Here is a 55,258-nt window from a genome sequence, read left to right as displayed (position 1 = left end):
ATAATTGGCTTTCTAATGGCCACATAGAAACCAGTGATCAGTTCGATGAAGCTCAAGAATTAACTGGAGTCTGTTCCTTGAACCCTGGACTCAGAACTCTATAGTAAATAGAGATAAATATAGGTGGCCAGATGGGTGATGCCAACTGTGAGGAGCAGTAGAACAGACAGTTATAGAAACAAGAGAGCTGCCCCCACCAGTCCCTGCTTAGAACAGGGGCAAGTAACTAGTGGTACTAGTAGTGCTCCAGAGAAGTCCCTGAAATTAAGAGAGAGAGGACATCAATGCTCACTTCCATCATCACCACTTTTCTCTCTCATTTTCTTCTTTCTTTCTCTCTTTTACTTTTTCTTCACACCTGCTTCTGAAGGGAGGGAGGAGGCATTTACCTTGCAAACATCCTGGAGCAGATAAGGAAACTAAAAGGAAAGAGTCAGTATTTGACTTAGAGAGGATTCTGACCTGACCTTTTCCCCCAGTCTCACCACCCTGAAGAGGCCCCAGGATCATTGTTCATGGCAATGGGGGTCTCCCCAAAGGGCGACATACCTGATTCTTAGAGGCAGTGGTGGTGGTGATAACCAGTGATGGGGAAAAGAACGGAAGAGCTACTTGACTTGAAACATTCACAAGACTGATCAGTCAGTCAGCAAGCATTGATTATTTATTATGTCAGATTCGGGATACAAAGAAAAGCTAAAACAACCCCTGCCCTCAAAATGCTCACATTCTAATGCAGGTGATGACATGTAAGTGACAAAATACACAGAAAGTAGATGGACAGTAATCTCAGAATGTAGTTACTACCAGCTTAGGGGACTGGGATCCTATTCCGGCTGATCCCCAATAAGTTTAAGGTAGACTCCATCTGAGTCAGGGGCCCTGGATAAAGAAAATAAGGAGAAGCAGGTATTTGGAGGCCAGGAATAAAAATAGCCTAGGAGTTACCTATTGGTTCTGAGTTATCATAGATCCTTAAGATTCTGGAAATATGAGGTACATTGCAATGGCCTTCATGACTTTGGTTTCTAGTTCATGGGTCTGGGCCAGAGATCTCAAACCAAGAGATCTTGAAACTTGGTAGATTTCTGAGCTGGTTGCTAGTGGCTTCTCTCCCTCCTGGGAATTCTTTCAAACTTCAAAAAAGGGGAGAAAGAAGCAGCAACTGCTTTGGGAGATGGCTGGATGAGGCTTTGAAATCATTTAGTAGAATCTGATTTCCCAACTAGGGATGGGCCTTGACAGATGGGAGCTAGACAGGGATAAGGAGGCAAAATGTGGTCACAATTGGCAGCTGAAGCCAGGGGCAGAAGTGACAAATGGAAGAAGCTCCATGTTTCAGTCAAACCAGGGCAACAGAGGCCAAGGGTCATGTTGTACATACAAAATAAGGCAATAGAAAAGAGGTGAAAGAATATAGAGGTCATCTAATTTCAACCCTTCCAACCTGTGATGACATTGAGAAGTAGAAGTGGGGAAGTCACTGAGTACACATCCTGCAGACACCACAGCACCACCATCTTAGATACTTCAATAGCCTCTCTCTCTCTCTCTCTTTCTTCCCCATTCCTACCTCTCTATTACTGCTGCACACTTTAGACTTCTAGGCCTTTCTATCCACCTGAAGCAGGACTTGCTTTTATATATTGTCTCTCCCAATTAGAATGAGAGCTCCTGATAATGGCGACTGTCTAGTTTTTTCTTTCTTCTTCTCTCTGTCTTTTTAAGTAAGTTTTTATTGGCCCTTTTTTATAAGATTGCTATGAGTTCCCCTAGTATCCCTTGCTTGTCCTCTCCTAGCATCATACCATATAACAAAGATAATTTTTTCTTTTTCCTAGGCAATGGGGTTAAGTGACTTGCCCAGGGTCACACAGCTAGTAAGTGTCGAGTGTTTGTTGAACTCAGGTCCTCCTGACTCCCGAACTGGTGCTCTATCCACTGTGCCACCTAGCTGCCCCAAAGAATATTTTTAAAGTCAAAAAAAGGAAGAAAAAGAAGAGAACAAAATCTGATCAATACATTGGGAAAAGTCTGGAAAATATGTGCAGACCTTCCAACTCTGCAAAGGGTTGGGGTTGGGGGGTGAGTATCATCCCATATCTCATTGGTTTACCTATTCTTTTTTTTAATAACTTTCCAACATTCACTTTAGTTTGTGTGTAGTTGTTATTTCCATTTCCTTTGCTGTAATCATGTCTAGCTTTTTTTCCTATTTCTACCCCCAGCTCTTGGAACATAGGAGATGCATAATAAATGCTTTTTCATTCATTAATTAGTTCAATCATTCATTCACAGACAGGAACAAGGCTGATGATATCATGAAGAGTAAAAGTTGGCCACTGTTGTAAATGCCAGAGCAGACACTTGAGTGTGGATCTCAGGGTTCCATTAAAATTAACAAAGAATTATTAGTTGCCTATTGTGCAAGGCAAGGTGCTAAGCTGTAGGAATACAAACATAGAGAGAAAAAATTGTCCCTGTCCTCAAGGAGCTTGGTTCTACTAGAGGATGCTACAGGAAAACAGAGAAGTTAATTCAAGATAAATTGAAGAGAGAGTGCTAACAATTGTGGAGATGAAGAAAGGCTTCCTATAGGAGGCAGTTGTCAAAAGAGTTAATTGTGTAATACTGCATCTAGACATCCTTTGTAGGGAAAAGCCCTTCAGAAGCTTAGATCTGCCTGGCATTTCTGCCCTACTAAGCATCAACCTAAATCCCTAAAAGTCCTTCACTCTACACTCTACTCACATTATCATGAAATTATCTTGAGACTAGAGATTGTTGCATTCTTTATATTTGTATACTCAGAGCATTCAAATTTGTGTCCTGGCTCATAGTAGGCACTTAATAAATGTTGATTGATGGATGAGTGAAATGAAAAGACTCTCTCCAAACAAAAAAATTGGGAACTCCAAATCTAAGGATACCCAGAGTCACTTGGCATCAGGGAACCTTGGAAATTGCAGGTGTGGGAAAAGGAAGTATTGGGACTCTGGGTGCTCTGGGCCTAATGTGATTTCCCTGGGCAGTACCAAAGGGAATGGCCATAGCCACTGATTCAGCAAGCACCAAAACTGTTCATTCCCTACCATCTGCCAGGGCATTGTACTAGGTACTGGGAATACAAAGACAAAAACCAAAATGGTTCCTGCCCTCAAGGAATTTATACTGGAAGAGCTCCTCCCAGAACCTCCACTTAAGGAGTGCACCCAGGCATTGGCCTCTCTTCCTTTCTATCAGGATGCCCTTGTCATGCCCAGGCACAGGGTTCTTCCTCTCTTTCCCCACATTCTTTTCAGCTTCCTTTTATATGTTTCTTTCCCCATTAGAATGTAAGCTTCTTGAGGGCAGGGCTGCCTTTTTTTTTTTTGCTTGTATTTGTATTCTCAGGACTTACCATGGTGCTTGGCACATGCTAAGTACTTAAAAAATGCTTGTTGACTGACTATATTTGATGGGGGAGGATGGATGATTTATATACAGATAAGGAAATACGAAATATATGAGAAGTAAATATAATGTTATCTCCAGGGGGAAATGGAAAGGCACTAGCAACTGGGGAATCAAGAGAGGAATCTTTGAGAAAGTGGTCTTTAGGAAATGTTGGGAGTGTATCCCATTGCATGGTCATTGCACTTACCAACTTTTGCTAAGAAGGATATTTCTTGGGGCTGGAGTAATTTTAGGTATCAATAGGAGCCCTTGGTTTTCCAGATGGAAAGAACCTCCAAAGGTCATTGGGCCCATTGACCTGTCTCCATGACAGGGCAGATCCTGTAGCACTATTTCTAAGACAGGGACCCTGGCACAGGTCATCAACAATACTTGCAAACTCTCTCCTCTCACTTTCTGAGCTCCCCAGCCCCTGAAGCTCTTCCCATCAGATCTAGTTGCCTTGACAGATGTGTGCAAGTGCCCAAGCCAAAGTATAACTAGGAATTTCTCTGTCTCCATGTCTTTAGTGAAAGTCATAGTTGCAAGTGATGTAGCCCAGATGCCTCATTTGGCAAAGTCTTGAGGCCTAGGGAGGTAATGTTTATGATTTCCTTTTCCCCTCATTTGTTTCTGGTCTCTAGCTTTATAGAACCAAACCAGAGGGACATGATGCCTTCTCACTGAAGCATTTTTTTCTCCTTTCTTTGTAACTTCAGTAAGCTTAGCACAGTGTCTGGCACATAGTAGGTGTCAATAAATGCCAGTTGACTTACTGAAAGGCCAATAACTCATGTCTGTGCTTCTAGAGTTCCTAGTTTTGTCCTGTGGTCTTTAAAGTCACAATAAATCCTTTACCAACCAGATGGAGAAAGTCTAAGAAAGGCCATGCCTTTGGTAAGAATAGACTGGTGAGGAGGCATAATGCACGCAGGGTTTTTTAAAGACAGTGTAGGTGGTTGTCCATATAGTGAGATTGGAAGGGTACCACGAGGCCATGTCTGACCCAATATGTCCTCCTGTTGTAGTCATATGAGCTAGCCTGAAATCTTGATTGCTAAAGTACCCACCTATCTCCTGCAGGCCTTTCCATTCCCACTGTCCCCACTGGAGTTGAGACCTCATCACCTCTTCCTTAGAGTACTGTAATAATCCTTTAATTGGTCTCTATGTCTCCAGTCTCCCTTTTTCCATCTGTCTTTCACACTGCTGCCAGAGTAATCTTATTTATGCACAGATCTGATCATAGCACTCTTCTGCTCAAAACTCTTCATTGGCTCCAAATAAAATCCAAACTGCTTAGTCCAGCATTTAAATACCACCTATGATCTGACACCAATCTACCTCTTCAGCTTCATCTATGGGGGCACACCAAAGGAGAAGGAGTAGCCCTACTTTCTCTTACTTTTCAGTTATGCCAAAGGGTAGACCCAGAGGGCAATTCCCCAAGAGCTAGGGAGAGCAGACCCAGTGAGGAGCTTATCTCCCCTTTTCACACCCTTCACCAGGTCCCAGCTGCCCTGGGAGGGGGCCCTTCTTCTCATGCAATGACTTTGGCCCCTTGAGTTGGCCTCTTGCATGTGACTGCTTTCCTGCCACAATGGTCTGTAACTTCAGTCAACAGCCAAAGTAGCTTCAGAAGTTTCCATTTTACTTTGAGCTAATGACACAAGATGGAACACACAGATAAGATTCAGAGGAGATGGAGGGGAGCCACGTGGAAGCCCATTACCTCACCATGCACACCACTGAACTTCACCCGAAGGAGGTGGGTGGGGGCAGGAGGCGGGCCAGCATGACTCCCTACAAAAGTCAGTCAAGAGCCCAGTTGGGCCAGGACCTTGAAGTGACAACCCAGCATTAAAATGGACAAACTGCTGATACTCACTGGTGAGTTCATATTTGGTGAATGGGCCAGTGCCTCCAAGGATAGCTACTCTTTCTCCTTCCCTGGAAACTGCCTTCTCAAAATTTTTTTTCCCATCTATCCATCCATCTATCCATTCACCCATCCATCAATCTCCCAAGTTGTCACTACCATTGCCTGGCACTTCCTTGCCTATGGTTCATGTATTTTGGCTCCTTGGGAAAGGAAAATCTTGGAGTTGGCACATTCTGAGGGCAGTGTTGTTTTCATTCTGGATTCCTTGAAGAGCAAGGCTTGGTACTAGGTACCCAAAAAATACTTGTTGATGGATCTATTGATTGACTGAATCAATTAATGATTGATGGGAACAATGTAGTCCCACTGGTTGATGAAACTAAGATAGTCTACTAAATCGAACAAATAGTAGAATAAAATGGAGGTATATTTTCATCTGTGAAGTTCTCCCTACACGGGTGAAAGAGGGATAAGCAGAGCTAAAAGGGAAGCATCCAGAGTACTTAACTTAGTACTTGGAAGAGACCCACTTGGGACCTTAGAAGAAGAGAACTCATGAAGATTTAGTTGCTGAACCCAAAGGAGCAGACTCTGTGGATTAGGTTTGGGAACAGGAGTAGAAAGTGAAAGGAAAGGGGGAAGGGGAAAAATCATTGACAGATCAAGAAGTAGAAATTGCTGATTGCTGAGAAAGGCAAGGTACTAAGACCTCAGAGATGCAGGAATGGAGCTAGCAGAGAAGACTGGAGAAGAGAGGATTTAGTGAGAAGATATGATCAGAGTGTTAACTTTCCAAAGGGTTACCCCCTGGGAAAGGGATTAGACTTGTGTTCTTTAGCCTCAGAAGGCAGAGTAGATTTAGGCTTTAAGCAAAGAAATTGTTTTTAACAATTAGAACTATCCCAAAATGGAATATGGGCTATCTCAGGAGATAGGGGGTTTCCTGTCATTGGAGGTCAGTCATTCAGTTGACAAGCATTTATTAAGCTCTTACTATGATCAAGGCACTGAGCCAAGTTCTGGAGATATAAAGAAAGGCAAAAACATGACCACTTGTCATGAATATTGTAAAATCATAGGATGCTTGTTCAGGTGAGGGCAGGACTAGAGGGTCATTAAGGTCTCAGTCCTGCCCTCTTCCCTAAGGAAGAAAGATTCCTAATTGTTTCAGAGAACTGCAGATTTGATCATTGGGCTTACTTTCTATTCACATTGCATCTTTCTTCTCCAAGGAGATTAGACCAGACACCCAGTGGCAGTGGCGACCAATAGAGCAGGTAGTGAGGCCCCTGCTCCTCTTTGCCCTCTTCTCTTTACTGCTCATTTGGATTTTAGGGTTACTGTCTTCAAGCCAGGAAATGGGTATGCCCAGCATCCTCTGATGAGATTCTCTTTTCTTCTTCAGGTCTGGCCCTCCTGCTGCAATTGTAGCTGGGTAAGTGTGTTTGCTCCCAGGCTGGAAGGTGGAAGAATCTGGGAAGGGAGGCAATCAGCTCATGTTATTCCCCTTATCCCTCTTCTGCACCTCCAGCCTCAGCTCTCACCATTGTCTGTTACTTCACCAACTGGAGTCAGTACTGCCCCGGGATTGCCCGCTACATGCCTGAGAATGTAGACCCCTGCCTTTGCACCCACATCATTTATGCCTTTGCCGGCATGACCAACAACCAGATTAAGACCATCGAGTGGGATGATGAGGCCCTGTATGCTGGCATCAATGGTCTCAAGACCTAGTAAGTTCTAGGCTGGGTTCTCTGCTCATGGCAAAAGGGGTCCCAGAGAGAGCTGGAGTGTAGATTCTATCTGCAGTCATACATCTCACATTGGCTGTTAAATGGCACCGTGAGCAGTGTGCTAGGCTTGGAGTCAAGAAGACCTGAATTCTAATCCTACCTTGACACTTACTAGATAGGCAAACCAGGGCAAATTGCTTAACCTTTCTGCCTGCCTCAGTTTCCTCATCTGTAAAATGAGCTGGAGAAGGAAATGGCAAACTACTCGAGTATCTTTGCCAAGAAAACCCCAAATGGGGTCATGAAGAGTTGGACACAACTGAAACAAAATCTTATATTTAACTACTTTGTATTTATTCCCTTCACATTTAATCTTCATATACTTCTACATGCACTTCTGGTCTTCCTTGTCAGGATATAAGCTCCTTCACAGGGATTGTTTTCTTTTTCATATTAGTATCCCCAGCACCTAGCACAGTGCCTGGTAAATAGCTTAATAAATGTTCATCAATTGGTTGACTGAATAGCCTTGAGAGGAAGATAGTGAAATAGTCTCAGAGAGGCTGGGCAGTTTTCTCAAGGTCACACAGGTAGGAAGTATCTGAGGTGGGATCCAAACCCAGCTCTTTTGACTCCTGGACCAGTGATCGTTCTACTCCACCAAGCTCCTAGATAGAAGAAAGGTTGGGGGCTTCCAATGGCCAGGGGGAAGGGGAGAATCTAGGATGCACCATGAGGTTGTTTGCCTGAACATATGGAGGGATCACTCCAATACAACATACTGTTTTACCCATGAGATGGTTGGTTTTCTTTGCCAGTGGCATTTCTATAAACTAGGTAACTTTCTACCAACAGTAACACCGAGCTGAAAACCCTGCTGTCTGTCGGAGGCTGGAATTTTGGGACTCAGGGGTAAAAGCATAAGAATTCTGGTACCAGTAGCTAAATCAGAACTATGTTCCCCCCCGCCCGCTCCAGTTTCTCACCCCTTCCCAAGCCAAACCCAGAGAAAATGTCCCAGAGTCTTTCCAGAGCAAGTGCCCTCATGGTGCTGCTGCCTGAAGCTGTTATGGGTCAAGTTGTTAGATATTTCCTCATCGGTATCTTTTCAGGGGTCTGGGGCAAGCCTGGACAATATCCTTAGAACAGATTGGACAAGTCCCCAGGATCTCTGACCACTAGGCCTAAGGGCTCTGGCCCTTTGAAAATAAATGAAGACTTGTTCACAAGGAAATGGGTTCCCTTTCAGTTCCAGGGAGAGCTTAAGTCTATCATTAGCTTTGTTTTGTTTTGTTTTGTTTTGTTTTTGCTGGTTCTAGATTCTCTGATATGGTTGCTACTGCTGCAAACCGCCAGACCTTTATCCAGTCAGCCATCCAATTTCTGAGAAAGTACAGCTTTGATGGGCTGGACATTGACTGGGAGTATCCTGGAAGCCCAGCAGACACAAAGCAGCTCTTTACTGTCTTGTTAAAGGTAAACTCTCTCCCTAGAGTCCAAGAGATAGGAAGACTCCAGCTCTCCTTTAAGGGGGTGTGGATTGATGCTTTTTCTGATCTAGCATAGAATTTTAAGGGAGAGGGAGAGAGACCAAAGGAGCCCAATGGGGGTTGGATATATGAAAGAATAATTTTTAGGGGTGACATTAGCACTGAATAGAAGCAACTGTATGAAGGGGTTGGTGGTGGTGGTAAACTAAAAAGGAGAAGGAAAGGGATGAAAGAGGAGGATAAATGAAAGATGGGTCATATAAGACCGCAAGACTGAGAGCTAGGAAATGTAGAAATCATTCAGTTCTACTCTCCTGATTTCACAGATGAGAAAATTAATGTCTAGAGAGATTACATGATTTCCCCAGGATCTCTCAGTTAGTAAGCAGCATAGCTGGGATGCAAATTTAAGTCCCCCAACTCCAGGACCAGAGGTCTTCCCACTGTCCCACACTAATAGAAACATTCCAAAGCCTTATCTATCACAAAGTTCCATTGACACATCCCGACACAGCCACAGGCATATATTTGCCTATCTACCCATGTACCCATCCATTCATAGTTCTTAGCTCCTTGCTACTAGGAGTTAGTGAGCACATTTCAGGCCCTGGCCCTGGGGCCATTAAAAAGATATGGAGCTGGTGGGCAGTGAGCAACAACTTCAGATGTCATTTCAATAATAGACTCCCAAAAGAACCCAAGTTAGTTATTTTACATAACATCCAAAGGAGGTCTTCACAAAGCCTTCATAAACCAAAACTCCTTCTGGGTTGTGTCAGGATATTTTCTTATCAGCTAGGTGTTCTCCTTTGCTTTGTAAAGTGGGGATCTTAATCCCTGAGGGGCTCTTCTGCCTTGGCCAGGCATTGCTCCTTGACCTATCAGCCCAGTATCCAAACGCATAGATAAAGATGGCCTTTATGCAATGTCCCCATGGGTTGAGCTCCCCAGCCACAGTTCTGCTTTCCGTTAGCCATTCACATGTCTCAGGAATTCTCCATATCTGCTTTCATGCTCTCCCAACCCTTCACCTACATGTATTCTGACTGTCCTTGACTGATCTGACAGCTTACAATCAGGTTTTAACTAAGTCAAGTTGTCAAAGACTATGCTGGTGGAGAGCAGACTCTGACAGATCCCACCGAGTCAGAGGGACTTTGGATACCCAGTCCTTGTCTTTGCAGAGCTTAAAATCACACAGAGAGGCAGAATATTAAAGCTTCAAATGATCTCAGAGATCATCTCGTGTACAGTGAGAAAACAGGTCCCGAAAGGTTGTAACTTGTCTAATGTCACATCGTTACAGAACTTGAACTCAGATCTTCTAACTCAAAATTCAGAGCTCCTTGTTCTACTCCAGGCTTCCTCTCTCTCCTCTCTTCCTCTCCCCATCCTCCAATCTCAGAACCATGATAACAATCAAATATTATAAGAGTGTGTGTAATCACGGGAAAAATGGAATGGCTCTGAGCTCTCTTTCTCTCTCTCTCTCTCTTTGTCTCTCCCTCCCTCCCTCTCTCTGTCTCTCCCTCTCTCTCAGTCTCTCAGTCTCTGTCTCTCTGTCTCTGTCTCTCTCTGTCTCTCTCTCTCTCTCTCACACACACACACAAACACACACACACACACACACACACACACACACACACACACACATACTTTACAACATGAGGCCTGTGTCCTCTGTATTCCAGGAAATGTATGAAGCTTTTGAGCAAGAGGCTGCTCAGAGCAATAAGGCCCGACTCCTGATTTCTGCTGCTGTGTCTGCTGGCAAAGGCACCATTGAGACAGCCTACCACATCCCCCAGATGTCCAAGTAAGTGTCTCCCAATCCTATGTGAGTGCTCATGTCAGGGTTCAACTGAGTCGAAGAAGGAGTGGAGCTGCTCACTTAGGCCCCACCAAGGGGAAAGCAAGCCAGAGCCTTGAGAGACTGCTAACCTGGAAAGGACTTCCTTCCAGCAAGCTAATCTGAGAATTAAGACTTTGATCTTATCTCTAGAGATATTTGCAAGATTATCTGGAACAAAACAGGCTGCCCCATGTCACTTACTATCCCAAATTCCTCTTATGTCCTGAGTATAGAAATTATTTACTTACTTTCCTGCTTAGAAAAGTAATCTGCAAAACTTCAAACCCTCTGTGGAATTATGGGAGACATCAAGCTCTGACTGCCTATAATCTTCAGAGTACTCTCTGGTGGCAGATGGATTCCATACAAAAGAAAAAAAAGACAAGTTCCTCCCCTTGAGGTCTTTATTTTAAATAAAATTTTATTGATCTCTTTTTTTTTTCTAACATCAGCAAATTTCCCCTATTATGTTTCCTCCTCCCCACTCCCAAGGAGCTATCTCATATGTGTTCAATTGTTATCAGTTGCCACTCTTTGTGACCCATTTGGAGTTTTCTTGACAAAGTTACTGGACTCGTTTGCCATTTCCTTCTTCAGCTGCTCTTACAGATTAGGAAACTGAGGCAAGCAATGTTAAGTGACTTGCCCAGGGTTGCTCAACTAGTAAGTACCTGTGGCTGAATTTTAACTCAGATCTTCTGAACTCTAGGTCTGGCACTCTCTCCACTGCACCACTTAGCAGCCCTATTTCATATAACAAGTACTATTTTTAAAGGGGAAAAAGAAAAAAACAAGAGAGAGAAATCAGCAAAACTGATCCATCTATTGAAAAAGTTTGAAAATACATGCAATGTACCATGCCTCTGGGCCCCCTCTGCAAAGAGGTGGAGTAGGAATAGTTTTTCCCAGCTCTTCTTCAGAGCTAAGCTCCAAAGCTCTTCACCATTTTGCAACATTCAGGTTCATGGGCTTCACTCCACTCTCTCTGTGGATTGTACTCCCCTCCCCTTAAAGTCTGTACTTCCTAGGCCTGATCTTGCTTGCTTCACTTCTCTCCTTTTTTCCTCCCCCTAAGGTACATGGATCTCATCAACGTGATGACCTGTGACCTGAGGGGCTCCTGGGAGGGCTTTACTGGAGAGGATAGTCCTCTGTTTGCTGGACCCAATGACCACGGTGACTACATCTACTTTAATGTGGTAAGGAAAGCTCCATCATGAAGGCTCAGACGTGAGAGCTGTGGTGAGCCTTTGGACAGGAGTGGTAGTGAAGAGAAGAGAATCGTTACTGGGGAACATAGCCAGGAGACCCAGCTTTCAGGAAGAAGGCGGTATGGTTGTAGGTCTCATCTCACAGAAACGGAACTGGGAGCAAACAGAGCTCATGTAGGTCTAAAGCCTTCATTTTAAAGAGGAGACTGAGGTCCAGGGGCTTGAAATGATTTGCTCAAAGTCTCACATGTAACAAGTAGCAAACTACCTTTCAATCTAGTGTCCTTGAATTACACCATCTCTCTTTTTTCCCCCATTTCCTATCTTCTTGCCCCTGCCTTCAAATTCAAGATTAACTGCACTCAATTCTCCACTCTTGGTGCTTCAAAAAGAAGAACAGTGGAGTGAATATCTATAATATAATAATAATAATAATGATATATAATAAAATTGTCATCATAATTACAGATAATCCAAAAATCTCTTCCATTTATTTCAGGACTCCAGGATGTGACTTCCTGTTCCCCTCACCACTATCCCCAATAAGGAAAACCTTTTAAACCTCTGTCTTAGGTCAGTCAGAAATGTGTTGACTACACATGGAAGCCAGTTTATAATTTTAAAACTATATAACAATTTGAAAGGGGATAACTTCTATACAGATAATGGAGAGTGATTCATCTAATCTATTAAATGCCAAAAGAGAAAAGAAATGGGTCCATTTTGGCCCTCAGTTGTACTTCAGTTTCTAACTTTAGAGGGAGAATAAGAAATTGAGAGCATTTGTTTCCCAAAGTCATTCTCCTAATAAGTATATCTGTTAAATACCTCATATATACCTGTTCTGTGTTAGGTGTTAGGAAGGATAGAGAGATAAAGAAGAAAGGGCCTCTTGCCCTCAGGAAGCTTCCAGTCTACATTGGGAGCTCCTCTCTTAGACTGTGAACTTCTCAAGGGCAGGGATTGTCTTTTGCCTTTCTTTGTATCCCTAGTGCTGGCACATAGTAGGCACTTTGTAAGTGCTTTTTGACTGACTGACTAGTATGAAATTGATGGCCAGTGAGGTGATCTTCTTTACTTAGGAAGCCTGTCCCCCTGTTCCAAAGGGGAGTTTCTGGCTTAGCTCTTTCCTTTTCTGCCAGGCTGTCTTGTGTCTGTGGGCTGACCAGAACCTGCACCCAGAGATAACAGTGTTGGTGTGGTGAAGTACAGACAGGACAGATTGCCCCACAAACTGCAGGGCACATTGCTATAGCTGTCCCAGCTTGGTGACTTTCTAACTGCTTCCCTTCCTTTGTCCCTGAGGACTATGCCATGAACTACTGGAAGAACAATGGAGCCCCTGCTGAGAAGCTGATGGTTGGGTTTGTGGCCTATGCCCAGACCTTCACCCTCACCAACCCCTCAGACCATGGCCTGGATGCTCCTACCTCTAGCCCTGGTACTGCTGGACCTTACACCCAGGAGGCTGGAAGCCTTGCCTACTTTGAGGTAACATTCACAGGGGGCTCAGTGGACCCATGGGGATCTCTACAACATCTACTCAACTGGGAAAACACAGTGTGAGAGGTTCTACTCTGTGTCCTAGAGTGCCAAGTTGCTGCTTTGGGTGGATGTGGGCACATGGGCACAGAGAGGGGTGGGGATGGGATTGTTCAGTTCAATTTAACAATTTTACAAAGTTCTAGATGTATTAGGTACCAAAAATGTGTGTACAAGACACTGATAAGTGCACAAAGACAAAAAGACTGAAAGAATCCCTACCCTCAAAGGGCTTACAGTCTCCTAAGAGATACAATAATCCCTGTATTGATAACAGTTCCTACCATTTTCACTTTCCCAAGCACTGTGATTACCTATGCTCCCATGTCAGGTCCTTACTATCCTTCCATGAACACAAGGCAAATTATATTATTTACATAAATAAACTGAGGTTAAGTTGTTTGCCAGCTGCGACTGAATTTAGCTCAGCTACTCTTTATTCCTACTGTCACTCTGGGAAGTTAGAGAGAAGTACATTCTTCCAGGAGAAGAAAATGGTAGCCATGTTTGATGGAAGAAATGGCCAGAGCAGAAGAATGTTCTGGAGTATAGAATGTGTTGGCCCAGAATGCTATAGCTGGGAGGGGACTAAGAGGTCTTCAGGTATAATCCTTTAATTTCACAGATAAGGAAACTGAGGCCTAGAGAGAAGTGGCTTGTTCAAGGTTACCCAGCTATAAAGCAGCAGAGTCAAAGCTAGAACCCAGTTCTCCTGACTCTCAGCTTTTATTATTTCCTGTTCTAGGTCTGTGGCTTCCTGAAAGGTGCCACTGAGGTGTGGAACGCCCCTCGAGAGGTTCCCTATGCCTACAAAGGAAACCAATGGATTGGCTATGACAATCCCAAGAGTTTCACTATCAAGGTGGGTTCTGCTTCTTTCCCTATACAGTTTGAGGTAGAGGCAGGGGGCCCACAAATCTAATGCTTACAGTAATCATTAGTGGCATTCTACCATTCCTCTATCTGTGCTACATTTTTTTATCCTTCTCTCAACTGTTTCAAGTCACTTTTTTTCCTTTTTCTCTTCTTTCCTTGGTCTTAATGATTTGCTGCTATTGGCTAGCCTTGTTGGCATACTTAGGACAAAGGAACTGAATTCTGAGTAGGCTGGGCTTGGTTCAGTGATTTATAGAGCGACTGGGTATCCCTTGCATCTTCTGTGGTCCCAAAGGCCCTCCCTGGCATGTAGTTCTAAATCAAGAGTTCTTAATCTTTTTGTGTCCTGGACTCCTTTGATTGGAGTTTGGTGAAGACTTTGAACTCTTTTGCAGAATCATGATTTTAAATGCAGAAAATTAAAAAAAAAATAGGATGACCAAAGAAGCCAATTCTATTAAAATAAGGATGTCATTTTTCCCATCCAAGTTTACACACGGACCTCCTGAAATCTATGCCCAGATGCCCTGTGTGTCCACCACTCCCAGGTTAAGAAGTCCTTCTCTAGAGTGAATCTTTCCCTCTTACACCCAGATAAAAATAAAGATGACAAATCTCTCTAGGGTCCCAAACCTAAGTGCCATCATTTTTATCCTCCCAGTTGAGCTGGAGATCAGCAGTGCCCACTAACCTTATTGTACATTTGCCAAGATCCCCAAGGAGGCAAGCTCAGTTCCATTTTCTAACTTTTGGGTTGCACACTTCTCACCTTCACCCTCTACTTTCACCCTATGGTGGATACCCTATCTCTCTCATAGCACAAACTCCCCAGGAATCCCAGGGCTTACAGGAGTCATTCAGAGACCATTCTTTGTTGGGACATCAGGCCAGAGTGAAGAGAGAAATTACTGCTTTGGATCCAGGACTATCTCCTTTCCCTCCTTGGCAAGACTTTCTTGTTTGGAAATCCCCATGAATCCATTTAAAGGTGGACACCTCCTCATAAATTCTTCTCCTCACTTGCACCATCTCCTTCCCTGTATTGAGCCTGAGGGAGGTATATTCTCTACCTCATAGGATCATAAATTTAGACCTGGAAGGTACCTTAGAGGCCATTGAGTCAAACCGCCTTGTTTTACAAACAGGAATACTGAAGCTGAAAGTGGCTATGTTACTTGCCTAGGATCACATAACCAGTAAGTGTTTGGGGCAGGATTTGAACTCAGGACTTCCTGACTCTAAATTCAATTCTCTATTGATTATGGCATCTCGCTGACTTAGACTCTGTCTTTATCTCTCAGCTCCACTCTCTTTTCTCGGCCCCAGTATATAGCTCTTAATATAGTAACCTTGAAGATTCCGGGGTTTTGGCTGTCTGGAAACCCCCACTGGCCATGCCCTCAACATGCCTTTGATTCCCCCAATAGGCAGACTGGTTGCTGAAGAACAATTTTGGAGGAGCCATGGTCTGGGCCATTGCCTTGGATGACTTCACTGGCACTTTCTGTGGACAAGGCAAATACCCACTCATGAATGCCATCAAATCTGCCTTGGGTGTCTCCACTCCCAATAAGTAGTGATCCCACCCCACCTCCACCATCCAGGGGGCCCCAAAGCAGAAAGGTTGCTGAGGAAGAGCATCAATCGGGAACTCTTCTTGTATTGTTTCTTTTTTTTAAGACTTTTAAACCTATTTTTCTACTTACCCTAGCATGTCCAAGTTGGAACTGGCAAGGGAAGACCAAAAAGGTCTTATAAGATCATAACTTGTTGTGTGAATGTCCCTTGTGAAAATGTTCTCCTCTGGCAGAGGGGTATAAATGGGTTGCAATAAAAATGGGCCAACCAGATATAGGATTTGAGGGGAGGGGAGAATTATTCCCCCTTACACTTTAATTCCTACAAACCCTGCCATTGGCCACTGGAATTAATGAGGAGACAAGAGAAGTCAGGGAGAGAAAAGCAGAGAGAGGATAAGAGTAGAACAAAGTAGAGAAGTTTGGGGTGGGATAGGGGAATAGGATTGGCCCTCTAGATCAATTTGCAGCCTGCTCAGGAAATAAGGGAACAGATTTAAGCTGGTTTGAATTGGTTTCCAGGCTAAGTAAGATGCCAGTAATAATTGCCAGAAAGCTTTGACAGAAAACTAGTTCTCAGAGGAAAGTATCTAGAATGCAGGGCATCACTTCTGTTGGACAGGTCCCTGAACGTAGGCTAAGCTACAAGGTGCTGCTAGCCTTTGGGAGGGTTTGCTGATCCTTGGTCAGGAGCCCATTGGTGAATTTAGGTGTATTGACTCCTTCACATGCTCTCCTTGGTACGCTAGGATGGACCTTAGTGCACAGAACACTGGTTCTGGAGTCAGGAAGACCTCAGTTCAAATCTAGTCTCAGACACTTACTAGCTGGGTGACCCTCAGCTGTAAAATGGGGATAATCCCAATACCTGTCCGGCAGCAGTGTGGTGAAGATTAAATGAAATCATGTTTGTAAAGTGCTTACTAAGCTCTTAATAGATGCTTGATGAATGTTTATTCCCTTAGGTTGCTGAGTACCAACCTCTACCCTAGGCACTAGTGTTGCCCCCATCATCACAGTGGCCCCTGGTGGTGGCAGTTCAAGTGGCAGCGGGTGCTGTGCGGACAAGTCCAATGGCCTCTACGCAAACCCCAAGAGCAAGAATACCTTCTACAACTGTGCGAATGGGGAGACCTACGAAGAGACTTGCCAGACTGGCCTTGTCTTTGATACCTGCTGCTTGTGTTGCAACTGGTCATGAGCTTTCATGAAGGAATGATCATTAAAGATACTCTTTGCAACTAAATCTCACTTTGTCTGTCTTGCTGAATTAGGTACCTGGGCATTAGTGATCTGCAATGCTCAGGTTATTGCAGTGGATACTGAGTGGATCACAGGGCTGTAACCAGCATGGACAAAATATGGCTCTGTCCTCAGACATTGACATTTGGAAGGGGAGCGGAGGGATGAACTTTCTAGGAGTGGGAGCCTTCCTTTCCAAGATAAACTCTTCCCCATTCCTCACCTTTCAGTCTTTCTGTCTGGGTTGCCACATCTTTCCTTCTAACCCTTACAGAGGTGAGGGTCAGATTTCCCTCTGCCTCAGCTCAAATACACCAGTGTCATCTTTGCAAAGTCCTTTGTGCAGCTGCCCCTCCACCTGGTGGCCCCAACCCTCATGACAAACTATTTTTGTCCTATGTGACAAAATTCTGAGCTATGCCTTGGGTGGGCTAAGACTTCTCCCCTTTCCCCCACCATGGAAATTTGTCACTTGTGAAGTACCTTTGCCAGAGGGGGTAGATGAGAACTTATCCTTTGCCCCTTTTCTAAGATGACTGCAATGGCCCAACACTCTGAAGGCTTTGCCCAGTGGCCTATGGATTTTCCTCACCTGGTTGAAGGAGATAGTCTCCTCTTCTTTCAGTTAAGTGATACATGGAATGGGAGAAGGAGGAATTGCATGTTCCACACCTATGAGTGGTCCCTCCCAAGCTGGTATGGTGGTTGGAGAAAGGAAAGAGACTGGAGTGTTGTGATGAAATATCTATTACCTTAGCACCCTTTATTAGGTGAATGTGGGGAGGAGAAGTATCAATACTTCTAACAGTGATGGTTATTGGGCCACAGAAGTGGGACTCAAGTTCAATTCTTTAATAGTATATTTAAAGGAATGAGGTGTGTGTGTGTATGTGTGTGTTTTAGCATTACAAGTACACCCGTGTTTTACACAAATAAAAATACCTGTGATGTACAAAAATGATCAGTGAGGGGGTGATTTTTCACTTTACCAAAGTTTTTATCGTGAGAGGTACTTTAACAGACACTCTTCTAGTGCTTTGAGAATGATTCAATTTTTTTAGAGTTGAATTCTAGGTCTGGTGCTTACCACCCTGCCTTTCTTAATCGTTTGCTATGCACCATACACTGAGACAAAAGCAAAAGTAATCCTTGCCCAGCAAGAGCTTATAGTCTACTGGAGGGGAAACAGTTTTGCAAAGAGAAGTGAATACAAAGCACATACAAAAGATAAACCTATGCCTCAAAGCCCTTCCCGGATTCTGGGTTCACATGGAATGGTTCTAATCCTGGAACTGATCCAGAAGGGTCATTTTCCCTTTGACCCATTATCTTGGAGCTTGGAATTTACTCTGGGAAAATATACAAACATATTTCATGTCTAAGTTTCCACAGATTTCGATTTAAAAATCCTCAGTTCTTATAGAAACATCCAAGAAAACAAATGCATATCAATAAAAGGCAGACTTTATTTCACCCTACAGAAAATATAGAAGGTGCACAGAATATGTAGGAGCCCATCATCTCATCATCATCAATCATCATCATCATCAATAGCAGAAGCAGCAGCAAAACATAAAGTACTCTCATTGGTTCCCCTAGGAAGGGAATGATTTTGGGTTGCCCCTAAGGGCACCATTCTGACCTATATAGTATCTCCCACACTTGTAGTGCCATCTATAATTTACAGTCTCCCCAGAATAGAGGCACATTTGGAGGCTATTGAATAGGTGATTGCTTTTCCATCAGAACTAAGGTGTCCAAATAAGTCGCTATAGTATGGGTGGTGGTGGTGGTGGTGGTGGTGGTGATCTCTTGCAGCCCCTTTCTCCCGTATTAGAGCTTTAATCTTTAAGCAATAAGAACCATATGAATATTCCTCCTTTCCTCCAATAAGTATATTGGAGAGGAAATTCCCTTCTCTCTTTGATAATAGCTAGCATTTATATAACACTTTAAGGTTTTCAAAACACTTTATAAATATTATCTTATTTTATCCTCACAGCAACCCTGGGAGGTAGGTGCTATCAATATCCTCACTTTACTGATGAAGAAACTGAGGCAGATAGAGATTAAATGATTTGCCCAGGTTCACACAGCTAGTAAGTATCAGACACTGGATGTGAATTCATATTTTCCTAACTCCAGGTCCAACTCTCTATCCACTGAGCCACCTCACTGCCTTTTTAGAGAGAATCTGATCCCTAGTTATGCCTCTGGTGGGCTAGGGCTTCTCCTCATAGCAATTAGCCACCCGTGCAGTGCTCTGGGCAATAGGGAGTAGATTGGAGCCTATGCTTTGCCCCTTTTCTGAAGTAATTGCAAGGGACTGAACCTCTGATGACTCTGTCTAGTGGTCTAATGATTTGTCCCACCTGGGTTCACATGGGTGACCACTTGGGTTGGTTACCCACAAGGCAACCTTCCAAGTATGACTTACACAAGAAGTCTCCTTGCTCCAGGCAGAATGCTAGATTCTAGATCGTGCTGCTCAAGAAATAAAAATCTTCCCTGTTCTATGGCTTCCATTTGAATTGTCTTAAGAAGATTCTGAAGATCACTGGCAAGACAAGATACTGGATACTGAGGTCCTTTCTCAAGTTGAACTGCCAAGCATTCAAACTTTACTGCAGACAGCGCAACTCCAATGGGCCAGCCACATTGTTTGAATGCCAAATGTATGCTTGTCTAAAAGACTATTTTATGGAGAACTCATACAAGACAGGTGTTCACCTGGTGATCAGAAGAAGCAATACAAAGATAATCTCAAGATCTCTCTGAAGAACTTTAATATTGATTGTGAGACATGGGAGACACTGGCACGAGATCATCCAGGATGGCATGCCCACATCAAAGAAGGTGCTGTGCTGAGTAAGTGAAGCAGAATTGTTAGATCTCAAGAGAAACATGATGTGTGCCAATTTAGAGACATCTCCCTCCCAAATGGTCATGTGAACTATTTGTGCCCAACCTATTGTAGAGCCTTCTGAGCACAAAGGACAAACAACACCCAAGAGGTGAGTGTTGAGGAATGTTCTCCACAAAGTCCTCTCTCATCTCTGCTTCCACCATGTGTTTCTGCAGAAATGCTATAATTTCCCTGGTTGCTGTTCTCTCATAGATTAGGAAAGTTCATTCTTAGGAACTCTCCCCTTATCTGAATTAACTGTAAGTGAGCCTTGATATGGACAATTCAAATAACAGGTTATGCAAAATAATTTTTATTGATTTTTTGAATGTATCATTAGACAGCATCTGTGTTGCAAAAGAAATCAGAATATCTGTGTTTAAGTCTCAGCAATACAATGTATGATCTTGGTTGAATTATTTAACCTCTGAGTTTTAATTTCTTCAACTGTAAGGTGAGAGGATTAGCTAGAAGAAATTATTAGAGTCCAGGAGAGAAATGAACAGTGGCCATGTGAGTACACAGAAGGGGACAGGTTCCAGAATGATTGGGGAGGTAGCCTTGACAAGACTTGGCAATTGATTAGATATTGGGAATGAGGAAAAGAAGAAAGTCAAGAGTGAGTCCTTGTTCACAAATATGAAAGAATGGTAGCACCCTCAACAGAAATAGGAAAGTCTGGAAGAAGGATGAGTTTTGGAGGAAAGATAATGAGTTCCATTTCGGACGTAGTGATTTTGAAATGCCAATGGACATCCAAGTGGAGCTTGTTGGTGATGTAGAAGAGGTCAGAAGAAAGATAAAAATTTTATGTAGAAATCTTGGAGTCATCTGCCTAGAGGCAACGTTTAACCTATAGGAAACTGATGAAATCATAGCAGAGAAAAAAGAGAAAAAAGAGAAAAGAAGAGGAGAAGAAAAAATAAAAAGAGAAAAAGGGCCCAGGACAGAGTCTTATTGCCCACGTGGCCCAGTACAAATGATGGAAGCAGATACCAGGGCATACTACTGAGAATTTCCCCAAATAGTGGTCTCAAGGAACTTTTCTACTCTTGTGGTCTTTATCACTATGATGCACCATACTTCTTTTGGCTCTTTTTATACCTCAAGCCACTATTCCACAATAGCTGTTTTAGCTGCTGTTTCTTTTCTGCCTATTTAGTCATCCCCTAATTTCTTTGAGAAAAGATTGCCTGGGAATCAGTCAGAATGAGACTGGGCACCATGTTGACCATAGAGACCTATATATGGGCACAGTCACTGGTTTGTGGTTGAGGGATTCCACAGTCAGCACTGTGGTTATCCTGTGGTTGGTGTAGTCCATTTCTCACCAAGATGACTGAGACCAGATAATCCCACAAGAGCAGAAATACCCTGGCAATTTAGCTCCTAAAAGCAATTCTTTCCAGATAATGTTGTGTCAAGACACATAATGCAGCCCCTTTTATTAATAATTACCCACCATCACCATTACTTTCTAGCTCTGTCATTTGATGGGTGTATACACACACACACACACACACACACACACACACACACATATCTTTTAAATCATGGCTCTTTTAGGATTCTAAAATGGAAAGTGAGGAGGAAGATGTACCCCATATCCTTATAGAGAGGCCCATTCCTTTCTGAAAGGTAGCATCAATAGTGGCAGAACATTAAACTTAAGAGTTAAGTGGCTGGAAATCAAATCAACTCTGCCTTTTTCTGGCTATGTGGCCTCAGACAAGTCATTAACTCTTTGAGTCTCAGTTTTTGCATATCCAAAATGTGGATAATGGTACCTGCCTTAATTGTAAAGATGTTAATATTTGCCTTACAACAACACTTATCTTACATTTCACATCATCACATGATGATCAAATGAGAAAATATTTGTGAAATCCCTCTATAAGCCATGAAGGACTACCAAAATGTCAGATTTAACTCAGTTCCACAAGCATTAAGTGGCTCAAATGTATGAGGAGCAATACTAGACATGGGATAAAAAATAAAAAAAATAAACAGTACCTGTCACATACACCACATACATAATATATATATATATAGTACATATAAATGTACATGCATGCATACACACCTGTATGCATATATGTTATGTATTGTATACCATACACACTTAAAGATTTACTGATATAGACACTATATACATGTATGTATATATATACATGTATATATACACACACATATACAAAGCCAACCTCAGACATTCACAAGCTAGGTAACCCTGGGCAAGTCATTTAATCCTGTTTGCTCATTTATAGTAGAGCCTGGCCTTTTGGTCACATAATATTAATTCATCTCTTTCTCCTTCCCATCTCATGATTCTTTATGATTGAGAGAAATTATTATTAATAATCAATGATTTAGGGAGGTCCAGAGCTGCCCCTTTTTCTATGGTCTTCATTTCAAAATTTAATCTCTTGAAGTACTTTAATGATAATGAGATTGTATTAACTCTCTTCAATCTTGGTCAAACCTTACCCAACCTTACAAAGAATTTAATTCCATTGCCCTGTACTTAGGTTTGGGTGGGGATAAATTCTTTGATTAGATTGCCCAAGTTCAGGGTGTGGGGTGTGGGTCTGGGTGTAGAGATAGTCTCTTTGTGGAAGAATGACATAATGTCACTTCCTTGGCCCCTTATTCGAGTGAGCCCATTTCTCATTGTAATATTCATTTTCTCATTAATTGTTAACCAATTAGAATTGATTGCCATCCTCAGGTACATCTATTCTTCCAAGGGCATATAAACTGTGAGCCCACCACATGAGGGGGTCTTTGGCAATCAAGAGTGCCACTGACCTCTTTTATTAAATTGCTAGCATTATTAATAAAATGATTACCCAGAAATCATGTCCCTCAAACTTTTTAAACATCACATGATCTTAAATCTTTAGTGCCTTAGATTATTTTTGTCCCTAAATGATACCCCCTTTGTTACTTCTCTTTTCCTTAAATCTAATTTCTCTTTAAAAAAAAAGTCTATAAACATGAGACAATTTATTTAATTGATTGACCTTTAATTGGTACATGTGGTTTTTTTTTTTATTTTCTTGTGTTTCTCTTGTTTGGAATGTTTGTAAGTAGTATTCTGCTTACCTGTGTGGGTTCTTCTCCAAGGAGTGCCTCAAATCTCTTTGATAGTTCTTCTATTTTTCATTGATGATTAGCCACAGTTTTTGAAGGCATTATTTGGGATGCAAATTCTTTGAGTTCCTTTGCTTTTTGGACTATCCTATTCCATTATTTTCTATGATTTCTCATGCCTGTGGAGTAATCCTGAGTCACTCAAATCAATGTTTCTTCAAAGCTGAAGGTCATTTTGATTGCTTGCAAAATCTGTTTGGTATTGACATTTTAAAATTCAACTGCTTCATGCCTTGGAAGTTTAAGAATGTGTTTTCTTCCTTTAATAGCAATGTGTGGATTTTATAAATTGATACTTATTTTTCTGTGTTTGAATGTTCTAAACTTTTTGGAAGTTACTTCCTAAAGTGTAGTATTCAGACTTTAAAATGTGTCATGTTCCTCTAGGATATCTAGGATCTAAAAGTATAATTGTAATTTAATGTGTCATACCATTAACATAAAATATAAATTGTATATTCTTTAATTTAATGTTATCTCCTTTAATTTTTATTCATTTCCCTTTTTGTCTTCATGAGTTTCTCTGTTAGTTTATCTGATTACACCCAACTCAGTCTTTCTCCCTTAGATTTAAGGCCCTTCACATTCTTCCACAAAGTTTAAATTGCTTACCCAAGGTCAGACAACTATTAAGTGCCTAAGGCAAGATTTTAATTCAGGTCTTCCTGACTCCAAACCCAACACGCCATCCACTGCATCACCTGGTTAAGTCATATGAGTTGTAATGGAAGGGGCAGGACATGGTCATGTGAGCTGAAAGTGACGAAAAGAAATGAGGAAACTTGGAAAGTCTCTAAATCCCTAATCAAGAGGCATAAAGAAAGCTAAGATAAAAACTGGTAGAGAGTAAGTGAGGCTTCATCAATGTTATTGACAATTCTTGCCCCAAATAAATGTCAACACTATGAGCCTTTAGCACTGAATGGAAGTGTCTTTATTTCTAGCTGCTCTGGCAGAGTTTAAGATTGTTTACACACAACTTGGATATGTGTACCAATCATGGAGTATGTGCTCACTGGAGGGAAAACTCTCATCTAGCTCAGCTTCTTACATAATGGCTCTCTAAGTCTATGAAGCGAAGTTCAAACTCATTGCTTTAGCATTTAAGCCCTCCACACTCAGGCACCACTCTACCTTCACAGCTTTGTCTCATACTCCTCTCCTCTATGTACTTTGTATTTTAACTGAACTGGACTACTGAATTCAATTTGACATATATTGATCGAGAGCCTACTATGCAGAAGGGAAGATGCTAGAGACATTTAACTGCCAGCTATCACAGCTTATCCTGCTTAATTGGCTTCTTCAGCAGCACTCAGACTTCTTTGGCATCTCCACCATGGCCCTAGTAAACTCATCATTGGGAAATCTCATCATCCTGCAAGATTCAATCAGCCCATTTACTCTCCCCTCATAAGTACCCTCTGCCCCTTCGATTATAGAGGGGATGGCTCTGTAAACTACCCCATTTTAAACAACATCTTCTCATTTCCCACCCAGCTACACTCATTTTGAATTTCTTTGACCTTTCCTCCATACCCTCCTTCCCCTTCTCCCACACCTTCCCTCTCCTACTTTTTAGCTTTCTTTTATATATTATTTTTCCCTATTAGATTGTGAGCTCCTTGACAGCAGAGACTTTCTTTTTTCATGTTAGTATCCCCAGCATTTAGCACAATGACTGACCATTAAGTTGACACTTAATAAATGTTTGGGCAGCTAGGTGGTGCAATGGATAGAATACTGGGCCTAGAGTCAGGAAAACCTGAGTTCAAATCCATCCTCAGACACTTACAAGCCATGTGACCCTGGGCAAGTCACTTAACCCTGTTTGCTTCAATCTCCTCATCTGTCAAATGAGCTGGAGAATGAAATGGCAAACCACTCCAGTATCTCTGCCAAGAAAACCCAAAAATAAGGTCATGGAGAGTGATACATGACTGAAATGACCGATCAACAACCAAATGAATGCGTATTGATTATTGAAGAGGCAAGGACAGGCTGTCCGATGATCACACTGGTGGGTATATTTCTCCACCTCTGAGGAGTGGAAAGGGGAAAGTGTCAAGGTCTCTATGTCTCTCACTATGGCGGCAATGTAGACAATGAGAAGGGGGAAGGGAAGGGAAGAGAACAAGCATTTATTAAGTACCTACTATGTGGCAGACATTGTGTTTAGTGCTTTACAAGTATTACCACATTTGATCCTCACTCAGGGAATACCATTATTATCCCCATTTTACAGTTGAGGACACTAAGGCAGAGATTAAGTGACTTGCCCAGGGTCACACAGCTAATTTGTGTCTGAGATCAAATTTGAACTCAGATCTTCCTTACTGCAGACATGGTACTCTATACACTGTATCACCCAACTACCTTTAAGGGAAATAGTGGAAAATTAGGCTGAAAAGGTAGGAAATTGTACAAATTGTGATTCAGTCACCCAGTATTTATTAATTGCTTGCTAAGTCCTAGGCACTATGATAAGCACTGGGGATAAATGGAAAGGTATCTGTCCTCAAAATGCTCACATTCTAATGAGTGAAATATTTCAATAACTAGGTACATTACAAAACATATAGAAAATAGGTGGATAGCAATCTCAGAAGGGAAGACTCTGGTAACTGAGAGGACTAGAAAAAGGTTTCCTGAAGAAGATAAGATTTCAGCTGAGCATTGAAGGAAGCTTGGGAAACTAAAAGGTGAAAGTGAGGAGGGAGAGCCATCCTGGCACTGGAGATAGCCTGTGCAAAGTCACGGAGGTGGGAAATGAAATGTCCTCCTTGAGCAACAGCAACAGAATCCTAGAGGGCATATGCAGAGGAGTAAAGTGCAAGCAGACTGGAAAGGTAAGGAGAGATCAGGTTGTAAAGACCTTTAAATGCCAGAGGACTTGATTTTTCATGTGGGTGGAAATAGGGAGTCACTGGAATTTATTAACTAGGAGATGATTTAGGTGTACATTGGGTACTAGGATAAGGATCATGTGTTTTATCCTATATGCAGCAAGAAGCCTCTAATTTCTGCACAAAGAGATGACAAGGTCATTATGAAAATTACATTTCATTAGGATTTGATAATAATTACCATTCCCATAATATATGTTGTAACTTTTTGCTCTGTATTTTTGCTCACACTGTTTCCAATATGGAGAATACTCTCTCAGAACAACATATCCTATCTGTTTTGAAGTCTTACTAATTCTTCAAAATCCAACTTAAGTCTTAATTTCTTCCTTTATTCACTCACTTGGCTAGAAATGTCTTTTCTTTCTTGGATTTCACATGTACGTATTGTACACACTTAGTATGTATGTTGCGCAGTTGTTGTTGTTTGCCATCTGTTTTCAAAGAGGATTAATGACATCAAAGTGTGACGTCTTGACTCATGTGTGAATTGTATTTAAGCAAGACAGAGTTGCACAAACCCCTCAGCCTCATTCTCTGTTCCAGGATCATTGAAGTCCAGTGGCAGGACAACAGTCAAGACAACCGGCTATGGCTCAGGATGCAGTGGATGACCTTGGTGTCTTCAAGCACCAAGTCCTGAGAAAAGCTTCCCAGAAGACCACTGTGGAATCTTTCCTCCTGCTACAGCTCTAGTCTGTCATGGCCAAATCTCCCTGGACATATCACCTTCCTTAGCCCCAGTCTCTATCACAGCGTGAGAGGGTCAATGAGATGACCTAGTTTAGAGCTATGACTCATGACTCCATTATGAGGGGCCAGTGGAATGTCTTAGTGCCCTTTTCTTGTTCTTTTCTCCAGCTCTCTTGGGTATGGCTAGTTAAAGAAGTGGCCCTTCTTTTGGGACCTTCACTTAAACACAACAAATTAAAGAGCCTATAGATTTTTATGTTGATTGGCTCATCTAATTCTAACTTGCAATACCTTTAATCCCAGCAACAGACACTGACACCCAGCTCCCATATTTGTGCAAGCACATACACCCACACACACACACACAAATGGAGTTTAGTGTAGATGGAGGTACCTTGTATTCTTGCAGGATTACTAGAAATGAGGTGTAAAACAAGTAGCAGTACTATCTCTTTACTTGATTGAGCACCCTTTAGTCAACACATGCTTGTAGCCACTCATCCTTCTTAAGGAGAAAGAAATGGCACCCCCATGGTCATCATGTTGGACAAATATGTCCCTTGTTCATGTTTTACTTAATATAGACTCATAACTCTGCCCTCTCTTATTCATTCAAGGCATACATCATCCTATAATGGGTGGTTTTGGGGAAAAGGATTTATGGGGCAATCACACTCTAAGTGGAACAGTAACAGATCTGTAATGGGGGGTAGGGGAGAGGAAAGGTTTCATGCAGAAGGTGGTACTTGACCTGAGTTTTGAAGGAAGCCAGGAGTTCCAGTTCTTTGAGACAAGGATGAGAAGGGAGTGCATTTTTGGCATGGGGGAGAGCCAGTACAAAAAGGAGAGACAGTAGGCAGAGTTCCATATGTCAGAAGCACAGTAGAGGTGACTTTGACTGGACCATAGAATGCAGGGAGTGTATATTTGATCCCTGTGCTTATTGAGTAGAGGAGTGATCATAAAAAAGAAGTCTGAACTCAATAAATTTCCCTGGCTCCCTATTACCTTCAGGATTGAATATCAACATCTCTGACTGGCTTTTTAAAGCCCTTCACAACCTATCCCCTTTCTGCCTTTCCAATCTTTTTATATTCTGCTTCCTTCCATGTACTCTTGACTGCTGACAAGAACCTCTCCCACATTCAACGATGAAAATGCCTATCCTGACAGAGGGGGAGCTGTCTTGGAAATACAACAGCTGATAGTAGGTACAGATCTGTTCAGTCCCTTTATCTTCCTCCCCACCCTTGACACCCATGATGATACTCTTATCCAATCTCCACAGCTCCAAAGATTTCCATTCCCACTGACATTCCAATTAGACTCCCAGAGCTCAAAGGGACCTTAGAGACCAGCTAATTCGACTTGCTAATTTTATAGATGAGGACACTGAGATCCAGAGGGTTTGTTACTTACCCCAAGACACATGGCTAGCTGGAGCAATAAAAGACTTTAGAGATCTAGTTCCCCCTTTCCTCATTTGACAGTTTAAGAAACTGAGGCTCTGAGAGGAGAAGCACATTTTCTGAGTTCACACAGATGAGTTTATGAAGCAGCTGGAACTAGAATTCAGGCCTCCTGACCCCAAGTCTGGGGCTCTTTTCCCCTGTACTAAGTTAAGACACAGTAGTGTGGCTTGAGCCTGTATTCTTCCACTGCTGAGGCCACCTGGCTCTGTCCCATGGTGGACGACATATGTCCTTCTTCCTCACTGCCATTGAAGGATTCCTCTGGAAGGAACAGAACACATATTAGGCAGGATCAGCCACCCATACTTTCTTGGGGCCTCAGGCAATGGGGCTCAGAGGTTTTCAGAATATCACTATCAGTCTCCAATGTTGAACAAACAAGAATTCACCTGATCTCTTCTTCCTTATTCCCCTAGATGAGGGGAAGAGAGGAAACCCTAGTGTCACACTTCACTGTGGGAACCAAAGGGAGCCAGAGGTAAGGAAGGGTCCCAGGAATGTAACACACAGTTCTAGGTTCTAGACAGTGCTCCTTCCCCCATTCCCTGGTTCCTCTAGTTTAATTCCCTGGAGAATAAGGTGGCTGTGGGGGTTGGGGATGGGGAGGAGGTGATTACTGGCTGGTATGTGGAAGGTAGGACAGCTAGGTGTCATAGTGGTAGAACACTGGTCCTGGAGTCAGGAAGACTTATCTTCTTGAGTTCAAATCTGGCCTCAGACACTTACTAGCTCTGTGACCTTGAGCAAATCACTTAACCCCTTTCGCCTCAGTTTCTCACTTGTAAAATGAGTTGGAGGAGGAAATGGCAAACCACTCCAGTATCTTTGCCAAGGCCAAATGAAATGATGAAAAGTCAGACACAACAACAACTTTCTCCTCAATTTATAGCCTTAGCTTGAGAAGGGCCACACAACCAGTATTTCAGAGGCAGGACTTGAACACAGATCTTCCAGGTTTCAAGACTGGCTCTCTATCCATCACACCATGCAGCCTCTATTTCGTAGGCACTGAATAAATGCTTGCTGATTGATTGATGGGTTGATTGATTAAGCAGTAGGTAGCTGGCAAGAGTTGGGGCACAAAAAGTTACCCAGCTTAGCTAGCCAAGGGAGGGGGATTGTACCTTCCCAGCAGGTGCAGGTGTTATATCAGCAAGAAGAGAAACTACCCTCAATGCTTTCATCATTGGGAACTTTACCCAACCTTCTTTGACACTAAAAAGGCCTGACCAGGGAAAGGAAGTATAGAAAGGATCATAGAAGATCACTCATGGCATTTAGAACTCTAAGGGGTCCAGGGAGCATCTAGTCCATCTGTGTCATGGACCCTTTCAGGAAGCTGAGCCTATGGACTCCTTCTCAGAAGAATGTTTATAAATGCATAAAATAAAACAGATAAGATGATATAGGAAAACAATTATATTGAGAGAAATATGTAATTTTTCCCATTCAAGTTTATGGATCCTCTGAAATCAATCTGTGGGGGTGTGTTGACACCAGGTTAAGAGCCCTGATGTAGGCCTATCTGCTAATTTTCCAGCTCAGAGGATCATGAGACCGAGACATAACAAAAAATTCTAGAAGTCATCCAGTCCAACCTCCTACATTTTACAGATGACCAGACTGAAGCCCAGAGTAGTTAAATGGCTTACAGTAGAAATGGCATTTGACCCCATGGTCTCTGACATCAAACCCCTTGCTCTTCCACTTGGCTAGGAAGAGCAGTCATCTGCATCAACAGGACCCTAATCAGCATCTGTAGAATGGTGTGTTTATGCACTCAAAGGAATAAACTGGTTATGCTCAGGCCCAGGAGGCCTGAGCAAAGGCTATTGTCACAGAACTATAAAGGTTCCCAGATTTCAAGTTGGATGGAGTCCAGCAGTCACCTGTGCCCCAAAAGAACCTGCCATGGCAACCTCTCTGACAAGTGGTTACCTACTTTCTGCTCCCAGACATCTGAGGATGAAGAATTCACCATTTCTGGAGGCAGCCAGGACACTTCACATCAGGAATGTTTCCTGACAGTGTTCAGTTTCCTCAAGTGTCCTCTTTACAACTTCCACATGTTCCTTCTAGCTCTGCCTCCTGGAATCAAACAGAAAAAGTAAAAACTCTATTTCTACAAGACTGCCCTTTAAATACATAAAAATCACCATCATGCCCTTCCCCTCCCCAAGGCCTTTTTTCTTAAACATCTCCCATATTGAATGGCTCAACTGACCCTTATTTGCATGAATTTAAGGCTATTTACCATCCTCTGTACACTTTCTAGCTTGTCAATGTCCTTCCTAAGCTGTGGCACCCATAATTGACCACAGTATTATAAATGTAGTCTGACCAGGGCGGGGCATGAACAGACCATCTCCTCCTTTCTTCCTGGAAGCTGTGTATGGTGCTCTTAATGCAGCCCAAGACTGAATGAGATTTTTTTTTTGCCAATTTCATGATATTCGTGACTCATTTTGAGGTTCACTAAATCTCTCAGATCTTTTTCAGCTAAGCTGTTGCCTTATTGTGCCTTTTCCATCTTATTATTGTGAAATCAAAAGGAGATATCTTCTCAGTGTTATATTGGAATCTTATTGGCTTTATAAGACTATGTCATTATAAGCTTATTACTTCACAGAGAAGGAGGAAATGGGGTGGAAGAGAAGAATAGGGGCCCTTTATCCTTGGGACTTGCACAACAGGGTTCATTAGAAATCAGAAGGAGGAAGACAGGAGACAGAAAACCACAGAAAGGAAGATTCAGCAGAGACTAAGCCAGGCTAGCCAGAGGATAAATCAACCTTTACACAAAAGCAGGCTGAGAAAGGAGATTCCAAGCAAGAGCTCAGACTGAGCATATTCAGGAATATCCTGAATGCTGACAGTCTTATGAGGAGTTTAAACAATAGCATAGGGGATAAAGGCTTCAGTGATAATTAAGAAGGAGCAGGGGAAGATCAATGCTTTTGTGTGTCAGGGGGAAGGGATGTGACTTAGCACATAGGAAGAGGTGCATTCAGAGTGAAAGTTAGATTTAATCTGTTTGCAGACAAATATGTTCTTTATAGGTGCTAGCTAGAGTTATGTAGTCTCATTGAAGTTATTTACAGAAGTCCATGTTTCTTCTAAGTTACATCTATCTGGGAAGGCCACAGCTGACGGAGGTTTCATTAGCAATAGAGTACAGTGGAAAGAATAATGGATGTCTTTAGAAGGCCTGGATTTGAGGTTCCTTGCCATACAATCATGCTAGGGACTCCCACTATAACTTTATGCTGTCCAGCCTCACCTGGGCCCTTACTACTGGCCCCAAACCTTACACTCTTTGCTAATATGTTCTCACTCTCATTCTACTTTCAAACCTCTTCTCTATTCAGGCCACCAATATCAACCCATTCCCCCTGCTTCTCAACAGAGACCCTTTCCTTATACTTTGCTAAAAAAATTGGTCACGTTTCCTCTCTTCAATAACCCCCCATTTCTAATCACCTCAACACCATCTCCTTTCCCTCCTCCTTTATTTTAGTCTTGAAGGATAAAGTAGCACTTTCATCTTGCTGCTATCAATCACTCTACTTGTGTCCTTCCTCCCACCCCTCTCATCTCCTAATCTAGTGGAGGGTTCCAGGTGGTACATGGAAGATTTCCCTCTTGATCATTCCTTCTCCCTATTTTTCAACCTTTCCTTATCCACTGGCCTTTTTCTTGCCACCAACATTCTCAGATCCCACCTCCCCCCACTCCCTTCAGTCAAGAACATTTTCATTTGATCTTGCCATCCCTTCAGGCTCTTATCCCATAACTCTTTCCCCTTGCACAGTTAAGCTCTTGGACAAAGCCATCTATATTATTCCCTAGGTTTCCTTATTTCCCACTCACTTCTCAATCCTTGCAGCCTGACTTCTGTTCACACACCCCTTAAGTGAAACTTTCCAAGGTCACTAATGATGTCTTTACTGATAAATCCTTCAACCTTTTCAATGGCCATTCTTCTTGACTTCTTTGCAGTATTCAATGTTGACCTTGAGTCTCCTCTCTTTCTTGAGTTTTCATGACAATCATCTCTCTTCCCCTACCTGTCTGACCAATTTTTCTCAGACTTCTTTGAAAGATCATCATTCATGTCCTGTCTCATATGTTTGGGTGTACCCAAAGGCTCTGTCTGGGAGCTGGTTCTGTCCCTCTCTATACTTTGTCTTGGTGATCTCATCAACTCCTATGCATTTAACTATCATCTCCATGCAGATGATTTCCAAGCATAGCAGCCCATATCTCTCTCCTATGCTGTAATCTCACATCTCCAACTGCCTGTTGGACATCTCCACCTGGATGTCTCAAAGTAACATCATACCCAACATATCCAAATCCAAACTCATTTGTTTCTCCTCCAAACTGACCCTTCCTCCTAACTGCTTTATTTCTATTGAGGGCATTACCATGTTTCCAGTCACTCGGGTTAGCAACCTAGAAGTTCTTCTCAACTCTTTATTCTCACTTATTCCCCATATCTAAGAAGTTGCCAAGATTTGTTGATTAGAGTTTGGCACCACTGAGCTAGATGACCAAGCCTAACACAATTCACTCAGTATTAGATTTCACTCAAGACCTTGTATCTATGCAAGAAATAGAGATGGTAGAGGATGAAAAGAATATCTGTGGTAAGATGTACAGAGGATCAAAGTATAATTGTTAAAAGGAAAGTTAAGATGAAATCAAAGGACAACAGATAAATCTTATTTATAATGAGCTAGAAGGTATTTTCTGTCCCTAAACATTCTATTTTGAAAAAATATATAAGAAATAATAACAAAATATAAAATAAAAATAAGATAATAACAAAATAATATTTTGAAAAAATCTTTATCTTAATAGCATTTTTCATACTTATCTCTTATAGGGATGAGTTATTTAATTCATGCTATTATTTAAATAAAGAATTCTACTTTTGGAGAAAAGCACAACAGTTTCCATCATATATCTTAACATCTGATCTCTCTTAGCCTAGAAAGAATCTGTGGTCTCACCATCTGCTTGCTAACAGCTACTGGAATTTCAGGCATGGTACTGTGTGCCTGATATAGTGGAAAGAGAACCAAGCCTGACTCAAGTATTTAATAGCTATGTGTGACCATGGGCAAGTCATTGAACCACTCTGCATCTCAGTTCCTTCATTTGTAAAATGGAGATAATAATACTTGTACTATGTACTTCATAGGGTTGTGACTTGCCCAAGGTCACACAGCTAGGAAATATCTGAGGTCAGATTTAAACTCAAGAAGATGCATCTTCCTGACCCCAGACCCAGCATTCTATGCACTATGGCACCACCTAGCTGCCTGAGGTGATTGGATTAGTTGATTTCAAGGGTGCTTTCAACCTATAGATGCCAGGTAGAAATAATTTCTGTTGGGTATGTCTCACAATCCCAGTTTATTCAGATGAAGCTGGAAACCTCACAACCTGAGAGGCCTTCTGTTCCAACTACAACTAGGAGATGGTTCAACTAAAGAGCCATTCAAGTCCCTTTCCATCCTAAGACTTGCAGTTTCCTCTGACAGAACAGAAGCCATACCCTCTTTTAACTAGACAGCTAAGTATGTAAATTAGGTGCATGGTAGATATCCAAAAGATGCTGACAGTGCCTTTTGTTTTCAAGAATGAACAGTGTAGGGGCAGCTAGGTGGTGAAGTGGATAGAGCACAGGTACTGGAGTCAAGAGGACTTGAGTTCAAATCCAACCTCAGGCACAACACTCACTAGCTGTGTGACTCTAGGCAAGTCACTTAATCCCAATTGCCTCACAAAAAAAAAGAAAAAGAAAGAAACATTGTAATCATAGTCCCAAAATGCCCGAGGGCATTGACCATGTTAACTTCACAAGGAACATCTAAGACAACCTAACAAAAGTCCTTTGGCACCTCATCAGACCTGTTCCAAAGATCTTGCTATTGAGCTACAGTCAATCTCTCTTCCCATGAGAAGTTATTGCAAACCAGTAAGTGCATGTAGGTTTTAACATTCTCTAGTCTATCTCTACAGGAACAGGGAGCTGAATACTCTCCTGGCAATTAGAGACTGGAACTTTGGAACTGCCCAGTAAGTCTTTCCTTAAGATTATGTATCATAATTGATTTAGAAGGATTTAAGAGCCTCTTTGTGAGCAGCAACATAAAGCAAAAAAGACATTAAGTCCAATTTTCTACTCCTTAAGGAATCTGACAACATAAGACTGACACTATGACTGAGATTCAAAAGCAAAGATAAAACAGACACATGCATTAAATAACTATGACTGAGAGTCATGGCAGTTGCACCTATTAGGAGACTGAGGCTGGCAGCCCTCTTCTGCTGGAGAATCCTGAACTGCAGCACATTAAGCTGATCAGGAGACAGTCTGGCCCCCCTTGGAATGGAAGTGCACTAGGTTGGCTAATTAGAGGCAAACCTATCTAAGTGGGAAATGGAACAGATTAAAGTTCTTGTACAGATCAGTGGGGATGGCGCCCATGCGTAGCCTCCACACTTCCAGCTGGGGTGAGATAGGGAGAACCAGTCTTTTTTTTTCTTTAAAGTAACATTGCTAAAAGTTTTGCTCTAGAGCAGAATTCAACATATGGGGGTTCTTCGTTGGGCTTCATTCAAAGATGCATTTGCTGGCCTGGGAGATGGGAGACCATGTACTGCTCCTAGCAATGTGACCTTCTGAAAAAATCTCTCAAACTTTTTAGGCCTTGGATTCTTCTGCTTTAAAATGAGGTATCTGGACCAGATAAAGGATTCTTCACCCTTTTTTGTGCCAATTACCCCTGGAAAGGCCTATGGACCCCTTTTCTTTTTTTCTTTGTTTTTTTTAGGCAATTGGGTTTAAGTGACTTGTCCAGGGTCACACAGCTGGTAAGTATCAAGTGTTTGGTCTGAGACCAGATTTGAACTCAGGTCCTCCTGACTTCAGCCCAGTGCTCTATCCACTGCACCACCTAGCTGCCCCTCTATTGACCCCTTTTCAAAAGAATGCTTTTAGATGCATAAAATTAATTACATAGGATTGTCAAGGATGCCAATTCTATTGAAATGCAATTATCAAAATATTTTTTAAAACTAAGTTCATGGATCCCTTTCCCTAAAGTTAAGAATCTCTCAGAGATAATCTCTAAAGACCCTTCTAGATTCAACAGTCTATAATTATTGTGATACAAAAGGGACTCTACATGGTTGGAGTACTTTGGAGTACTCTATTCAGTTTGAGGTACCACATTTGGGGCTGGATATGACATGATGTGACATGACATGATGTGACATGATGAGGAGAGTACAGTGAAATAAGAGGAAGATTAGGATCTAGAAAAGAAGAGTGACTCATCCAAAACCCATCCAAAGGAGGGCAACTAGGATGGGGAAGGGCTTCTGGACTGTGCTATACAAAGATCTGCTGAAAAAAAAATTGAGGGTATGTAGCCTGAAGAAGAGGTTGCTTAGAAGAGATGTGATAATCATCTTCAAACAGGAAAAGAAGATTTTGATTGCACCTAAGGAAAAATGAGGGTTATACAGGAGTAGAAGGAGTTATCTCAAGGGCTAATGATTTCCCCATCATTGGAACCATTCAAGTGAGTGGATGAATGATTTCTTGCTGGGAATGTAATAGAAAGGATTATTGCTCAGACAGGGGTGACAGATGACCTCTGAGGTACCTCCCAATTTTCAGTTTCTATTATTTTAAGGATCTGGTTATAAGATGATAGCCTTGGCATGAACACTAAGGATGTGGTATAGATGTATTTACCTAATGGAGTTAGTATATTGGAGAAGCTCATAGAGTCTCCATATTTAAGGAGTCACCATTTTACCTCCAATTAGTTGGGGAGACTATAGGAACTCAGGAACTGTTTAAATGATAGTAGAGAGTGATGAGTTAGGGCCAGGGGGAAATTATTAGCATCAAATACATCTTGGAAGAAAGAACAGAGGTAGGAAGGGGAGGAGTACACAAACAGGCCACTGTGTTGGTATGATCAGATACAGCAGAGATTATAGATGTGAGGTTAGGAGAACTCACCAAGAGAAGTGAACTGACCAGGGCTGGGGTGCCCTTAAGAGTTTTAAAGCAAATTGTGAAGAATGTGGGCTTGCTGAACCATAACCAAAAATACAGCCACAATAGCTCATCCAAGAGAATCAGCTGAAGGGTCCCATTGTGGCAGAAGAGTCCAGAGAGAAGGGAAGTATAGGAACCAGGTGGGAAATTAGGGTGTGGAAAAGAAGAGTGACTAAAGAGAAATAAGAAAGGAGTTAGCTTCTAGAAATGTTGAGAAGATAAAAGCAAGAAGACTTTGGAAAAAGAGAAGGAAGATGTGAAGGACAAAGATAAGATGACAATGGAAACCAACTACAGACTGAAAACCAGATATACCTGCTGCCTGTTTTAATAAGGCCCGCGATGTTTACATATTTATGTTGTAAAAATCATTCATAGATGGAGGCATATGAAATCAGATGGTGGGCCAAATCTGACCCCAAGGCAGTAGTTTGCTAACCCCTGGTCTAGACATGATAATAGTTAACATTTCTATAAGAACTTTAAGGTTCTTTAAAGTGCTTTACAGGTATTTTCTCATCTGATGCTCACAACACCCCTGTGAAGTAAATGCTATTTATTTAGTATTTAAAAAAATTTTTTTATTAATTTATTTTGAGTTATCAACAATCAATTCCATAAGCTTTTGTTTTAAATTTTTCTCCCCCACCTACTCACCTCCCTCCCCAAGGCAACACACAATCTGATAGAGGCTATACATATACATTCCTATTAAACACATTTTCATTTTAGTAAGGTTGTAAGTAAGAATTAGAACCAATAGGAGGAACTACCAGAAAGAGGAAATAAAATAAAACAGAAGAAAATAATAGTATGCTTCAATCTGCATTCAAACTCCATAAATCTTTTTTGGATGTCAATAACATTTTCCATCATGAGACTTTTGGAGATGTCTTAGATCCTTGCATTGATGAGAAGGGCTAAGTCTATCAAAGTTAGTCATCACACAATGTGGCCATTACTGGGTACAAAATTCTCCTGGTTCTACTCACTTCACTCAGCATCAGTGCACACAAGTCTTTCCAGGTTTTTCTGGAGTCTGCTTGCTCATTATTTCTTTTTTTTCTTTCTTTTTTTTTATTAATTTATTTTGATTTATTAATAATCGCTTCCATATGCTTTTGAGTTTGAAATTTTTCTTCCCCTTCTTCCCCACCACCCTCCCCAATATGGCACACAATCTGATATAGGATATACATTTACATTCATATTAAACATTTTTTCACGTTAGTGATGTTGTAAGTAAAAACTAAAACCAATAGGAGGAATCATCAGAAAGAGGAAACAAAACTCAACAGAAGAGAAAAAAATAGCAATTCGACTTCCTTAGTTCCTTCTTTGGATGTGGATAGCATTTTCCATCACAAGGCCTCTGCAGATGTCTTAGATCCTTGTATTGCCAGGAAGGGTTAAGTTTATCAATATTAGTCATCACACACCATGGTTGTTATTGTGTACAACCTTCTCTTGGTTCTGCTCACTTCACTCAGCATCAGACCATACAAGTCTTTCCAGGTTTTTCTGAAGTCAGCTTGTTCATCATTTCTTATAGCACAATAGTATTCCATCACATTCATATACCACAACTTGCTCAGCCATTCCCCAATTGATAAGCATCCTCTCAATTTCCAATCCTTTGCCACCACAAAAAGGGCTGCTATGAATATTTTTGTAAATGTGGGTCTTTTTCCCATTTGTGTGATCTCTTTGGGATATAGCCCTAGAAGTGCTGTTGCTGGGTCAAAGGGTATGCATATTTTTATAGCCCTTTGGGCATAGTTCCAAATTGCTCTCCAAAATGTTTGGATCATTTCACAACTCCACCAACAATGCATTAGTGTTCCAATTTTCCCACATCTTCTCCAACATTTATCACTTTCCTGTTTTGTCATGTTGGCCATTCTGATAGGTGTGATGTGGTACCTCAGAGTTGTTTTGATTTGCATTTCTCTAAGCAATAGTGATTTAGAGCATTTTTTGATATGATTATAGATGACTTTAATTTCTTCATCTGAGAACTGTCTGTTCATATCCTTTGACCATTTGTCAATTGGGGAATGGCTTGTATTCTTATAAATTTGACTTAATTCTCTATATATTTTAGAAATGAGGCCCTTATCAGAGAGACTGGTTGTAAAAATTCTTTCCCAATTTTCTACCTTCCTTCTAATCTTAGTTGCATTGGCTTTGTTTGTGCAAAAACTTTTCAATTGAATGTAATCAAAATTACCTATTTTGCTTTTTGTAATGTTCTCTATCTCCTGTTTGGTGATGAATTCTTCTGTTCTCCATAGATCTGACAGGTAAACTATTCCTTGCTCTCCCAGTTTGCTTATAGTATCAGCCTTTATATCTAAATCATGTACCCATTTTGACTTTATTTTGGTATATGGTGTGAGATTTTGGTCTATGCCTAGTTTCTGCCATACTCTTTAACAGTTTTCCCAGCAGTTTTTTTCAAAGAGTGGGTTCTTATCTCAGAAACTGGGGTCTTTGGGTTTATCAAATAATAGATTACTATAGTCATTGACTACTGTGTTTTGCATATTTAACCTATTCCACTGATCCACCACTCTGTTTCTTAGCCAATACCAAGCAGTTTTGATGATTGCTGTTTTATAATACAATTTAAGATCTGGAATGGCTAGGCCACCTTCCCCTGCATTTCTTTTCATTAGTTCTCTTGATATTCTGGACCTTTTCTTCTTCCAAATGAATCTTGCTATTATTTTTTCTAACTCTATAAAATAATTTTTTGGTAGTTTGATTGGTATGGCACTGAATAAGTAAATTAGCTTAGGTAGAATTGTCATTTTTATTATATTAGCTCAGCCTACCCATGAGCAACTGATATTTTTCCAGTTATTTAGATCTGACTTTGTTTGCGTGAAAAGTGTTTTGTAATTGTGTTCATAGAGTTCCTGGGTTTGCTTTGGGAGGTAAACTCCTAAATATTTTATAATGTCTACAGTAAGTTTAAATGGAATTTCTCTTTCTATCTCTTGCTGTTGGGCTTTGTTGGTAATATATAGAAATGTTAATGATTTATGTGGGTTTATTTTATAGCCTGCAACTTTGCTAAAGTTGTTTATTATTACAAGTAGTTTTTTACTTGATTCTCTGGGATTCTCTAAGTATAACATCATGTCATCTGCAAAGAGTGATAGCTTTGTTTCTTCTTTGCCTATTCCAATATCTTCAATGTCTTTTTCTTCTCTTATTGCTAAAGCTAACATTTCCAGTATGAAGTTGAATAACAGTGGTGATAATGGACATCTTTGTTTCACCCCCAACCTTATTGGAAATGCTTCTAGCTTGTCCCCATTACATATTATGCTTGCTGAAGGTTTTAGATAGATGCTATTTATTATTTTAAGGAAGACTCCATTTATATGCTCTCTAGTGTTTTTAATAAGAATGGATGTTGTATTTTGTCAAAAGCTTTTTCTGCATCTATTAAGATGATCATGTGGTTTCCGTTAGTTTTGGTGTTGATATGATGAATTATGCTGATAGTTTTCCTTATATTGAACCAGCCCTGCATTCCTGGTATAAATCCTATCTGGTCATAGTGTATTATTTGTGTGATAAGTTGCTGTCATCTATTTGCTAATATCTTGTTTAAAATTTTTGCCTCTACATTCATTAGAGAAATTAGTCTATAATTTTCTTTCTCTGTCTTGACACTTCCTGGTTTAGGTATCAGCCCCATATTTGTATCATAAAAAGAAATTGGTAAGATTCCTTCTTCATCTATTTTATGAAATAGTCTATATAGTATTGGAATTAATTGTTCTTTAAATATTTGATAGAATTTACATGTAAATCCATCTGGCCCTGGAGATTTTTTCCTAGGGAGTTCATCAATGGCTTGTTCAATTTCTTTTTCTGAGATAGGGTTATTTAAGCATTTTACTTCCTCTTCTGTCAATCTGGGCAATTTATATTTTTGTAAATATGTATCCATTTCACTAAGATGGTCAAATTTGTTGGCATACAGTTGGGCAAAATAATTCCCAATTGTTGTTTTGATTTCCTCTTCCTTGGTGGTAGCTTCACCCTTTTCATTCTTGATGCTAGTAATTTGGTTTTCTTCTTTCTTTTTTTTTAATTAGATTAACCAAAGGTTTATCTATTTTATTGGTTTTTTCATAAAACCAGCTCTTAGTTTCCTTTATTAGTTCAATAGTTTTCTTAATTTTAATTTTATTAGTTTTTCCTTTGGTTTTCAATATTTCTAATTTGGTGTTTAATTGAGGATTTTTAATTTGTTCTTTTTCTAGTTTTTTTAGTTGTATGCTCAATTCATTGATCTCCTCTTTTTCTATTTTATTTATGTAAGCATTTAGAGATATAAAACTTCCCCTAAGAACTGCTTTCGTTGCATCCCATAAGTTTTGATATGTTGTCTCATTATTGTCATTCTCTTGAATGAAATTATTGATTGTTTCTATGATTTGGACCCAATAATTTTTTAGGATTAGATTATTTAGTTTCCAATTATTTTTAGTCTATCTTTCCATGGCCTTTTATTACATGTAATTTTTATTGCATCATGATCTGAAAAGGATGCATTTACTATTTTTGCCTTTCTGCATTGTATTGTGAGGTTTTTATGCCCTAGTACATGGTTAATTTTTGTGTATGTGCTGTGTACCATTGAGAAAAAAAGTATATTCCTTTCTTTCCCCATTCAGTTTTCTCCAGAGGTCTATCATACCTAACTTTTCTAATGTTCTATTCACCTCTTTAACTTCTTTCTTGTTTATTTTGTGGTTAGATTTATCTAGTTCAGAGATGGGGAGGTTGAGGTCTCCCACTATTATAGTTTTGCTGTCTATTTCTTCCTGTAACTTCCTGAACTTCTCCTCTAAGAATTTGGAGGCTATACCATTTGTTGCATGTATGTTTAGTAATGATATTACTTCATTGTCTATGGTGCCTTTTAGCAGGATGTATTTTCCCTCCTTATCTCTTTTGATAAGATCTATTTTTGCTTTTTGCTTTGGCTGAGATCAGGATTGCTACCCCTGCTTTTTTTACTTCAGCTGAGGCATAATGTATTTTGCTCCAGCCTTTTACCTTTACCCTGCACATGTCACTCTTTTTCAAATGTGTCTCCTGTAAACAGTATATTGTAGGATTATGGTTTTTAATCCACTCTGCTATACGCTTCTGTTTTATGGGAGAGTTCATCCCATTCACATTCACAGTTATGATTACTATCTGTGTCTTTTTCTCCATCCTTTTTTCTCCCCATTTATGCTTTTCTTTCTCCTTTCTCCTTTCCCCCCCTCACTAGTATTCTGCTTTTGATCACTACCTCCTTCAGTCCCACCTCCCTTCTATTATCCCTTTCCCTTTTCTTCCCCTTTACCCTTACTGCCTCTTCCCTCTCTTCTATCTCCCCTCTCTTTTCTTTCCCCTTTTTCCTCCTACTGCTTATAGTGCAAGTTAGATTTCTATACCTAACTGATTACGTTATTTCCCTTCTCGAGCCAGATCTGTTGAGAGTAAGGTTCAAACAATGCTCATCCCCCTCCCTTCTTTACCTCTGCTCTAATAGGTTTTTGTGTCTTTTCCTGTAACATAAACTCTTGTCTGCCTCCTCCTTTCTCAGTACATTTTCTTAGCTCAGACTAATCCATTTACTTGGATCTGTTTAACCCACTTGATTAATTTTTTTATCATTACATCAAAGTTAACTTATATCCACCCCCTTTATGTATACTCCTTTAATATGGTATAATAACAATACAGTTCTCAAGAGTTGCAAGTGTCATCTTCCCTTGTAGGGATGTAAACATTTTGCCCTTATTAACAACATATTGTATCTTTCTGTCCCATTTACCTTTTTTATGTCCCTCTTGAATCCTGTACTTGAAGATCAAATTTTTTGTTGAGCTCTGGTCTTTTTATCAAGAAGTTCTGGAAGTCCCCTACTTCATTGAATATCCATCTCCTTCCCTGAAAAATCATGTTCATTTTTGCTGGGTAGTTAATCCTTAGCTGCATTCCAAGCTCTTTTGCCTTACGGAATATCATGTTCCACGCCCTATGGTCTTTTAATGTAGAGGCTGCAAGGTCCTGTGTAATCCTGACTGTGGTTCCATGATATTTAAATTGTTTCTTTCTGGCTGCTTGTAGTAATTTCTTTTTAATCCAGTAATTTTGGAATTTAGCTATTATATTCCTTGGCGTTTTCAATTTGGGATCTCTTTCAGGTAGGGAGCGGGTGGATTCTTTCTATAGTTATTTTGCCTTCTGGTTCTAGGACTTCAGGGCAGTTTTCCTTTATGATTTCCTGAAGGATATTGTCCAGGCTATTTTTTTTCATCAAGATTTTCAGGTAGGCCTATAATTTTTAAATTGTCTTTCCTGGATCGATTTTCCGGGTCGGTTGTTTTACCCATGAGCTGTTTTACGTTTTCATCTATTCTTTCATTTTTTTGTTTCTGTTTGACTGATTCTTGCTCTCTCATAGAGTCATTAGCTTCCATTTGTTCAATTCTAATTTTTTAACATACTGTTTTCTTCTGTTAGATTTTGTACTTTCTTCTCCAAATGGTCAATTGTATTTTTAAGGGATTTGTTTTCTTCAGTGTACTTTTTTTCCAGTTGGCCAATTGTGTTTTTTAGGGACTTGTTTTCTTCAGTGTACTTTTTTTCCAATTGGCCAATTGTACTTTTTAAGGACTCCTCTACCTCTCTCATTTGACTTTTAAAATCCTTCTTGAGCTCTTCTAAGAAGGCTTTTTGGGCTTTAGACCAGTTCATATTCCCTTTTGATGCTGCAGATGTGGGTTTGATGACAATGTTGTTCTCTTCAGAATTTCTGTCTTAACCTTCACTCTTCTCGTAATATGGATCTATCGTACGTTTCTTTTTACTCATGGTGTTTCTTTATTCCCTGGCTTTTAAAGAGATTAAGCTCTTCTGCTGGGGAGCAGAGGGCACTGACTCAAGCTTCTTGTGTTGGGAGCCTAGGTCTTGGTCACTGACTTTGGGAGCTGGGGTCTCTTATGTTGGCAATTGGAGGCTGTAGGGTTCCAGCAGCTTATCTGGTTTGGGCTGGAATCAGTAAGGCTGGAACTTTCAGGCAAATCTAGGTTGCCTGCTTTTCCTTTCCTTTAGCTTTGTTCAGCTCCTTTTAGATGGGTGCTGTCAGGTGTTTATCTGCCTGGGGCCCCCTGCAGTGCTGCCTCCCTTAGCTCTGTTGAGGCACTGGGAGACTCCTTTGCTGAAGAATGCCGAGGCACCTGGCTGTTTTCTGAGCTGGTTTCCACCTGTTCCCCCCACCCTCACTGAGGCACTCAGAGGTCCAGCTATTGGTGTTTGCCTGCTCGACCACCTGGCTTCAGGATCTCCTCCTGGTTGGCAATTGGAGGTTGTAGGGTTCTGACAGCTTAGTTGGTGTTGGGCTGGAATCAACAAGTCTGGAACTTTCAGGCAACTCTAGGTTGCTTTCTTCAGCTCCTTTCAGATGAATGCTGCAGGGTGCTTATCTGCCTGGGGCCCTTCGTAGTGCTGCTTCCCTTATTTTTGCTGAGGCACTGGGAGACCCATTTGCTGTGGAATGCCGAGGCACTAGAATCTCCTCCTGGTGTGCTAAAGTGGGTCTTTCCACTAGCTGACTGGGCAACTGCTGTTTCGTACTGCTCCCCTTCCCCCAGGGTAAGAGGGGCCTTTCCCGTTAATCCCTTTAGCTACGTGGGCTACTGCACTGCTGCACCCCATCTTTCTTCTGATTCAGCTGTTCCAGGGTTTTTTCTGGGGTGATGTTTTCTGGGTTTTCAGAGGTTGATAGGGGAGGGTAAAAGCAACTACCTTTTTACTCCACCATCTTGGCTCCCAGAAGTCAAGTAAATGCTATTACTGTCCTCATTTTACAGGTATGTAAACCAATGATCAAAACCAATAACCAGAAAGGTTAAGATGCCTACCTAGGGTGTCACAACTAGTAAATGTCTGAAGGGAGATTGGAACTCAAGACTTCCTTCCTCCAAACACAGCACAACACCTAGCTGCCATATCATTTGCAGAATCACAAAACAGGGTTTTAAAATAAGTGCTATGCAATGTAGACCACAATAAGAGCCAAATAAATGTTTAAGAGAAAGTTGTGCAAAAAAAGAGGCATATGAGATCCCCACAGATGGAGGTATCAGGATAAGTTTAATGCGAGGTAGCATCTGAGTGAGCCTTTGAAAAAAGAGAAAGGTTGGGGCAGCTAGGTGGTGCAGTGGACAGAGCACCAGCCCTGAAGTCAGGGGGACCTGAGTTCAAATCTGGCCTCAGACCAAACACTTGACACTTACTAGCTGTGTGACCCTGGGCAAGTCACTTAACCCCAATTGCCTAAAAAAAGAAAAGAAAAAGAAAAAGAAAGAAAGAAGGAAGGAAGGAAAGAAAGAAAAAAGACTATCAACAATAGAATTGTACATTATGAAGATTATTTTGATAGATTAATGAAGGATGCATTAGAGAGGGCTGAAGCAGGCAGCAAGGAGACTAGTTAAAAGGATATGGGTTAATAAGAACCAGGAGGTTGATATAGATGGCCTTACCCATGGTCGTTTAAGCAGAGTGAGTAGAGAACAGAGGACAAGCAAAAGATAGTGCTGAGATAAAGCAACAGGATTTGGTCCTAGATTAAATGGGAGGTGGGTGGGCTGGGGGCAGAAGAAGTAAGGAAAAGAAAAACATCAATAACAACACTAAGATTTCAATCAAGAGTATTTGGGAAGATGATCGTGCCCTCAAAAGAAATAGTGAAGTTGTTAAATTGATGACTTTTCTCACATTTATTATCAAGACAAAGTCCCTATGATAAGAAGGAAAGCAATAAGTATTTATTAAGCACCTACTATATGGCAGGCACTGAGCTAATTGCCTGATGGTCACAACAACTCTGGGAAGTACATGCTATAATTGTATCCTCATTTTATAATTGAGGAAACAGACACAGAAATTAAATGATTTACCCAGGAACACACAGCAAGGAAGTATCTGATGTCAGATTTGAACTCAGGTATTCCTGACTCCAGGTCCAGTGCTCAGTTGACTGTGTCTAACTAATTCACAAATCATTAAGAGTGTTCTGACAGTGTTATCAGTTGGGACAAGAGAAGGGGGCCCACAGACCAGTTTAATCTGGTGGAGCTAATGACTAGTAGATGGCCATGCGTTCCCATTCTCTTTTAACAATTGGGGATCAAACATTGAGAAGCAATACAGTGCTGAGTACTAGGGAAGATACAGATAGGTAAGTTGTGTTTGAGTCTTTTTTTTTTCTTTTAGGCAGTTAGGGTTAAGTGACTTGCCCAAGGTCACACAGCTAGTAATTGTCAAGTGTTTGGTCTGAGGCCAGATTTGAACTCAGGTCTTCCTGACTTCAGGGTTGGTGCTCTATCCACTGCGCCATCTAGCTATCCCAGGTAAGTGGTTTTTGGAGCACCATCGTTAGGCTAACAATCTAATAGGAAAGACATAACATTTGTTGCTGTTGTTCAGTCATTTCAATTGTGTCCAACTCTTCTTGACCCCGTTTGGGGTTTTCTTGGCAAAGATACTTGGAGAAGTTTGTCATTTCCTTCTCCAGCTCATTTTACAGATGAGGAAACTGAAGCAAATTGGGTTAAATGACTTGTCCAGGGTCTCACAGTTAATGCTGAAAGCCAGATTTGAACTCATGAAGAGGAGTCTTCCTGACTCCAGGCTTGGCACTCTATCTATTGCACCACCTAGTTCCCCTTGAAGGAATCTTTTTTCACTGTTGGATAATTCTAATTATTAGAAAATCTTTCTTTACATCAAACCAAGATCTTCCTTTCTACAATTTCAATTTTCTTGAAGTTCTGCCCTCTGAGACCACGCAAAACTAATCCAATGCTTCCTCCACAGAACAGTCCTTCAACACTTAAAGTTATCTATCACTTTCTGCTATTTTTTCCCCAAGTCTATACACTAAACATCCCCATTCCATCAACCAGTATTCATATGGTAGCTAGGTGGAACAGTGGTTTGAGCACTGGGCTTGGAGTCAGGAAGATTCGAGTTCAAGTCTGATCTCAGTCACTTACTATGTGACCCTGGACACTCTGTTTGCCTTTGTTTCCTCAAATGTGAAATGGGTATAATAATAGCACCTACCTCACAGCGTTGTTGTGATGATCAAATGAAATTATATTTGTCTAGTAATGGCACATGGTAGGTGCTTTACTTGACCTCTTGTGAGGAGGATCACCCTATCTGCTAAGACAGCCCAACCTTCCTTCTAGTTGTAAGGAAGCTTTTCCTGACATCAAACCTAAAGCTGCCTTTCCATGAATTCCATATGCTATTCCTATTTTTCCATCAAGGACCAGGGCAACAAGCCGATGCCATCTGCCCCATGATCACCTTCAAATACTTGAACACAGCTATCCTGTCTTCCCTTTATTATCTCTTTTCCACGTTAAATGTTTCCAGTTCTTTCAGCCAATCTTCATGTAGCATAAAGTCAAGGCCTTCCACCTTTTTGTGGCCTCCCTTCAAAATGTGGTGCCAAGAACCAAACACAAAATCCTGAACGCTATCTGACCAGGGAAGAGTACTAAGACATTATTCACTTCCTTATCCCTTCACCAAGCAATTCCCAGTATGTACCATACCCCACCCAGCAAAGGTCATCTCTTCTTTGATTTTTACATTTAAATTACACGTTTTATTTTTTCCAATCACATGTAAAAACAATTTTTAACATTCATTTCAAAAAAATTTTGAGTTCCAAATTCTCTCCCTCCCTCCTCTTTCCCCTCACTGAGAAGGCAGGCAATTTGTCCTTGTTTGCTTTGATACTACAAATGCCTTGTCCAATGTTGTCCTTATTTGAGATGATAGTAATCATAATCATAATCATATATATATACACATATATAGCACATTAAGATTTCCAAATCACTTTACAAATATTAATTCATTTTAGTCTCACAACAACTCTAGAAGGTAGTGCTATTATTATCCCCATTTTACAGATGAAGAAACTGAGGAAAATAGAGGTTAAATAATTTGACCAAAGTCACAAAACTGGAAAGTGTCTGATGCTGGATTTGAGCTCAGGTCTTCCCAACTCTAGGTTCAATGTTCTACCCAATCTCTAAGGAGCTTTCTAGTTCTGACAGTCTATGGAATAAGGACTAGCCCGGAGATTTCATTGACATAGGGAATTCTGAGTGAGAAATATTTGCCAAGGAAATCCCTATGGCTACCCCCAAAGACTTAGAACTATAAGTCATAGTCTCAGAGAATTTCTGAAAGCACAGAAAGTTTAAGTGATTTGTCTAGTGTCACCTATCCAGCATGTTAGAGACTTCCTGGCTTCAAGACCAGCTGTCTATCCATTAGAGCTATTGCCACTCAGTGATTCTAAGATTCTAGGATTCTAAGAATGCCAGGCTTTGTGAACAATAAGCTGAAGACAAAACCGAAGAACGTACCCAAAGGGGGTTTGATGCTGAAACCAAAATGGAGCCTATAGTAAAGTTATTCTGATACAGATCTAATTATAGCAATTAATTAGCTTGTTCTATATGGTAATTAGTATGAGTGACACAAAAATTTCTACAACTACTATGACTAACACTCCATCCTCCACTCCCTGAGCTGATGGAGAAGGTTCGAACTCCCTTCTTTGGAAATTGGAAGGCTTGGAAGGAGCTGGCCAGAGCTCATTTCCCTCCCTCATCAGCTTCCAAGATCCCAGTTCTCATATGACATCAGAGATTCCCAAAACTTAATGATCATCTAGCCAACATAATAAGGAAACAAAAGCTCTGGAGCCACTGGCCCAAGGACATAGCTAGTAAGTGGCCTAGTAGAGCCAGGATGAAGACCTACTAAGTGCTTATCCATTGCGCTTTCCACAGTAGCACACCTGCCTGTGCTTGAGGGCTAGGCTGGTCTTCTCTTAGAAGAGGTAGTGAGGTAATGCAGTGGATAGAACTCTAGGTCTGGAGGCAGGAAGACCTCAATTCAAATCTGACCCTAGACACTTACCAGCTGTGCAACCCCTGGTGAGTCACTTACCCACTGTTTGCCTCAGGTCCCTCAGCTGTAGAATGTGAATAATAATGGCACCAACGTCGGAGGACTGTTATTATGATGAAATGAAATAATATTTGTAAAGCCCTTGGCACAGTGCCTAACACACAGTATGAGCTTAATAAATGCTTGTTTCCTTCCTTCTGTATTTTGGAGGTTTGACAAAGCTTTAAACCAAAGCATCTGCAGGACCCAGTGGCCACTGTCCTTACTCCCACTACTTTGGGTCAGGTAAACATATCTGGTAGGGGTCTCAGAATATTGGGAATATTGGGGAATATTCTCCAGAGAATTTGGAATCCTAATCAATCAACAAGCATTTATTAAGCACCTACCATGTCAGGCACTGTGTTAGCTGTTGGAGGTAAGAAATAGAAACATTCATCAATCTATTTATCTCTTTATATCTATCTATTTGGCAGCTAGGTGACACAGTGAATAGAGCAGAGGGGGTGCAATCAGGATGACATCTTATTAAGTTCATATCTGGTCTCAGAAACTTACTAGCAGTGTGACAAAGGGCAAGTCATTTAACCCTGTTTGCCTCAGTTTCCTCATTTGTAAAATGAGCTGGAGAAGGAAGTTGCAAACCACTCTAGGATTTTGCCAAGAAAATCCCAAATAGGGTCACTAAGAGTCAGACACAATTATAAAACAACTGAATGACAGCAAGAATCTACCTATAAAATAGATATAGATATATAGATATAGATAAATATAGAGAGACATATGTATATATAGAGAGATTACTAGACAGATCTCTCTATCTAGATATAGATATATCTCCCATCCAATTACATCACATAACCTGGCTAATATACCTTCTTCATCCACCTGGTTTTTCCTAGGTACAGAGATAGGCTAAGTTGGTCTCTCTTAAACAGTTCTGGGTATTACTGAGTTGTTCCTGTGTGATTCATAGATGTATTTTGGCTAGTCCTTATTCCATAGACTGTCAGAATTAGAAAGCTCCTTAGAGATTGGGTAGAACATTGAACCTAGAGTTGGGAAGACCTGAGCTCAAATCCAGCATCAGACACTTTCCAGTTTTGTGACTTTGGTCAAATTATTTAACCTCTATTTTCCTCAGTTTCTTCATCTGTAAAATGGGGATAATAATAGCACTACCTTCTAGAGTTGTTGTGAGACTAAAATGAATTAATATTTGTAAAGTGATTTGGAAATCTTAATGTGCTATATATGTGTATATATACATATGATCATGATTATGATTACTATCATCTCAAATAAGGACAACATTGGACAAGGCATTTATAGTTATCAAAGCAAACAAGGACAAATTGCCTGCCTTCTCAATGAGGGGGAAGAGGAGGGAGAGAGAGAATTTGGAACTCAACATGCAACCAGCACCATTTGTCTGAAACCAGGAACATATGGCTGAAACCAGGAACATATGGCTGACCTTACAACCTACAGGGAATTTCTATCCTATTTGGACTCTGTGCAGTACATAGGACTTAGAGATAGAAGGAATCATAGTAGCTGTTCTCAGAGACAGAAGGGACCCCTGAGGCCACCATCGTGTACCTGAACCCATACCCCAACAACATCGTCAGTACGTGGTCATCCAAGCGTCTGCTTGAGGATCTCTAGTGATGGGGAGCCTATTACCTCCCAAGGCAGCCCTTCCCAAATTTTGACAGCTCTCATGGTTAGGACATTTTTCCTTATCTCAAACCTAAATCTGTGTCTCCGTAATTTCCATCCATTGTTCCTACAGCATCTTCACAAGTGATCATCCAATCAGAACTTGAATACCTCCAGGACTGAAGAGCTCACTACATCAAGAGACAAGAAGTAGAATTTTAGAAATAATTTAGTCCACTTCCTTCATTTTGCAGACATGGAAGTTAAATGATTTGCTGAAGTTCTCACAGCTAGTAATACAAGATTTAAACTTAGATCCCCAGACTCTGCCTCAGTTTCTTCAGCTACAAAATAAAAGTAACAATATCCAAAGCACCTCCCTCACTGGAAAACAGTGACACTAAAATGAGGTGATATACATAAAATACACTGAAAGCTTTAAAATACAGTGCAGGAAAAAGAGTTAGAACTAGAGAGGAAGAAAACCTGCGTGCAAATATGTAACTCAGTGCTGTGGATAGAGGGTAGGACCTGGAATCAGGAGGACCAAAGTTCATAGCCCATCTTAGACTCTTCTTAGCTGTGTCATCCTGAATAAGTAACTTAGCTGTTGCCTGCCTCAGTTTCCTAACCTGTAAAATGGGGATAATAATATTACCTTCCTCCTAGGGATGTTGTGAGCATGAAATGAGGTATTTGTAAAGTGTTTTACGAATCTTAAAGCCCCATATAAATGCTAGCTATCATTATCATTGTTATTATTAAGTTCTACTTCTGATGCATAACACATGAGTGACCTCATGCAAGTTACTTAACCTCCCTGGGCCTCAATTTCCTCACATGTCAAATGAAAAAGTTAAACTATATAGCCTCTGGGGTCCCTTCTAGATCAAGATTGATAAATCTATGTAAGGGAAAGGAAGAGGAAGAGAAGATGGATGGATGAATGATAACAGGGTAGAGAACAATGGAAAGAAGAGGCTGGCTGGCTGGATACATGGATGGATGGGAGAGTGGGAGACAATGGGAGGAGGAAGAAGAGGATGGATGGAGGGATGGGTGGATGGGTAGATGGATGGATGGATGGGTGGGTGGATGAATGGATGGTAAAAGTGTGGAGGATAATGGGAGGAAGAAGCTGGCTGGATTCATGGATGGATGGGAGAGTGGAGAATGATAGGAGGAGGAAGAGGACAGATGGAGGGATGCGTGGATGGGTGATAAGAGGGTGGATGACAATGAGAAGAGAAGGAGGAAGAGGATGGATAGATGGATGGATGGGAGAGTGGAGAACAATAGGAAGAGGAAGAAAATGGAAACTGACTGGGTCTTTGGAAGGAGGGACCTCATTGAAAATTGTGGGTCCTTCAAATATTAATGTAATTTTTCAGTTAGCAAGGAGCTTTCAGAATAACTGGCAAAGCAGTAAAAGTTCTTGGTTTAGGAGCAAGGGTAAACTTTATCCTGTCTCAATTCTTTATGTTCTCTGGGGTTCCCCCTCCTTCTACAGTGCTTTGGAGAAGCCAGGTTGCTAGAAACTTTGATCTAAAGCAAGTTGCCCTGGAAAGACATTCTAAGCCTGATTAGGAGACAAAAAGGCCAATTTAACAGCTTCCCTCCTAATAAAACAAGCAGCTAGAGAAAAGGGTTTTCTTTAAAACCATAAATACATGAAGGTCAGAGGGCTCTGTTTCCAGTAGGACATAAAAGGCATTACATTAATGCCATCTACAGGATGATATTGAATCCAGGAGTACAGAACACTAACAAAGCAACCTTTGCTCTATGAAAAAGCCCTTTCCTGATGATTCTATGAAGGAAAAATGCATCAGTGCTGTAGTACAAAGTCTACTAGACTATCACTTCAGGGGGTTGGTGAGGTGGGGGGGGAGACACCTGGATTTTAGTACTTGCTTCATGACTTTGCATGGAACCCTCTGGGTCTCTGCTTTCCTCATCTGTGAAATGAGGGCATTGGACAGTTTTTAACTGTACTTGCAACTCCAACATTCTCTGCAACTTCTGAGAATGTCTCTTGTCATTTAATCAAATTGTTTTCCTAATTCTGCTCACTTAAGAGAATTGGGGGGGAGGTTTAGGGTGGGAAAAAGGAAGAAGGGAGAAGCAACTTTGGAACATGGAGCCCTTTAGAAATCTATTCACAAGCAGAAATCCAATTTTACAATGAGATCCACCTGCTTTCTTTCTCCTTGTTGCTGGTTTCCAGATGCCTCCCTATACTTCCTTGACTCCTTGGATAAAGAGTCTATTCCCACTGGAGAAGGATGGGGAAGGAGAGGAAAAATAAGGTTTAATTTGTGTAAAACATAAACACAAGTGAATAGAATCTGATTTTAAAATGAAAATTTCCTTAGATCTATTCACCTTTCCCTCATTCCTGCAGATAGTCATATATTTTGTTTACTTTTATGGCCAGAAAGATCTCTGTCTCCACTAGAATGCAATTTTAGTGGAGTTTGCAAGTGGACAGTTTAGGGTTATTAGGTTTAATTAATTTAGTAGGCAAAAGTAGACACAAGCACACAAGACAAAGGCAGGATTAGTAACTCTCTTCTTCTGGACACTCCGCCCCTCAAAATATAGCCAAAGATTGAATCAGCTTTCCGAGCAGCCAAGTAATGCTGTAAACTCGTAATGAGACCACTTAAAAACTCTCTGGGCTTTTTCAAAGAACTGTTGTCTAGCCATGATTAATTACCTCATCTTGGATAGTCATGCCAATGATTATTTTCCAAAAACCCAAATGAAGGAATTCATATTTATCCCTATGTAAGAATATTCTCAGGAGGCCAACACAACAATAATTAGGACAAATATCATGCTTAAAGGAAAGCCTATCACTCCAAGAAAGAAGTAAGGTCTCCAAACTTGGATCCAAACAAGAAATCAGAGTGTAACTCAATGCTCAGAAACATCAAATCCAAAGGAGATAGAGATAGAGCAGGCCTTGGAAGCAACTGAATCAGTGGCAGTGGCTTCTAGAGTTTTCAGCGCACAGATGGTAAAGAGGTTGGACAACTGGTCAGAAAGAGATTATAAGAGTACCTTTGCTGGCGCTAGGGGCAGGACTGTGTTGCACTGCCCATACATGGATCCATGTCACAATCCTAGATCATAGTCCCAGGGAGAAGAGGAGCACTAGTACACTACAGCTTGAAGCCCCAGGGGAGTGGGGGCCCTGGTCACAGTTCCAGGGCAGAAAAGAGTGCTTGTGGTTATTCACAGATCAGAGCACAGGTCATGAAAGTAGTAAACACACACCTTCTTACAGCATACCACCTTGGAAGAATTGAAGACACACAGACCCCCAAGAACTAGCTCTGAAAATAGCTGCACAAAAAAAACTGAAGCTTGGGACCATGCCTCCTCCACCCAACTTTAATATGAAGTTAAAAGCCAAGAAATTGGCTGGAAAAATGAGAAAACCACAATAAAAAAAGCATCTGAACATAGAAAGTTACTGTGGGTAAACTGGGAAGATTAAACACAAACTCAGAAGAAGATGACAAAGTCAAAACTGCTACATTCATAGTTTCAAATAAAATGTGAATTGGTCTCAGGCCCAAAAAGAATTCTTAGAAGAGCCCAAAAAAGATTTTAAAACTGAAATGGGAGAGGTATAGGAAGAATTGGAAAAAGAAATGAGAGTGATGCAAGAAAATCATGAAAAAAGAGTCAACAGCTTAGTAAAGGAAGCACAAAAAAATTCTGAAGAAAACAACACCTTGAAAAACAGAAATAGGCCAAATGGTAAAAGAGGCACAAAAATCAACTGAAAAGAAGAATACCATGAAAAGAAGAATTGACCACATGGAAAAAGAATACAAAAATTCACTGAAGAGAATTCCTTAAAAAGTAAAATCAGCCTATTAGAAAAGGAGATATAAAAGCTCCCGGAAGAAAATAATTCTTTGAAAATTAGAATTGGGCAAGTAGAAGCTAATGACTCCATGAGACATCAAAAAGCAAGAAAATGAAATCAAAAGAATGAAAAAATAGAAGAAAATGTGAAATATCTCACTGGAACAATTGACCTGGAAAATAGATTGAGGAGAGATAAATTAAGAATTATTGGACTACCTGAAAGCCATGATCAACAAAAGAGCCTAGACATCATCTTTCAAGAAACTATCAAGGAAAACTGCCCTGATATTCTAGAACCAGAGGGCAAAATAGAAATTGAAAGAATCTACCAATCACCTCCCGAAATTCCAAAATGAAAACTCCCATGAATAATATAAACAAATTCCAGAGCTCCCAGGTCGAGGAGAAAATACTTCAAAGTGGGCAGAAAAAAATTCAAATATCATGGAGTCACAGTCAGGATAACAGAAGATTTAGTGGTACCTACATTAAAGGGTCAGAGGGCTTGGAATATGGTATTCCAGAAGGTAAAGGAGATAGGATTACAGCCAATAATTACCCACTCAGCAAAAGAGAGTATAATCCCTCAGGGGCAAAAATGAATCTTCAAGTTACGGAACCCTACTTGAGCCTCATTGAAATGCTCTCTGAGTGAACTCCAAAATTAAGCTGACTGGGGGCATTCTCCAATTTATGACTGATAACGACCAGGTGCCTTGAACCAGACACTATCTCGACTAATGGCATTTGTCTTATCTTGTTATTTTATGGACACTATCCTGTTATGACACTCTTGCTATGACATTTCCTTGTCTATGGCTGACAGAACCCAGACATCTTGAGGACACTCTCTCGTTTTATGGAAACTACAGTTTTGGCTGGTAAAAGCATCCTGAGTCAAGAAGGAAAGAGTTGGGAGTGGGGAATACTTCCTTACTCTATGGGTATATAATCTGTGTAGCCTGGCTCCAAAGTGAGCTAATTTTTCATGAACTCCCATGCATGGGCACATGCATGTCCACCACTTTGAGAGAAATAAACATGCTCCTACAACCTAACTCTATTTGTCTTTCTTGACAATATATATATATATATATATATATATATATATACATATATGTAATAGAATAGAAAATATATAATAAATATGTACTATATAATGTATATTATATATAAAATATATAATAGAAAATAGAAATACATAGAAATATAGAAAGTAGAAAAATATAATAAAAAACAAATAGCTCTTAGAACTCTGGCTGGTTGACAGTTTTGATGCCATGTTACTCAGATGGGACAGCAATTAGAGAATGGACCCTTCCCCTTACAGTGCTGAGACTAGGCATCCACAGGATGTATTCTCCTGAAAAGTTCCCGTTCTGGTTTTTTTTGGTGGGGTGGGGGATGGTAAGTTTCTTTTCTATCCCCTGCTGCTATCATTGGACTCTGCTTATTCATTTCAGTCCACATTTTTCTCTCTAAGCTGTCTCTGGGGGTGAAGGCCACTTGAGTAGGTCTTTTCTGAATGGTAATTGGATGTTCTCAGCAATTTGGCCCTTAAAAGCAAAGAACCTAAAAAATCAACAAGGCATCTAGACTAAAGTGGGAGAGTTTCCACCAAAGGTTTGC

The 55,258-nt window shown here is 40.9% G+C and overlaps 1 protein-coding gene across 1 annotated transcript; it reads left to right on the top strand.

Moving 5' to 3' along the window:
• Positions 1-5,300: 5,300 nt before the first annotated feature.
• On the top strand, positions 5,301-16,813 carry LOC114039129 (acidic mammalian chitinase-like). Its single transcript, XM_027856781.1, is given in 11 exon segments — positions 5,301-5,325; positions 6,723-6,752; positions 6,849-7,050; positions 7,906-7,962; positions 8,370-8,526; positions 10,232-10,356; positions 11,468-11,591; positions 12,909-13,094; positions 13,891-14,007; positions 15,449-15,590; positions 16,564-16,813. Coding segments are annotated over 11 exon segments (1,401 nt in total). The 3' UTR covers positions 16,800-16,813.
• The last annotated feature ends 38,445 nt before the right edge of the window (positions 16,814-55,258 follow it).

This window comes from Vombatus ursinus, unplaced genomic scaffold (assembly GCF_900497805.2).
Source record: "Vombatus ursinus unplaced genomic scaffold, bare-nosed wombat genome assembly UNPS02011613.1, whole genome shotgun sequence".
Classification (NCBI taxonomy): Eukaryota; Metazoa; Chordata; class Mammalia; order Diprotodontia; family Vombatidae; genus Vombatus; species Vombatus ursinus.
This window is presented reverse-complemented; position numbering and strand designations above follow the sequence as displayed.